Source organism: Cajanus cajan, chromosome 7 (genome assembly GCF_000230855.2).
Source record: "Cajanus cajan strain Asha chromosome 7, NIPB_CcT2T_4, whole genome shotgun sequence".
Taxonomy (NCBI): domain Eukaryota; kingdom Viridiplantae; phylum Streptophyta; class Magnoliopsida; order Fabales; family Fabaceae; genus Cajanus; species Cajanus cajan.
The window spans coordinates 32,553,294-32,625,382 of NC_138523.1; the positions used below are offsets into that span (position 1 = coordinate 32,553,294).

Genomic DNA, 72,089 nt, shown 5'->3' on the forward strand with positions numbered 1-72,089 from the left:
TCTTATACAATGCACTTTTCTTGACAGGGACCACAGACTAAGGATTTGAGCGCGACTGTTCGTGGGTTACGTTTCATGAGCATATGTTTGTTACATATTTTTATTCAAACTATTCATTTATTTTTATAATTCCCCTAAGGTAAAGAAAAACACAAAAATAAAAATGCATTATCATGAGGGAAAACATAGTGTGAAAATAAGATCTATGAGAAGCATACATCCCTTCTTTTAAAAAAGGGGGCATCATGTATTTTCTATAATAAAAAAAAAGTACAGAGAGGGACATGCATACCACGTATATTCTTAGGATCACCAAGAAAATTTCTATCAAGGACAAGAAATTGGTGTGACCTCTGTCACATCATAAAATATTATGAAGAGGAACACCGATAACTCACATCTCGGCAAGGATGAGTCATCGAGTCTTTATTAGGAATCCCCTTCATGCATTATCATTTAAATAACTTAATAGGAAATTATCATTGTCCCTCGAAGGTGTCTTTTCAACACTCCATACTCACGGGAGCTCAAAAGATAAAAGCTATGGAAGCCCTGTAGACACCCAATTTCGTCCGGGGGCATACAAACAAGGACATGGACCTCTGTTATGAAGGGAAGGAGCTCCCGAAGCATGCCAACAAGAAGACAAGACCTTAAAGGGCCCAAAAGCACAAGTTGAGTTTTTTTATTGGCCCGGAACGGACCGTTACAAAATCAGAACGGGCCATTCCAAGGTCCAGAACGGGCTGTTCTAGATTTGGAACGGGCCGTTCCAAGTCTTTTAAAGGGGCCAAAAAACCCAAATTGGAACGGGCCGTTCCAAAATCGGAACGGACCGTTCCAAACTCATCCGAAAAGGGTTAAAAGGTAAACTGGAAAGGGGGCTGGAACGGGCCATTCCTAAATCTGGAACGGGCCGTTCCAAGGCCGTTCCAGACCAAATCATGTGGGCTTAATTTGGCCCCAGAACGGGCCGTTCTGAAATCAGAATGGGCCGTTTTGGTTCCCCGGAACGGGCCATTCCGATTTCAGAACGGGCCGCTCCAGGGTCCAAATTAACCCACAACGGCCATATCCAGAACGGCCGTTCCGATTTTGGAACGGGCCGTTCTGGACCCCCTTCCTGAAGTCTATAAATAGACAGCTGGGGCTCATTTTTCCGGACTCCAAAATTTCGTCCAAACTTCCTATAGCTCGAAATTTCTCTCTTTTTCTCTCTTCCCCTCTCTTTTTGTATTTCTTGAGATTTTTGTGAGGCATTGAAGTGTGACGGCTTGCCAAAAAGCACCCAAATCTCCATTTTTGAAGATCAATAGAGCTCGTTCAAGAGGTATTTCAGCTAATTTTCCTCTCTCTTTTTATTTCTTATTTTGATAAATATTATTTATAATAAAAATAATCATGTAGACATTTTAGGGTCAATCGTATAATTCTAATTTCAAGCATGTAAATAATTATTAATAAAAGGGGATCTAATATTTAATTTATTATTTCTTATTACGTTAACTTCATCATAGGGTACCGATTTAGGGCGTTGTAGGGGTGCTTAATACCTTCCTTACACGTAACCGACCCCCGAACCCAATTCTGGTTATCAAGGCCATTATTGAATTCTTTTAAAAAAAACCTTTTCTTTTTCCAATGTTTTGAGTAAAACATTGGTGGCGACTCCATGAACCATTTTTCAAAACCATTGATTAAGGATTAGTCTGGTGTCCGGGCATTCCTTAATTGATGAGATCTTTAAAAGGATGTCTAAACCATAGGTCGCAAGATCGGAAATTTTCGGGTTGCGACAGATGGCGACTCCACTGGGGACGTTTAAAGAGGGTCAAGCCCATTCAATTGATGAAGTTAATAAAATAAAAATAATAATTCAAATATTTTCCCTTTTTACTTTGTTTGCTTTATTTATTTGGCTTTAATATTTGTTTTGTTGTTTAAATTCAGCATTTGTTGAAATAAAAAATTGTACACAATCCTTTGCACACAACAGTTCCCCCTACACCCGGGGGCATGAGGGTAATAAACATAGGGAGTTGTTGACGTACGACCGGCCCAAGTTTGGCCTTGGAGCCTGCGAGCCTTGTCGGAAATCACACTCAAGGTGATAACTGGTTACTCTAGCCCGAAATACTGCGACAGACCTTAGAGTTTGCCAGGTGACGGCGACAGAGATACTGGGTCCCTATAATGGGGGCACCTTGGGGGCCTTAAGACCAGTGAGATTAGAACTATCCTATACAATGCACTTTTCTTGCAGGGACCACAGACCAAGGATTTAAACATGATTGTTCGCGGGTGTACATTTGTTTGAGCATATGTGTGTTGCATTTGTTTGTGTTTATTTATTTCAAATGGATAAGAATTATAAAAAAATAAATATTAATAAAAAATATGATAAAATTTTAACTCCCTTCTATATACTCCAACTTCAAAGCATCATATAGGATAGTTTATTTTAGAAAAAAAGATAAATATATAGCAAAAATCATGCATCATTTCCTTTTAGTAAAAAAAAATGAATGATAAAGTTTAGGCAGAAAACAAATATCATGCATCTTTTAGTTTAGCATATACATTCATTAGAAAATGGAAGACACATAGTATGTAAAGATTTTTGAGAAAGGAGAACATTCTAAAGTACAAGAATCGTGTGCACACACTAAAGAGGCCTACTAGGCTTTGGACTCTCGTCATCCTTTCAATAGAAGGCAAAGTCTACATCTGCTCAGACTTCTTCCGATTTAAAAAGATGTCATTCCTCAACTCAAATAGGAGATTATTTGAAATTTCGAAAAGGAGGCACGCAAAAAAAAAAAAAAAAAGAAATTGAAGCGAAAATTTTTTTTTTTGATGATAAGCTCCCTTAATCCTCCAATTCGTTATCAAATCACTCCAAATTGCATCTTTCTTTTCTGACTCATCAACCTCGTCAATAAAGATGAAAATTTTGGCAATCACCAAAATAGTGGTGAACTTGAAGATCCTATTGATGGTTACTTCTGATGGGAATAGCAAGAAGAGAATCTGAGAAGAAACAAGAACTAATCGCAAATCAACGAACGAGCAAGCATGTCCATAGGGACATCATTCAAGCATGAGCTTCTGTAGCCTCAACAACATCATCAAAGTGCACCAAAAGATTTGTACAAAGAATGTTCTCTAAACAAATAAATCAATGAGAATGATATTTGTTGAATTTCTCAATCATCTTTGCATCCTATTTTGCACTTCATATAGATAATATGTCTTCCTTGTAAATAATAAATAAGAATAAAAAGGGAAACCTAACCTGTGCGGTTAATCAAATAATGAGATCACTAGTAGTCAAGTGCAAACTCGATACATCAAATTGAAAGCACTTAAAAACCAGTAATTGTGCAAGAAGACTGGGGGGCATAACACGCCCAAATCGACGATTCAAACACCAAGAGTTCCCCATGCGAAAATGACAACTGTTGGGATAGGAGGAACAATCAAGAATGAATGAATCCTTGCTTCTAGGGAATTACAACAAAACTCAATTGAAGAATGAAGGCATTGCATGACAAAAACCCGCTAGGATGAAAACCTGTAAAGGGTGTCCTAGGCAAAAATTAGGGTAAAGAAAAAATCAAAATCCCGATAGGATACGTCCTATGCAAAAGTTAGGGATACATAAAAAAAAAAAAAAAAAAAAAGTAATGCCTACTTGAGTTAAAAAACGAAAGGCAGCTTGAGTATTCCCTTTAGAAAGAAAGAATTCATGAAGGTTTCACTCCGAAGTCGAAACACCCACATTCAAGCAAGTGGGAATGCATTCATAATGCAGTTCAACCAATCGTCAACCATGCCTCTCTAGGGGGCAACCTCGGTTAATCTCTCTGTGTATGAATCACGAACTCAGGGCATGTCCGGGCCTCCGAGCTTTGCTAAAGGGGCACGTGTAAATTGGAAGTACTGTTTTAAATGCCATAACATTCTTTCATTTCTCTTCTCCCTTTAAAATATTCACTCTAGGCCTCATCCATCAACCCTTAATAAACAAAATATATTTGCGACAAAGATGTTACTCGAAAATAGCATGGAAAGGATAACAAAAGAACAATCAGAAAACCGGACATGACTAGGGTTCAATAAAAATAAAGTCGTCCCACACAAATGCTACGAAAAAGAAGGCCCGGCAGGAAACCCACTAAGGGGGCTGCGCAAAAGTTAGGGCAAGATCTGCTAGGCAATCCATAAGTAAAAATGGGTAACCTAGGCAAAAGAAAAAGATCAAAAGAAAAATGTCCGCTAGGAAACACATCTCAAGTGACCTAGGCAAAAGTTAGGACGTTAAAACAGCAACCTGAGTTGAAAACTCAAAGGCGGCTCAGAAGAATCATCCAATTAAAGTACGACCCCGAGTCATCACTCCACTTTCCAAAAAGGCTAAACACAATGATAGCTTCTTTGTAGCAAATACGTTTTGTTTAATAACCCTAAACACCAAAGCCTACCTTGGCCAGCCATTCTTCTAAAAACCCCTTTTGAAAAAAAAATCCCTTCTAACAACCTTTTGAAAAAAAAAACAAACATCCCTTTTCTTCTTTTCTCTTGACCCTTATGGCATTAAAATAGCACTGAAAAGATACACGAAAAATGCACAGTGAATACTCACAGAGGGAAGGCCGAGATGTCCTCAAACAGAGGTTAGAGACGCTTGACCACACATCGACTGGATAGTCAAGGAGCCACTGAAGCTCGTGTTCAAAAGAACATATCCCAACAATGATCATAAACGACATGAATGAAAAGGAATCGTCATCATTAACCTTAACACGTACAGGTTAATTTCCTGATATAAAAAAAATGAATTGCATCTTTAGGAACAAACACAAGCATAAACTGTATTGCATGCATATGAGTTAGGGGCATATGGAAGGGCGTTACACAAAAAAATAAAAGAATCATTCTTGTCTTGCATTTTCTTTGCATCCATGCATCCATGCATTCTACTTGCTATGGGTCAAGAAGACTCATCAGGACAAAGCACTCGTAAAAGCTCAATAGCCAAGCATGAGTCGAAGCGGTGTCAAATGGCAACCCCAAATGATTCTATGTGCCCACTAAGCAAAGACATATCAACAGTGGAATAGAATAGAATCGATCAAACAAGCAAGTCTGTAAGCATGAAGAGGCCATCGCGCCATACTCCTCAACTAAATGAAGGATGATCCAAGAGAATGCCAAGACTAGGAATGGTTTCCTTACCAAAGCTAGGAGAGTGGCTTCCAAAATAATACTCATCAATAAAGATTCAGCAGATAACATCATCATGGGGATAGATCTCTCCACCAATGATAACAATAAAAAAGCAAAAACAACATCATAAAAAGGCAAGCTTCACAAATGTTGAAAAAGAAGCTAAACAAAGAAATGAAAAGAAAAAACCTACAACAAGAAGATGCCTGGAGAGGCATTACAATACTCACCTTGACAAGAACAAAACCAAACTCCTACCAACCATCCCACAATGAAGACGCCTGGAGAGGCATCATAATACTCACATGGCAGGGGCAACACTAGAATCCCTGTCAACCAACATCTCCTACCCATTCACTTAGGGGCAATCTTTCATCCCACAACACCAACAAGAAGACATCAAGTAGAAGATCAGTAAGGGTTGCTAGATCCCTAAAACTAGTACAAGATCGGTAAGGGTTGCTAGATCCCCAAAACTAGTACAAGATCAGTAAGGGTTGCTAGATCCCTAAAACTAGTACAAGATCGGTAAGGGTTGCTAGATCCTCAAAACTAGTACAAGATCGGTAAGGGTTGCTAGATCCCCAAAACTAGTACAAGATCTGAAAAGGTTGCTAGATCCTCAAAACTAGTACAAGATCAGTAAGGGTTGCTAGATCCCTAAAACTAGTACAAGATCAGTAAGGGTTGTTAGATCCCTAAAACTAGTACAAGATCGGTAAGGGTTGCTAGATCCCCAAAACTAGTACAAGATCGGTAAGGGTTGCTAGACCCCAAAATCAGTAGTGGGCCGGCTGAAGCCCTAAATATCAGTCCAGCCTGGAGAGGCTGAGCTCATAATATACTCCCTCTTTAACAAGCCACAAATAAAGAAACACACTACCATGAGACAAGCAGAAGCAGTAGGAAGCATCTACATCAAGACCAGAAGCCTAGATGTTTCGGTTTACAATCCTTATCACCCGACGGAGCATATAAACCAACACTCAGTTGCTCTTAGGGACAAGGATATGGGGCAAACACCATCTACCCGAAGGAAATGGTGTGGGGGCATCTACACTGCTGAAGTAAAGGAGAAGATTCAGGACACAAGAAGCGACATGGGGCATTCACATGGATCTTGAAGCCTAGATGTTTCGGTTCACCATCCTTGACACCTAATAGAGCATACAATCCAACACTCAGTTGCTCCATGGGACAAGGATATAGGGAACACCGTCTACCCGAAGGAAACAACGTGAAGGTATCTATTGTCAAAACAAGAGTGAAGATCCGAATTTTCACCTCATTATCACAAGGGAAACAATGCAGAAGCATCAGAGAGACGAAGAGAAGACCCGGACGAAATGTCTACGTCTTTCCTTGCCTTTGGAAAAGCAACACATTACTATTCCAAAGGACAAGTAAAGAGGGGCAGCTGTAGACACCCAATTTCGTCCGGGGGCATACAAACAAGGACATGGACCTCTGTTATGAAGGGAAGGAGCTCCCGAAGCATGCCAACAAGAAGACAGGACCTTAAAGGGCCCAAAAGCACAAGTTGAGTTTTTTTATTGGCCCGGAACGGACCGTTCCAAAATCAGAACGGGTCGTTCCAAGGTCCAGAACGGGCTGTTCTAGATTTGGAACGGGCCGTTCCAAGTCTTTTAAAGGGGCCAAAAAACCCAAATTGGAATGGGTCTTTCCAAAATCGGAACGGACCGTTCCAAACTCATCCGAAAAGGGTTAAAAGGTTAACTGGAAAGGGGGCTGGAACGGGCCGTTCCTAAATCTGGAACGGGCCGTTCCAAGGCCGTTCCAGACCAAATCATGTGGGCTTAATTTGGCCCCAGAACGGGCCGTTCTGAAATCAGAATGGGTCGTTTTGGTTCCCCGGAACGGGCCGTTCCGGTTTCAGAACGGGCCGTTCCAGGGTCCAAATTAACCCACAACGGCCATATCCAGAACGGCCGTTCCGATTTTGGAACAGGCCGTTCTGGACCCCCTTCCTGAAGTCTATAAATAGACAGCTAGGGCTCATTTTTCCGGACTCCAAAATTTCGTCCAGACTTCCTATAGCTCGAAATTTCTCTCTTTTTCTCTCTTCCCCTCTCTTTTTGTATTTCTTGAGATTTTTGTGAGGCATTGTAGTGTGAAGGGTTGCCAAAAAGCACCCAAATCTCCATTTTTGGAGATCAATAGAGCTCGTTCAAGAGGTATTTCAGCTAATTTTCCTCTCTCTTTTTATTTCTTATTTTAATAAATATTATTTATAATAAAAATAATCATGTAGACATTTTAGGGTCAATCGTATAATTCTAATTTCAAGCATGTAAATAATTATTAATAAAAGGGGATCTAATATTTAATTTATTATTTCTTATTACGTTAACTTCATCATAGGGTACCGATTTAGGGCGTTGTAGGGGTGCTTAATACCTTCCTTACACGTAACCGACCCCCGAACCCAATTCTGGTTATCAAGGCCATTATTGAATTCTTTTAAAAAAACCTTTTCTTTTTCCAATGTTTTGAGTAAAACATTGGTGGCGACTCCATGAACCATTTTTCAAAACCATTGATTAAGGATTAGTCTGGTGTCCGGGCATTCCTTAATTGATGAGATCTTTAAAAGGATGTCTAAACCATAGGTCGCAAGATCGGAAATTTTTGGGTTGCGACAAGCCCTAAAAGAAAGAAACCATGTCCTAAACGAGGAGCTTAAACAGCTCAAGGAACAAATGGCTAAAATGCTCGAGGCCATGAACAAATTGCAATATGATGACCATAGTGCTAGTAATGTTGGAGACAATTCCAAGGACCAACTTAATGCCTTGGAGGAGAGATTGAAATCTATAGAAGGCCATAGCTTTAACATCAAGGAAGCTGTAGAGATGTGCTTAGTACAGGGCATTGAATTCACTTCGAAATTCAAAATCCCCGACTTCTCCAAATATAATGGAACCAGTTGCCCAAGGGGCCATCTAACAATGTATTGTTGAAAGATGGTCGCTTATGTTAGTAAAGAGAAACTCCTTATACACTGCTTTTAGGAGAGCTTATGGAATGTGGCGCTAAACTGGTACATACAGCTGGAGGGGGAAAGAATTCAAACCTGGAAACAGCTCGCTGATGCATTCCTCAAGCATTACAAATACAACATCGACCTGATGCCCAATAGGTTAGACCTTCAAAACCTGAGCAAGAAGGGTGATGAACTTTTCAAAGCGTATGCACAAAGGTGGAAAGAACTAGCTGCTCAGGTAGAGCCCCCGTTGTCGAACAAAAAGATTGTAACCCTCTTCATCAATTCCCTAACTGGACCTTATTATGACAAGATGATAGGGAACACATCAACTCTCTTTGTCGACATAGTCATTATCGGGGAAAGAGTCGAACAAGATCTAAAAAGCGGGAAGATAGGAAAATCCCCCGAAGGCCAAGGGTATAAGAAGATTTTTGGGGGAAATGAAGTCAATGTTCTAACCACTTTCGCTGCTCCTAGAATGACCAAAGAAGCACCAAAGGCGGAAAGCGAACTTGACAAAATTCCTATAAGCTACACATAATTATTCCCTCAATTGATGGGGGCATCCATGCTGGTAAGAACCCCACCGCTAAGAAAGAAGCAACCGCCTTACCCACTATGGTACAGGCCCGAGAAAACTTTCAATTATCACGCTGGGGCAACAGGGCATTCCATTGAAAACTACGAGGCCTTGAAGCTTCGTGTATAAGAGCTTATTGACACCGGGCGGCTCAAGTTTGAGGCCAACACACTAAACATCAATGAACGACCAGGATAAGTACCAATCTTGGAATGGTCTGTTGAAAATCTATTGAGGGTTTCTTTTTTTCTTTAATAAAAAATTTTGCTCAACTCATGGCCTTTGCCCATGGTCACGAGTTTATACAAAATAAGGGCTTGTATAAGTTTTTACATCCAATCAATAACATACGTCAAATCTCTATTTCATTCATTTCTCCCTTTTATCATTCTAAAACCAATCACAAAAAAACATACATAACTAAAGATAATAAAATTAATCAAAGCTTTGAACATCTACGATGCATTATCTTAGTCTAAGGTAGATAAGGAGATCACTTCCTCGAAACACACAAATATAAGAAAGTGATCAGATGCAGAACCATAAGATTCTTATTGCACAAGAGGAGTCTTACAAAAACTTAAACTTCAACTCAATTTGGCTGATAAAAGAAGCACAAATCTTTGTCCATGAAAGAACTCTCAACACCTATAGGCCAAGGCAGCATCTTTCTCCTTGGTGTATGTGACGGGGGCAGTGTTAATCATCGAAGGCATTGGTGCCCCCTAACATGGATGGCAGGAAGTTTTGTCAAAGTGAAGAAGTATTATGCAAAAAAAAAACATCACTTGCAAAATACTGTTAGGATGAAAGCCCGTAAAAGGTGTCCTAGGCAAAAAAAGAAATCAAAAGTTCCCGCTAGGATATGTCCTAGGCAAAAATTAGGATAAACATAGCAAGTGACGACTCTCTAAGTTGAAAGCCAAAAGGCGGCTTGAATACTTCTACAAGAGGCCAAAAATTCTACAAAGACTCTGCCCGAGACTCAGACATGTAGTCCAAGATAATTAGGAGAATGATTATAATTATTATCCAAGGAAATGTTTGTTTAAAAACTTAAACACTGACCTACCTCAACCACCCATTTATTCTAAACACCTTTTGTATTCCTTTCTGTATAAAACTTTTGAAATTAATAAATCATCCTTCTCTTTCTTTTCTTTCTTCTCTAATCACAATGACGTATATTGTTGATGGATGTCAAAAACAAGTACAAAAAAAGGAAAAAAATGAAAATAACTTGCTGGGATGAAAACCCGCAAAGGGCATCCTAGGCAAAAATTAGGGAAAAAGAAGAGAGAAAAATACCCGCTATGATACATCCTAGGCAAAAGTTAGTGTTTCTAAAAACAAAAAGAAAAAGGGAGAACCCCCAAGATAGCTTAATGCATTAATCGACCGATAAAACTAATGTTACGCATCAATTAATCGAGGCAACCTATTCGTGGGAAGGAGAAAAGGAAAACCACCTTCTAAAAACTAAAATCAAAACATGCATGGCATGCATCTAAAAGCATTTCACACACTTAACAAATTTTCTTTATCCAAGGGGGATTATTCAAAATATACAAAAAAAACTAGCATCCTGCATAAAGTAGCATCCAACATTCTTTGCATCTCAATGAGAAAAGCAAAAAAGGGAAACACAAGTTCTAATTGACATCACCCGAACAAAAGACAAAAATAGCCCAAACTAGGGGCATCAACAATGTCAAGCACAGACATCACTCGAGAGGGGATAGGATCCCAAGCCACAATCCCTCTCAAAAAAATTATCCTTATTGCCCAACATCTCAAGGGTGCAATTCATCAAACACAAAACACTCCACCAACAAAGGAAATAGGATCACAAACCACAATCCTTCAGAAAACTCTTCCGTCCATCGACAAAAGGGCATTTCTGACAAACCATATGCAAGCAATCAGGTTCAAGCATCAACCACTGGCCTGGAGAGGCTACAAAGAATATTCACCACATCACCTCACAAAAAAGGATGATTCACTGCCCACTAGCACAAGGGCACTACCTACCAGCAATCCTTGTCTTCATCAGACATCCTCGCCAAAGAAAAGAGGCAATCAGATCATAAGAATCAACAATATCAGTAACCAGCCTGAAGAGGCTGACATAATAATACTCACCGTCAACAGCCAACCTGGAGAGGCCGACATAATAATACTCACTGTCAGTAGCCAGCCTGGAAAGGCTAACATAATAATACTCACCATCAGCAGCCAACTTGGAGAGACCAACATAATAAAACTCACCATCAAGAGCTAGCCTGGAGAGGTTGGCATAATAATACTCACCATCAGTAGCTAGCCTGGAGATACCAACATAATAATACTCACCATCAGTAGCCAGCCTAGAGAGGCCGACACAATAATACTCACCATCAGCAACCAGCCTCAAGAGGCCGGTATAATAATACTCACCATCAACAGCCAGCCTGGAGAGGTGATGGAATCATGCCAAGGACGCCAAGAGGTGACATCTTGAAGGAACCAAGAGGAATGGGCTAGACATGAAGATTTGGGCCAGTCAAAGCTCAATGGGCCCGATGGGCTTGGAAGGCCCAAGTTGATCCCTATATGGGCCACACCTTGAGATACACATTTTCTTTTATTTTGTATATATTTTATTAGTATAGATTTCATATATTTTGGTCTTGTATTTTGGACCACATAGGGTAGCATTTTTGGGCCATAGGCTTATTGGGCCTAGTTTTGGGCTTCATGGGCCTTTGGGCTTTTGGTACCCAACATTGGGCTCATTTTCATTCTTGTAATTTTTCCTTTCTATTGTATTTGATTGGCCATTGTATTTAGGCCATTAGAATAGGAATGTAAGAGGAACAAGTATTAGGCATGAATCATAAAGTTGTAATTACATTTAAGGATAATTTGAGTTTCATTTGAGTCACATGATTTGTGCCAAAGGTGGCTGCACATGTGAACACTTAAATGAACACTAAATTACCTCTAAATGAAATTAGGATTCTAGAAAGGAAGGTTTCACATGGGATAGGCAAAGTGGACGTTCAAATTTGAATTTAAATTTAATTCGAATTCAAATTTGGCGCCACTTGTAGCACATGGAGTTGGTGCCAATTTTCCTTGGATTCGTGGCCTTAAATACTTATTCCTTTCACTCTTGTAATTACTTTGAATCATATATGAGAAATCTAAAAATTTGCTTCAGCACATTTGATGGAGACCTCCCTTCCATGGTTGACAATGGCGGCTTGAATAGGGTCACCTTGCCCATGATCTAGGCTCACCAAAGGTTAGGGAGTGGGATGTTTAAGGTGGAGAAGGGATGATAGGCGTGAGATAGTGAAGGTGGGCGGAAGTGTATGGAAGCTCTATGTAAGTTGGCTCACTCCAAGTGAAGGTGGAGGCCACTCTAGGGTTTCACTCTCCAAGGGTGGAGAATTAAGGTGGTTAGTCGAAGTTAACCTAGGGACTAAGGATAGGATTTGCAGCAAAGAAATGCTCTCTCAAATTCATATGATCCAAAGTATTTACAAGGTGTAGTGCCTTGGGTATTTATAGGAGTGGGAGTCATCTAGGGTTGCATTTGGGGAGTGCATGGCCAAAATTCACAATGCCAAATGCACTCCAAATGAAATCCAAATTAACCCTAGATGTAACTTGGTGGCCAAGGATGGAATCTTTGGGATTAGTTAGGCTACATCTAGGTGCATGATAAGACCATGCAACCTTTGCCCTCTACTTGGGCCTAAGCCTTTCTAACACCAAAAGTAGGTCCAATAGCCACAAAAATACGTCTAGGTTTTTGTTCCCACCCTAATCAAATACCTTAGCCCAAAATTAAAAATTTATGATCTAAAGCACCCCATAATACAAGGGTAAAATGGGAAATACAAAAGAAAATAAATCCTGACTAAGATACTCCAAAATACAAGGATAAAATTAGAAATACAAATAAAATAAATTCTATGGCTAAAATACCCCAAAGTACAAGGGTAAAAAATGAAAAATCAAAGATAAGGGCAAAATAGGCATAAAAATAAATTCTAGGCTACCAAAGCTTAGGAGAGTGATTAGTGTATTTTAATCTTGAGAAGCAAGTCTTCTAGGGTTTTGACTTCCCTATCCTCTTCCAATCTCCTAGCCATTGGCCTAGTGATGGAGATGCCCTCAAATGCATCTTAAATTCACTCCAAATGAAACTTAATTAGCCATGATTCACATTCAGCACATGGCAGCCTGAAGAATTTGAATTCAAAATTCAAATTCTTGGCACCAAAGTTCAAATTTGAACTTAACACCACTTTGGCTTGGTTAGTTGCCTATTTAAGTATCTTCCTTCACATTTGTATTCACTTTGAACCTTTAGAGAAATCTGATCATATTGATTCAGCTTCAATTCTCTCCTCAAAGTCACTTTAGACACTTAGAAAAGTTCCTTGAGAGCTTCTAGGATCTAGCCAATTTGTGAGCAATCCATTGCTCACTTTTGCTTTGGTGCTTCCTTTCAATTTCTTCCATCTATCTTCTTCTTCTCTTTGCTGGATTTGACGTCCAGAACTTGGATCAAGGAAGAGCTCCAAAGCTGGAGCAAGCTTAAGGTGAAGAACATCATTCTTCTCCACCTAGTTTGCCATTAGTGCCTTACAAATACAAAGACAAAATATACATATACAAGTATCTACTATATACAAGGTACAAGAACTCAAACTATACAAGGGATATATAATAGAGACTACGAGACTAAAAAAAGGAATCATACTCAATGCTCATATTCATCATAGGTCTAAGAAACACTTCCTTTGTTGAAGCCTCCTAACCATGGACCTAATTAAAGGCCCAATGGTCTTCAAGTGTGAGTTCTCCTATGGATCAACCTTCACCCTTCTTGGTCTTACCTCTTCCAAGGGGATCCTTGGAGATTAGATTTCCATCACTCATGAGTTACCTTGATGACATCCCACATTTCTTTGGTAGTTGAGAAGCTATAGAACTCGTTGTACTTTGTTTGAATAAAAGCAATCAAGAACGTATCTTGCTTTAGTGTTAAACTATAAAGTGTTGTAGTTATCCTGAGTATATTCATTCTCAGACTTGGTAATAGCAACATCACCTTAAGTGATGATTCTCCAAAGATGGTATTGGGTGGATATGAAGAACATTTCCATTCGATCTTTCCAATATGGGTAGTCTTTTCCATAAAAGATTGGGGGCCTTATGAGAGAGGGTCCTTTTGGTAGGTACTGTCCTTCACTGCTTTCCATAATGGATCTTTGTCCTTTAGCATAGTTAGATACTCAATCCCATCAAAGGTTGAGCCTTGATACCAAATTGTGGAGAAAAGATAAACACTAAAAGGGGAGTTGAATAGTGTATATCAAAAACTCGCATGTTTTCTATAGCGAAGTAGTAATGCTTGTTAGATGAAGTAAGAAGAGCAGTTAGATGAAACATTGATTATTTTTATACTGGTTCATGTCAACCATCGAGACTACATTTATTTCTCAATCCTACTAGATTAAGTTTCATTATCTTTAAATAAAGATACATGTATTCTTTTAACAAGCCACTTCTAGCTCAATTCTAAGTATTCTTTGATTTGCCTCTTCAAGCAACTATCTAACTATTCTTTTAACAACAAGTCTCTCCAAGCTTAACAACCAAGTATTCTTTAACAGTCAAGCTTCTCCATGTTTATGAATAAGTATTCTTTTTCAGACAAGTCTCTTTAGGTTTTCAACCTTATAACAATGGTTATGAGGGATACAGAGCAGTTGTGTTTGTCTCACTTAGACGTTATACAACCGATTACAGAGCAATGAATGTTTACACGAAATAATAGATTTGTAGAGAATATGTTTTTGTACAAATTAATATATTTATGTTCATTCTTTCTTCTTTCCTGTGCACTGAGTCTTCTTATATAGTATCTTGAAGAAGATGACCATTGCAATACTTTTGAATCTAGCTCACAAGTTTGCTTCATTTGCCTTCATCGTTTTCCCTTGTGGGACAGGTAACCATTTGATACATTTAATGTGAACATTAAATGCATTTCACCAAATAGTATCTCTTATTTTATCAAGGAGACTACTTATCATCTTTTCATATCAAATGAAGCTTGTAAAAGCAATGTCAGCGTAAAACAACTATAATAGTGACTTTATATGCTTTTTTTCATGATTTTAGGGAATCGTCTTTTGACTTAACGATATGTAAACTTTCTAATATTGTAGTTTATCTTTCTTCTATTAAAATTAACCAACAAACAATAAAAAAAAATATAATAAAAAAATTAAATTAAATAAAAAGTTATAAGAATCTTTATAACTAGATATTCTTTTGTCAAAAAAAAGATTCTTTAAAACACTATCATACAAGATAATAATTTTGTGTTTAATGTGTAAGAGTTGATTTAATTCATAAATAATTATAGTAAATAAAACTTAAACTAAATAAATTTTTTTAGTCCTTTTTTTTCAAAAATACTTTTATCGTATAAAATAACAAATCCATATATTTAGTTTCTATGCTGTAAAAAAATAGTTTTTAATTAATTTGAAAATTTAAATAATGATTTGACACCTCGCAGCCTAGAACTGAAATGCACGAAGTTTTCAAAATAAAATAATAAAGAACAATCCGAAACAATCAGTCGAATTATTTTCTAAAAAAAATACTTTTTACAAATTCTAAATTAAATTAATATTCAAATTAAAAAAATTAACAGCTGTCAAATTTTTTAAAATTTGGAGGATAAAGCATTTTTCAATAATAAATGGTGACAAAGTGTGGCAGCGTGTCGAGCAATCTTTCCCAAAGGTGTCTTCCGGCTTCCTCTTTGAATCCCCCGCGCTTCCAAACCACCGAAACGCGATTGTTCAGGTCAAAATCGCGTTTTCACCTCAGCATTTTCCGAGTTTCAGTTCCTCTCAATCATTATCGCTACCGTTTCCGCTTCTCGCTCGCAACTCCTATGACGCAATCGCGTTGCGCGCGGCGCAAGAACGCTCCTCGCATTCCTCAAACCCTCGAACAGCGTCGGTAACCGCAATTGGCAGCAATTTAGGGTTTCGGTGCAGTTGAAAACACCAATCCCATGGATGGTGACGACGATCCTTCAGCACTTGCATGGCTTTGGGTCGTTGAAGCCCTATCAGCCTGCAAAAAAATCTCTCCTCCCACTTTACAGCGTAAGCAACCCATGCTTCAAAACAACCTCGTTTCCTTTCCTTTATTTCCCCCCCTTTTTCCTTTTGATTTCATTTTTGATGAATAATTTTATGATTAATGTTGTTGTTATTGATATTGTTGTTTTTGTTGTTGTAGGTATGATTAATTCAGGCCCTGTGAAGGATGAGAAATTAAGTGAAACCACAAGGGAATTGGTTGCTCTGAGGTGTTTGGAGGAAGTGTCTGCTTGTGTGGTTGACACTGACGCTTCTTCTACCGTGGATTCCAGAGTTGGATTCGATTTTTCGCGTGGTTGTGAAGATGTCCTCCAAGAAACATTGGGTGAGGTAAAACAGTTTCAAATTTTAAGTGTTTGATATCATGGTGGGAAAGCATTAGAACTGATTTTGCCTCTTGTCGAAGTTGATTTCAATATAGATGCGGATTTTTGGTTATTGTTAGGTAAAATTGATTTTTTCACTAAATCTTGGTTTGACTTAAATGGTAATTTTTGAGTTAGGTTGAAAAATTTACCCTAAGTTTTGCATCAAACTGGCTTCAGGATGAAAGTGTTGAAATGTAAATCACTTCACTTCAAAATCAATTTTGGCCCAAATCAATTTTGCAAACGTTCACCTAAACACACTCTAAATCTAAGTCACTTTTGATATGTAAGTGACTTAGTTTACTTTGTAATAATGTTAGAAGCTATTTGAACCAATTCGGTTACACATTATTGAGCTGTTGTTTGCTTTGAGAAACGTTTCTTTTTTTACTTTGTGTTTTTGAACAATTACAAATGTGTCACTTGATTTATACTCTGTTTCCAGCTTTTATAGATTTGTACCGGGAATAATGAAAACATGGTTTTTGTTGTTTTAAGGCCCTAAGTAATTTATTTGTTATATTTGATGAAGGGAGCTTCATTGTTATGCTAATTGAGATGAATCTCTCTCTCTTCTCTCTCTCTCTCTCTATGTAATGTATGTAGTTAATCCCATTATCAAAACTGAAAATGGCTGGAGCAGAGCTTTTGAAATGGGATGTTCAGCCATTTGTTAAGCACAAAAGAGCTGACACTTTTAAATGTCACTTAGAGCAGGTAATTGAAGTGTCATTTTCTTTTGAGAACTTTCCCTTATGTGAGATTTATACATTTTCATTCACCATTTTTTAATGGTCTGTTTCTTTTCTGAATGCTGAAAAGCTGAGAGAATCGATCTTGGAAGGTACTCATCCACATACTGATTACATGAAAGAAAGAAGTGGGTTATTTCCTCAGAATGGAAGTTATACAGTGGCTGTAAGTGACGAAAAATATGATCATTCAGATAAGGATGCGGGGAACTCCACTGTTGCAAAAAATATGGGAGAAAAAGAGAACTCAGTGTCCTTAATTTTAGGTGACGGGAATAAATCTTCAAAAGAACACATGCTTGATAATAATTTTTTGCCATCTAAGAGTAGGGTTCACTCAGCTGATGATCATCTTACAAGACACCGTGGAAAGCAAGTTTGTATAAATGAATGTGATGATTTCTTTAGAAATTCAAAGAGGATTAAATGTTATGCATATACAAGTTTTGATTCTAAGAAAGAAAAACCAGTTTCTCAACTCAGACAGGAAGCTTCAGAACAATTAACTGAAAGAATTCTTCCAAGTTCTGAGCAAGGAAAGCATCATGCTGACAACAATAACATGGAAATTCTGGGTGATGTGTCCTCAGAGGATAGTCACAATAAATGTACTGCTTCAAAATTGTGCCAATCCAGCAGCCATATTGAAGTCTTTCATGATGAATCAAATATTCCTTTTAATGATACTTTGATGCTTCAACATTCATTTGGAGGCGAAAATTTTCAGCAACGGCAGGTTGAGTCAATTTCATATATTGCACTTCCAGATAGAATCCAGCATAAGATTTCTGGAACTAAACCCTGGTCTAAACAGGAAACAGATTTACAACTCGAAGATCCTAATGGCTCACTGCGGCAAAGTGCTAGTGTTAAAGCTCCAGATCATACCGAGAATAGTTGTGGGGTAGAGATATCGGGTGCTATTGTTTATCAAGGTGAAAAGATTAACCTTGTGATAGAAAAGAAGGCAGAGCAAAATCTTTGTTTGAAGTGTAATGAAGGTGATCAATTACTGATTTGTGATGCAAATGTTGTCCAACCAGTGGTTCCTGAAAATTGTCTTGGTATGACAACCACCATTATGCCTCAGCACACCTATGTAGCTGAACCTTGCAATAATACATCAATGGATGAAACTGATGGCACTGCACATCATGCCATTCCAACAAATGATTCTAATGCAGAAAAAAATCAGCATATGATTAATTTACACCAACCTAAACAAAAGGAACCAGATATTCGACCTTTAAATCTCTCTCAGAAGCCAGTTGCTAGTGATAAAACTAAAGTTGATATGGTTAATGAATGTGGAGCAGAGTTATCAAGTGATGGTGATGGATATCACAATGAAAAAAATTATTTTGAAGCAAGGACTGAATCAAATGAACAAAATCTTTGCATGAAGTGTAATGAAGGTGGCCAATTACTGGCTTGTAAGAAAACTACTTGCCCATTGATGGTGCATAAAAACTGTCTAGGTGCATCTGCTCAGTTGGATGCAAAGGGCAACTTTTTTTGCCCATTTTGTGCATATTCTCAAGCTATTTCAGAATATCTTGAAGCCAAGAAAAATGCTTCCTTTGCAAGGGAAGAATTAGCCATATTCATTAGTAAAGGTATACAAAATCAAGCTGCAGAACTTGTTTATGATTTTCAAAGACAAGAACATTGTTTTTCAAGAAAGAGTAGCAAGTGTGAACATAGTCATGTCAAAGACAACGAAAATGACCAGTTAACAGGGTATGAAGGCAATAGAGAAGATCAGGATGGTGGGCATCCAAATGAAGCAAATAATCTTCAGTTTGAAAAATGTCATCAACAAGCTCCTATACCATGCATTCATTCATCATGCAGAGAAAAGGAAAATGTAAATAATGGATATGATAAAGTTTTAAGAGAAGAGGAAATAGGTGAAATGCCAAATGCAAAGAGCTTAACTGGTGGAAGAGTTGAAGAAACTGAAGTGTCAACTGATCATGTAGATAGACATGTTGGTGATAAATTTACTTGTGAAAAAACAAATATTGCTCCTGTTAATAAAAGCAATGCTGGAGAAGTTCCGCAAGAAATGATTAAACAGCACAATATTGATGGAACAATAGAGCCTGTCCGAGCACATGATACTGGAAAAGAGGAAATTTCTGAACATGAATGTGAAACGCATAGTATTCCTAGATACACCATGAGATTCCGTGAACATGTAACACAATGGTAAGTTCCTACACTTTCCGTACCATGTTTGATTAACTTCCGATTAGTTGAGCTGCTAAGAAATTCTGCCTTTTGTCATGTGCAGTGCTTTAAATGTTTTTGGTTACAAAATTTTCATAAGGATGTATTTGTTTTGTTTCACATGCTATGAATACTTTTTTTGATGTTGAAAGTTTGTATTATTGATTCAATTTTTTAATAAATTCCTGAAGTCAAGTTAGGTTTGAGCTTTTGGCTTGTGTAAGCTACTTTCAGCAGGCATTTGGCTTAAGACTTGATTTTTCATACCTGAGAATAGTACTCTGGGAATGTTATGCATAGGAATCTATTAAACTAATATTTAGTTTACTTTGACCTTTCTAGGGAATATTGTAATTTAGTCCCAGGAATCTTCCTATTTTTGGTTTGAGACAACATTCCATGTTTGTTTATTTTTCAAAAATATCCCTAATAACTAGTCTAGCAGATTCAACGAGGAAAACACTGTTGCACATTTACCACAACAACCAGAGCCTTTTCCAAATATGTAGGATCAGTTACATGGACCAAATGATGCCAATTTATTTTGTCAAAAACCAAATCTTTAGAGGCCATATTTTTCAGAACTATTCCTGTGGAATAAGAATAAACTCATCCGTTCCTCTAGTGGAAATGATTTTGTGGGAATCCTAATTAGATATAATATCTGAGTTAGTATTGTGCGGGAATGTATCATTCTACCTCAAGATTTCTGGGAATGAAAAAATAATTCATGAACCAAAAGCAGCCTTATGGTAATAATTACTTTTAAAGGAATGACATTATTAGGGTTATTCTAATTTGATTGGTTATTTTGACTTGCAGCAAACCCCAAGCAAGCCCGGTATTTCATTGTAGTCAGTTTAGACGAAGGAAAATTCCATGGACAGCTGAGGAGGAAGAGCTGATAAGGGTATCATTTTTCTTTTCTTCATCATTTCTTCCGTGTAGTTTGTCTTCATACTCTTTATAAACCCTAAACTGTAAATCCTAAACCCTAAACCCTAAATTGCTTTATGTTTCTATATAAACATCATTCCTCTGAAATGTATTTCTTTTGCTTCGACAAATATTCATTGATTTAGAACAATCTAATACTGTGTTAGTGCATGTTTGAATTCTCATTGGTGATCTGCGTATTATTTTTTCACATTAAAATGGATCAAAAGAAATTAATAGTTTCTTCTCTGATCCATGCTTGAGGTGTGTGGATGAGAAACCAAACACCCACTGAGAAAGTTAAATGACGTGGATTCATGGATGTGTTTCTTCCACTTAGAGTTCTGCAGCTTAATGTATCTCAAGGATATATATGTTTTCAACTGTTGTCATAATTGTTTTCTTTCTCTGTGAAGGAGGGAGTGAAGAAGTTTGGGTTGAATGACCCAAAGAAATGGAACAAAATTTTAGCATTCGGTTCTTGTGTGTTTGAGATGACTGGTAAGCGTCGGACATCACAAGACCTAAAGGATAAATGGAAGAACATGTGCAAAGCTCACTCAAAATCAAAATGAAAGGCATCATCTCAAATGATACTTGAAAGATTGGTCAGTCTGTCTGCTGCTGTTCCTCATTCTCATCTGACGACTGCCAGTAGTTGAAAGTTAGATACAATTAGTATTGTCTATACAAGGACTCAGCTCTACCATGAACTACTCAATTTGTTTATGGGTAACCCTATTATATCTTATAAAATATAGCTTATTAGATCTGGATTGAATCTGTGTTATGCACTTCCTGTCTGATTTGATGAATTTTCTGTACCATGTTCTTTCACTTCAGGAGATATTTTAGTCCAAAAGAAGATTATTTTGCATCTAGTTCCTCTTGTCTACATATTATTGGTTGATAGAAAGAATATGATCCATATCTAAAAATTATCTGTACTGGTATATATAGTTCCAGCAAGGTTTTTGTCTCAATATCTTAACCTCAAAAAGAAAGAATTATGGTTCATGGATCTTTATTTATGGCTTCAAAAATTCAGTTTTCCTCTTCCTGTTCTCTAAATGAAAACAAACAGTTAAAGTTGATAGTAGTTGGTAGAAATTGTGGTTTTGTTCTCCGCTCGTCTTGATATTCTATGAATGTAAACAAAAATAATGAAGCAGATTGCATTTATATCAAGATGTTGGTATGCGATAGACATTATCTTTTTCGGCTCATCAATGTGCTCAAAGTTCGTTACTTAGTATCCTAGGATCTTTTTTGTTCATCAAATTAATCTGGTTGAGTCAATTGTATGACATTTGTTGACACTGTTGTTTGCTTATGTTTAATGCATTTCATTTTTTTCTTCCATCCAGAGTCCAGAAACATTTGGCCAATGATTTTTTATATTGTTACAGCTAGTCTCCCATTACATTTACAGCAATCACTTTACCCGTACAAGAAAGGTGCAAGATCTTTTGCCAAGAGAATCATGGGAGTGGTGCTTTACATGCCATTTCAATAAGGTTGATTAGTTCTGACCACTTGATTGCCAATAATAAGGTTGATTTATCTTTGACCATTTAAAACAAACAATTGATGTAAATTTTCACTGCAAGCGATCGCTTGTATAAAAAGGTTTTAGTGAAATCTTGATGATATAATATATCTCTATATATTTTCCATAGGTGTTTCATGTTAATTATCTTTTCACAATTGCCTGTGTATATTTCCTCCCCTTTATTTCTTTCTTTTCCTCCCGAATGTATTTCCAGTTTGTCTTGTAACCGTAAGTATATCTGTGTCATACGGTTGCCTTATATGCAACAATTTTACCGTACCATCACTCACATTGTCATGTCTAAATTTGCCTTATTTGGTTTTAAGTAGGCTTTTTCCAGGCTTCAGTGATAAGAATGTAATTCACAGATGACACAGGTAGGCATGGGATAAAGGTGAACTGGGTCTCGAGAATCAGGTTGTGGATTGCAGGAAAACATGTGAAATGTAGCTCGTGAAATTGTAAAATGTTGAGGTGGATCTTTCTCTTAATTCTTCCGTTGGAGGACAAATTCAGCCATAGTATAGAATCCAAAGATGAGTGTCAGAGTTCATTCAAAGCACTCACAGTTACTTGGAAAAACTCTTGTCATATACTGTAATCACTGCCTCAACATTTAATAACCTTTTTTCTTTCACATCGGGGATCAAATGTCATCTCTTCATTTGTAAGTATGTTAGCAAATTAAAAACCATTTAACACTGCTATTAACATTTTTGGACGTGAAAAACGGATAAACGTGTAATTTTTTAATTCAAGATGGTTTTCCTATCAATTTGAAAATCCTAGGTTGACTAAGTTTTAAACAATAGTTAATCGATCATAATAAGAATGAACGAAGTTTTTCTTTGTCTTAACCAAAGCAGTAATCATGTAGGCTTGAATAATCATGGGTATGCAACATAATCCATTAACCACCCGTGACATTCAAAAGCAGAATAGATATCTAAAATAATTCGGTCAATCAATTAAAAAACGATTGACCTTAATTCCAAGTTAATATTTTTTCATCTTTTCATTTTAACTATCCCTTTGTGAAACAAGTTATCTTTTGTATGGACAGCAAAGATATAATCATCTACAACATGTTAAGACCATGCAATTTCTTAGTTGCAATAATCAACACGTGTAATTTGCGTAGTTTACAGCAATATCAACAGAATTCATTCAACCCAGAAAATTCTTGGTAAAAAGAAGAAAGAAAAAAAATATTCAGTATATGAATGAAACTATCTGTGCCTTCACTAAGTAACGGTCACATGGCCACTTCTCGAACCGTGACAACATTAACACCAAACTTCACACTTGCTCCTACATATCCCGCTCCTTTCCTCCCACATCATGCATCAGTTCCAAGTATATATCATCAACACCTTGCCTTGCTCAATTCCCATCATTACCAACCATGGAAGGTTGCAAAAAGTCTCCACTAAAGCCTTGGAAGAAAGGACCAACCAGGGGCAAAGGTGGCCCCCAAAATGCCGCATGTGAGTATAGAGGTGTTAGACAAAGAACATGGGGCAAATGGGTGGCTGAGATAAGAGAGCCAAAGAAGAGAACCAGACTCTGGCTTGGCTCCTTTGCCACAGCAGAAGAAGCTGCCTTGGCCTATGATGAGGCTGCAAGGAGACTCTATGGCCCTGAGGCTTACCTTAACCTCCCCCACATGCAACCTAACTTCACCACTTCAAAATCTCAAAAGTTCAAGTGGTTCCCTTCCAGGAACTTCATTTCCATGTTCCCCTCACGTGGACTACTCAATCTCAATGCTCAACCGAGTCTCCACGTCATCCACCAGAGGCTGCAACAGCTTAGGCAAAATGGGGTGGTTGCAATTCATCAATCACCAGATCATTCAAGTTCATCCACTGATCCAAAGGTGGTACAACTTGATAACCTAGGCTGCCAAAACCATGCAGAAACTCTCCCTCCAGTGCAACATGATCATGCTCAAACTTCACCTCAGAAAACACTTGGTGATTCTGAGGAGAAGCCTCAGATAGACCTACTTGAGTTTCTTCAACAGATGGGAATACTAAAAGAAGAAAGAGGGTCAGAGAAAACTGAGAGCACAGGAAGTTCAACACTGTCTGAAGCTGCATCAAGAGATGACAGTGAACAACCAGGAGTGTTTTCTGACATGAGTGTTAACTGGGAGGAGTTGATTGAGATGCATGACCATGGAGTTGCGGATAATTTTCTTGCATCAGAAGGTATCCAGTTTGAAGCATGTGACATAAACGAGGACCTTACTTTCTCTTCTTCCATTTGGAACTACTAAGAAAACTAGTCAAGAAAATATAATATAAATATTTTATATGGCTTTGATATGGTTGAAACTAGTTAAGAATAGGTGATAAGTAGATCAAGTGATCAACAAGTACTATAAATATTATATAATCAGAAGGTGTTGGACCTTTGATTTACTACAAGTACTCTATTATTGTTGTGTTTTCAGCAGAAAAAAAAATGTCTTGATGTTGGCAGCTAGCAATGTATTAGAGGGAAAGTAGCTTAGTCCTGATTGAGAATGGAGATATATCAGTCTGCTAGTAAAAACAATCGACATATTTTCAGTATTGTGGGGACTTCAAAGTGAAACATTAGTATTTTATGTTTCCTACCCCTTTTGCTTTGTTTCCTCAACGGATGTGAGTCAGATAGGAGAAATTAATTATTATCATAATCCTCGATTATTATGGTCTCAGTCAATTTTCATGCAATAAATAATGAAGTACTTTAAGGAAAAACTTATTACTTATACTTTTCCTGCTTATTAAACACACCTCTCATCCATTTTTTTTATATATAAAATTACTTAATACTCTTTTTTTTTTTAATTTTTTTCTCAAATAATTACCTACCCTTCTATTTCTTCACACATTTTCTTTTGGAAATTACTTTACGAATAAATATGTACTATTCTAGAAAGTAATATTCAAAACTATTTTTTGACAAAAACAACAGTTCTAGAAGTACGTGTTTGTTCTGAAAATTATTTTTAAAATGATGTATTTGTTTCGAAAAGTATTTTCTAAAATAATGTTATTTATTTCCTGATATATATGTTTGTTTTTGGCAACATTAACCAAAAAAATAAGCACAAATTTAATCATAATCACACGAATATCTGCATCTTGAAAAAGCAATGAGGACATCTCGAAGAAAATATACAAACTTTTTTCTTATCATGCTGCTTATCACTGCAAATGTCAACCCTTATCATTAAAACCTGCATTGTATGGTACAGTAAAATTGTACAAATCATATAAACTTGTATCCATAAATTGTTTAAAGTAAAATCATTCATAATTTCCCAAATAATAGAAGTAAAACGGTAAACGTTAATGATCATCCTAAAATAGATTTTGCTATCACTTGAGAGAAACATTGTAAATTAGTAATCGTGAATTCCTTTGGGCATTCTAATATCTAATTAATTTTTTCTTCCCAGTCCTCGAACTCAGTAAGGATGTTTCATAAATTTCTTTGAAGAAATTTGCTTCGTCGGTTAACTTGGTTGAAAAAGAAATACAGAAATAAGATCAACATTGACATATTAAGTATAGTTTGTGTTAATCTCACTTTTGGGGTGCCGTTCTTGGTACCCCATACCATCATTTCTCCAACTTTCTCTAGCTTATCAACTTTCCACTTACCCAAAAAATACTTGTGTCTTCTCCATTATTGTTTTATCTTCTTAAATTGTATTTTTTTTTTTGGTTCGTCCCTGGAGTATCTACCGCCGACAGCAGTGACTAATCTCCTCGCTACGTTGGAGGCACCTCAAAGGGTGGGATAGCTGGCCCCAAGATTTAACGTGGCTGCATATACAAGGCAGGATTCGAACCCCTGACCTTGCTTAAGCGTGGATCAACCCCTACCGCTGAACCACACGCTTGGGGTTCTTAAATTGTATTTTGAAGTTCAACATATTACTCATTTATCAATAATTATATTTAATTAAGAGGTGTATATCATATAAATATGTAATCAGTATTAATATCACTTTTTCTTATCAACAACTACTGAGTGCAGTATAACACCACGTTGTCAACCCAAATCAAAGATCTGTAATGTACTTATTGATATCTATGGAACAAAAAAGAAACAAGAAAAATATATATGTAATCATTTTTTTCTCTTGTTTTTTCACCATAATAATCTCTTGTAAATGACATAATTTTACAATTCCACATCCTGGCAGCCTGAGAGAATAAAGCTCTGAAAAAAATACAAAAAACTGATGCATTTTACATGCACATTTATGCGAGAAGGGAAAAAGAATAATTTATGTCCACCCTGATTGAATGATTTACTGCACTGGAGATGGTAACCACATATGACAAACTTAATCTTCACTTTCTTTTACAAATGACAAGAAATTCTTTTAATCTTGACCCCGAAAATGAAGCAGAAAGGTTATCCTTTCCCCTACTCCTCTGGAAATATCTTGGTCTTGTAGTCTACACACTAACCAAGCTCTTTAGATGGTGCTTACCAAGCACTGGTTAGGTAATCCAAACTTCTTGTTGTGGCGAACTTGTTTCCTCCAAGGATCATTATGTAACTTGTAATGCAAAACCTTGATTAACACAAAATCTATATAGTCAAAAGGTTAAATTATATAGACAAATACACTCATTAATTGCATATGTAGATTACTCATTTTCCACTTTGCATATAATGTTGATTCTGTTAATTGATCGTGTGTACAAGTTAGTGTATCCAATTTGAAATTAATTGCCCCAAAATCGATTATTGTTAACTAGGACCATCTGTCTCATTCCACATTCTCAACTGAATTAAAAATTGGAAATTAATTATTTTTATGAGATCTAAAAGGATCTAGTCCTCTTAACTCTTTTCGAACCAAGACATTGTATGCTCAATGATCATGGTGAGAACCAGCAAAAACTAATCCTGAGGTATTGAAAAGCATAACTAAATTAGAAAAATGCTAACGGCACTCTAATACTTTCTTGATAATATACCCTCTACTGATAATTGAAAATCACAACTTTTTGTGACTCTTATCACTAAATCAGGAGAGAGATTGAGGACCAACAAAATTTGTAATTTTGAATAAATTTCAACCAATAATAAAAAGAGTATTAGAAAGAGTACGTTAAATTAAAATGATTCTGTTAGCTGACTTCAGAATAGTTTCAATATCATAATAACAAATAATTTAAGGGGTTCTTTATGTTGTGCCTGTAAGGAGGGGGCATTCAATCAGCATTCTGTGCAATCATTTAGAAATTTCTTGTTTTCTTCCAACTCTGTCGTCAAGGCTTAATGATCATAACACCTAGTTGCTAGCCAACAACTCGATAGTTTACAATCCATTCTATAATAGTTTTGACAAATGAAGAAAGTACCTGTATTAAAGTGGCAGAGGCATCATCCTGTGTCAGTTTTAAGAATTCAACTGCCCAATCATCAACATGTCCAATAGCAGCCTTTTGCCTTTCAGCTTCAAGCATAACAGAATCACGATACATGAATCTTTGCCATATTTTCTGAACATTTGCCAGCTTCAATTTGATTTCTGTCTCATTGAATCCCTGCAAGAAGAAGTGGATTATCAACCACTCAATCAGTCTTCCCTAGGATGACAACTTCATGCAAAGCACCTTGATTTAAATTGTATGATAAATTACGCAATAACTCAAAACAAATTAGAGGAAAAAAATAGCGAAAATAAATACCCGAAGAATCTTTATCAAGTTTGGAATTTCCTCCTCTTGTAATCGAACAGCAAAGCTGTCATAGTTGAGCATATTCTCGTATGGTAGGAAAATCCCATCCTACAGAACAAGGAAACAAAGGCAAAAGGAATACAGTTACCATCATACATAATTTCAGTCATTTCAGTAATTACTTTCAAACATATAATACTGTAAACATGAAAATGGAAGCTTAAATAAACTATTTTCGTCACTAACAAATAGCTGTGAATCATTTCTAAACTACTCATAGGATTTAACGTGATACAGACATTCTGAAGATGATCAACAAATAATTTTCAATGTAGGCTTAAATATGTTTTTAGTCCTTTAAATTTAAAACTGATCTTTATAGTCCATGTAATTTTAAAAAATCTTGTTTTAGTCTTTATACTCAAATTTTGTTAGGGAATCTGTCAAATGAAGTCACCTAAAATCTACCTTCTGTTAATAAAAACATGATATTAAACCTCATTGATACTATATAATTGTTTCAAACTGTCATTTTCAGGTATGTTATTGGTGATCTGAGGAACTAAAATAAGATTTTTGAAAATTATAAGGACTAAAAATAAAAATTTTAAATTTAAGGGATCAAAAAATAAATTTTTCCTAACTTTGAGGAACTAAAAACATATTTAAGTTTTCAATGTATTATGTAGAAAATCTTATTTACTTTGCATTTATTGTTAGAGATTTTATAGGCAAGTCATATCTAATTTATAGGAACTAAGGGTCTATTTGGATACAGGCTTAAAAACACTTTTAAGAACTCCTTTTACTGAAAAATGTTCTTTATTTTCAGTAGAGAAACTCTCAAAAATGCTTTTAGCTTGTATTTGAACAGGCTCTAAATCTCTTAAGATTATTTGTATTTATTGTGATAAGCCTACATAAACGTGGTGTCATTTAGACACAGTTTCAGCATCTCTAGCATCTGTTTTCCTCTCTTTCAACACATTACAAATCATCTTTCTGTAACATCCAAGTGTTTGTCGAATTCAATTCCTATTCCTTAGCAGTGACAAAGCCAGGTCACTTGAAATTAATTACAAGCTTTGTACAAAACCATTTTTAAATTGATTCAGTTGGGGAAAAAAAGTAAATGAAAAAGAAGAGCTTAAATTACCACCTGAATGATCACAGGAATGCATCCTTGCAAAATACTGTCTTCCATGCGACCACTCCAACCATCTCCAGGAAACACTCCGCAGAAAACAGAGCTTGCTAGATCCATGTGATAGTTTTCAGAACGCTCCGGGGTCACAATGACGTCTTTGGCATGCTGTTTCCCAAGTTTTCCATCCTTGTTAGGGCTTGATCCAAACTCTTCTGCCAGCTTCTGTCTGATACCCATGCTATACCTGCACCACTTCCAACAATCTTCAAACCAGATCTTCTATAACATTTAATAAAATATCTAAACCTTAAGAAACTTAAGGTGACCAACAATATATCCAACAAAGCTTTTTAACAAGAAAGTGGGAGAAATTATTCAATTTCATAAATAACATTTGGCAAGAGGATATGAAGGTTAACAATTTGGGAAAATGTGAACATGCTTTTAACACAATATATCACATACTGCATGCTTCAACAAATTCCTAAATAGTTTTCAAGTAAACTTACGAATCTTCTGGTCTTCCATGGGGATACGCTGGTCCTAAATTCCCATTGAAGTAGAACAGTGTCTTCCGCTGCTCATGAGACCTGAAAACAAATTATAACATGGTTGCATCGTTTGCTTTGAAGAAACTGAATGAAGAGAATAAAAGATTCAAGCATAACCATAAAAATGATGCAATTGACTGAGGTAAAAAATAATTTTTGGACAAATATTTACCTAGCCCAAAGTTTTAAAGTCAACACATTAGCATCGGGAACTTTCCAAGCAGGAAGCACAAGATCTTTGTCGGGGTCAAAACATGGATGAATGCCTCTTTTGTCAGAAGGGATTTTATCCCAGTTGTCAGCCCAATAGGCTGTGGTTGAATGGTTATGCTTTGTGTTTGTGTTTCCCCAGTGAACTAACATCATGCTGTTCCATATCTCCTTGGGAGCATAGCAAGCACCTTCATCCCATGAAAAAAACTGCCTTCAAAAGCAAATTATTAGCACCTACTTTCAATAGAAAATACAGTAAAAGTTACTTCATTAAGAACATTCAACATGGGATCAACAATTCTCCTTACCCAGATGTGGTCCCTTCCTGAAGAGCGATTCCAATAAGGATATTGCTCAACAATGTGATTATATGCGTTTCTATAATATTCCAAAGTGAGAGAGCTTCTCAATCCCATATGCTCCTGAATGTTATAAAAGGAAATGTAGGAAGAAGTGAAAAATAAGAGTGAAATATGGAATCAATAGCAAATGCTAGACTAGATAGATTTATATCTTTATATTACAAAACAGGTCTACAACCCAAGAATTAACTAAACATAATCTGAGCATTGCTGATGGTAAGAACAAACAAGTAATATATATATAACTGAAGATCTATCACTCCATTCTAAAAGAGAGAAAAGAACATCACATGCAAGTTGCAACTGTCTTTCCCATTTTGAAATTACTATTCAGGAACATCAGTGGAAGAAAAATTCATGAACATGGTAACATAGATATCAGTGTTGACTGTCATGTCATCCAATTGATGACAGATATTGAAACTCAGAAAGATCTGAAAGCACTAGGCATGAAACACTACTGCAATCAGTCTTTATAAACATGCCACATGCAGCAATAGATATTCTACAGATATATTCTGGTAAAAATAACAGTTAATAAAATATACCTGCATACTCAAGTGAGGAGCATCATCAGCACGAGTTATGATACATGAATCAAGAACAGGAACAAAGAAAAAATCTGCCTCTTCACCATTTAGTGTTCGATGAGGACTAGCTAACAAACTCTCGTAAAGTGCAATCTGTAGACAAGCAGCAGCACATGATAAATGATATGTTAAATTTGACCAAATGAAATGGTCTTATGTAGAAGTCATGAAATACCTGGGCACCATACAATTGTTCTGTCCATACAGTTACATTATTGCCATCATAAATTCTATTTACACACTCTAACTTAAAATGGCGTCCCTACAATAACCCAAAAAGAAAGATAAGAATAGAAAATAGAAAAATAAAATCAATTTTTCTCTCTTGGGATGTAACCAAGTGTGACACTCAGATTATACTGACCTCAAGTAGCAAGCTGTTGAACTCTGGGGGCAAATCATAAACATATATAAGAGGCCTTTTCTTTGCAACCACAGCATTAAGATTAATCAGTTTTCCATTGGCATAATTATCATCAGGAATATCAATCTGTGCAGGACGAAGCCAACTAGGCCACTCTCTTATAGAAGAAATCACAGATGGTGTGCTGCAATCTACTCCATACCAGCCATTGTCACACTGAAAATACACTATATTCATCTTATTTACTGAGATGGGATGGAAGTGACCATTTCACAGTATAAATACACAAAATTCAGTTTATCTACATAAAATGAACAGAAACAGATATAATTTATACAGCATTGAATGTGATAGTATTTTCATTTTATCTTAATGTTGTTACCCTTGAGAAACTTATCAATGTCATTTAAAGGAATAAAACTAGACATTATGTTGGACAGGTACAAGCTTGCATTTAGTATTTCAAAGTGATGTCATTCTTGTAAATGTTCATTCATCTTTCATTCATTAATATTTAATCCTTCATTGATATTTCATACTTCTGTCGTCTTTAATTTCTTCTCTATAGGTTTATTCTCCTCCAGCTTCAACTTATTTGGTTTTAAAATAAATATAGTAAGAGCATCTTTTCTTGGAATGAGACTTTTCATTATGGACCTAAATGTTTTAAAATAATTGTCTTTATCTTATATGTCTTAGTAGTAATTTAGTTGCTACTAGTCAGTCCCTACAAGAAAATGAAAACTATAGATGATTGACAAAGTTTTTCTTCTAGTAAACAAGTAAGACAACAAATCCATGCGTCAAAATAGTAAACAAAAGAATCACCTGACAAAATCCACCACGACAGTGTCCATGTCTCGAGCATTGATTAATACAAACAGACTCCACAGGAACTTCACAAAGTCGTCCAGCAAGACCATCATATTTGCAGTCACATTCTTCTTTAATTTTCACCTTGCCAGCATATGCTTCAGCTGGGTCCACATTACACCAACCAGCTATGCTACCATTAGTTGTAAACACATCTTGGTCAATTTTTGTCCAATTCACTATTTTGGGACCGTCAGGTTCAGAAGGCACACTGAAACAGATGAAAGGAGTGAGATTTGAATAATACACATTGAGAAAGTTAGCCAATGAAACTCAATACTAGGAATCTAATTTTACATACTTAAATTGAAACCCACATGTCTCTGCCAATGGTCGATTTGGATATTTTGTGCCTTCTCCACAGAAGCACATTGCTCTTGTCGTGTCACAGTTGGCTGGGCAAATTGAGACGACCCATCGCCCAAATGGTTGATCTGGTGATCCTTGGTAATTGCATTCCAATTGCAATTTTTCAGTGCATCCATCCCCTGTCACCTCAGAAATTAGCATGATTGATCAGACTAACTAGTAAGCAAAATATGCCTTTGTACAATAACCAAACATATTCAGGAAATGGTAGCAGCAAGTTATGTAACTTTCTTCTTTGTTCTGTTTTAAGCATATCAGAGAATGTTACTATGTCTATAGCAATAAAAAGAAATAGTTAGAACTTTGAAGTAACTAGTAAGAGATTTGAAATACTAGAAAAGGTTAGTGTTATTTTTCTGAGTAATAATAGTATACAGGGGAATTACATATATTATATATATACTTGTCCTAACCTAATATTTATAGGGAAAAAACCTTGCTATCCAAATTACAGAAAATAAAATAGAATCAAACAAATAAAACATGTCACATTTATTACATGTCAAATGTATTTCAAGTCAACACAACCCCTCAAGGTGGTGAATGGATATCTATCATTCCTAGGTTGCAGGAAAGATCAAAGAATCACTCTGTGAAAAGTCCCTTATTTAATATATCTGTTAGTTGACTCCTAGAAGTGACATACATTGCTGCTATAAGACCACTGCGCAATTTTCCATTAAACATTATGTATCAGGTCAAAAAAATAAAGGATGTAGGGGAAAGAACTAACCAGAATAACCATGAAAACATCGACACTGTCCCAATTCTCGATTACAAACCCCCAGGCCACTGCATTCATTTTTGCAGTTATTTTCACCTATTATCTGTTAATCAACAATAATATTAAGGTGCAAAAATAACTTTTGGCGAGAAGATATCAAGTCAAGGCTAGTAACAACTATACTACTTCTGAAAAACTAACTTGCAGAAATATGAAACCTCTGAATTAACGACTCAGAAAGAAGACAAGAATTAGAATCTCAACAAAAAGCCGGAAATAAAAGATACGAGTGTCACCAGACCTCAGTAATATTGACTTCCTTAACAACAGAATCACAACCAGCAAGCCACTGGCCAATTTCAGCCTTCCATGGCGCACCCTGATAAACAACTGCTCCATGCAAGTCAGCCGGAAACTGACCTTTAATATCAACTGCAGGCCATTCCTGGTCCCGGTTGCTTGGGAATTCTGCTGATGCATTAGTCTGGATGCACGAGTCCTGAGCTATCTTAAAATAATTGAAAGAAGGTGTCAAAGGGAACAAGAATAAATGTACTACAGAAACCAATGCCAGAACAGAAGCAATTGTCGCTGCAAGAGACCAAGAGCACCTCCACTTGTTCATGGAGAACAAATCTAACAAGTCCCTTGCCATACTAAACCACAAAACACTACAAAACAAACTCTCAGTCTTCTGATTCACCAAGCTGCCTTGACATCATAACCTGAAATACCAACAATAAAATCACCATCACCATTCGAGACAATGATCAAAGCCTTATCCCATTTGTACATTGTTGGGATTCAAAAGTTGCACATCAATAGAACAAGAAGATGAACATAGGTTTATAAGCACAATAGAGTCTCCCTGGTGAACATAAGAATATAATACTCCACCTGAAAAATATATTTCTACCAAAAACTAACACATCACACATATCAAAAAACACACACGTACCTATACCATTACAAAGCTCAACTAGGCTTAAAACTAAGAAAGCTTTTCTTTTGTTTATGACATGAAGAGAAGAAAACAGTGCCAGCAATTAACAGCTACTAATGCAGAGTAAAAAGTGCTAACCGATTTTGGAATTTCAACACAAATACCGAAGAATCACAACTGAGTTCAATAAACAAAGGCAACTATCAGATGACCCCACATTGGTATTCTGACATCTGCAGAGCGTTGACTCACCTTTCTCGGATCTGAATCTCCAAACACAACCTCAAGCGGAGATTCAACATGGGCAAGAACCAGGTTTGCCCAATTCAACAAATTAATTGACAAGGTGGCTCCTTTAAAGCGCCAGCTACTACAAATCGCAAAAGGGTCAACGGGAATGCCAAAAATTGAGGCTTTTTTATTAATTTTTTTTCCGGCAACTATCTCAGGTTCTCAACCACGTTGTGAACACTTCAATTATATATGAACGTGGGACCACTCACTTGTAATTCTCTCATCCGAATGTAGCATTCTCAGTTTTGGTTTCGCATTTAAAGGATATTGATTTTTGAAAGGGATGATTAACATTGAAGGGGTGGAATGGAATCTTTGTGGGCTTTCACCTTCAAAAGCCGCCAAAGTTCTCTTTCTCGGAAGATGAATCAGGTCCCAACTGATTTTCACGTTAATATTTTGAAAAGACTATATTGCCCTTATTGCTGTTAGGGTTCATTTTATGACATATAGATGGGTACAGTCTTCGCCTTTTGGGTTCTTAGTTGTGTAGCATAAAAGAATAATCTACAAGATCAGAGTCACTCTTAGAGCACCTCCAGTGGGTGCTTAGGGTGTATCTTAAAAATAAGCAACGTTGCTTATAAGAAATTCTTACTGGAGTTATCTTAGGTGGCAAAACAAGTCCAAAATTTTTTAGCACCGTTGCTTGGAGAAGCAACAGTGCTTACACTCTGAAAATTAAAATGAAAAGGTTTGATTGGCTGTTGTTCGTCCTAGGTGGAACATGACAGTGACTGTTTTTGCAAACAAAAAATAGATAAAACTTCCACACCTAGTTCTCCCTCTCAATGGACTCCCTCCGATGGCCATGTTCTGAGCAGCGGCAGCACGTCCGGGGCGGTGTGGTTATGGAAGCCGGCCGCGCGCACGACGGTGGTGGTGTGGTAGTCGAAGCCGGCCATGCGGATGGCGGTGGTGGCAAAAATCGTTCGCAGCACGCGCGTCTCCGGGGTCCTTCGTCATGCGAAAATTGTCCGACCAGATCTCCTCTGGTGCCGGCCGCTCCGTCCAATCAAACCTCCTCTGGTGCACGCCTCTTCGCCCGACCAGACAGCCTTAGCTCCGTCCACAGCTCCGCCCAACCAGACCTCCGCCCGGGACTCCTCAACTGCCCACACGTCTCACCAGGGTGGGTCTTTCATGGTGAAACTTTGAGAGAGAGAGAGTGAAAGGTGAGAATAAGAGAGAAGAAAAAGAGACGTTAAAGGGAAGGTGAGAAACGGAGAATGAGAAAGAGAAAGTGAAAAGTGAGACTTGAACAAAAAAAAAAAAAAAAAAAAAGAGACGTTGGGATGCTTATAAGCAATTTGCATTGGAGTAAAAATTGAAAAAATGTAGTATGGATTGCTTATGAGTGATGTAGCACAGTGGGACCTATTTAAAATGGTTGGGATTTGCTTATAAGCAAATCCCATTGTAGATGCTCTTAAGTGTTTTTTTTCCTCGAGTGCTGTGAAAAATTATGATACTCTTATAACTCATATTTTAAATTTAAAGATGTAAAATATATAAATAATGAACACACAAATGTTAAAAATATCGATTAAACATATAATACATTTGAAGGATATTGTGAATTATGTTTTGAGGTCACTATACATTAAAAAATAATCAATAATGATAATTATTATAAAAAAATTCACAATAAAAAAGTGAAGATTTATGATTTAATTTTAATATTTTTGAAAAATAAATAGGTCATAATTTAAAAGTAGAAAAAAAAATCAAATAAATTAAAAATAAAGAAAAAAACTGAAGTTAAAGATAATCTTTATTTATGATTTTAACTAACACTTGAAAAGTTCTAAAAAAAAAAAGTTAATATTATATAATATTTTTCTCTTTACATTCAATATTACTTAATTATTTTTCTAAAATTATGAGTAGTTTTTTTTATTAGTGTAAAAAAGTAATTATTAATTAATTTTTCACAATTAATTTTTTTTGAAGTAAATTGTTCATAATTAATTTTATTTTTTAATACATTTTTTATGTAATTTTTAATTTTTATACTATATTTCCAAATATTTTTTTTAGTATCCCTCTACTAATGGATCCTTAGATGGTTGTCCCATCACTCTGTGCTCAAAGCCACCATTATATATGATTGTATTATAATATCTATGTACGTTTATATATTCTTAAAGAGTTTTAAGAGAAGATAATTATGAAAAAAATAATATTAAGATTTTAGAGTTATGTTGAGTGTTCTTTTTTATTGTGGAAAGTGAGTAGTATAAATTTAAACATAAATGCGTCTAATTAAAAATGGAAATTAAATAGGAGGTTACTAACCTATATCTCTTTTATAATGAGTTTATTTTTTTAATTGTGGAGCGTGAGTAGTATAAATTTAAAGGTAAAAATATTTAATTAAAAATGAAAATCAAAATGAATGGTTACTAAACCGTATTTCCTTTATAATATGTATAGATGTATAGATAGTATGTATAAATATGTATAGATTAGCATAAAAAAAACACTTTGTGTTCATGTATATTTTGTTTAAAAATTAAAAATAAAATAAATGACACAAATAATTGAAGTTAAATATGTTAGAAAAGAATGGCACAATCCAAGAGGGGGTGAATTGGATTCTATGACCCTTTAAAAATTATCAGAGTATTTAAGATCTTTATTTCACTTAAACTTTTCTAAGACTGAATTTTTCAAATGAAGCTCTCTCAAAGACTTGTTATGAAAGTATGAATGCAATATGCTTTCTTGATTACAAAATTGTGAGGTTCAAATATAATGTTCTAATTCAGATTTAAACCAACAATTTTTACATACACATGTTAATCAAGAATTATCTTCTTTAATGTTCAATCAAGCAATTACTCAAAGTAAAAGATAAGGTAAAAGAAGATTGCACAAGTCTTTTATACTGGTTCAGCCACTCCACATGTGACCTACATCCAGTCCTTAATCAACACCTGATTAAGATTTGTTCCACTATCTTAAGCAAGAAGGTTTACAAGCACACACACATGCATATACTTCAACACAAAAGATAACCACTTTCTTGACCCCAAGAAAGCACCTCTTGTAGAACCCACTACAAGAAACCTTACTACTTGAGAAACCCTTCTCAAGATTTTTTACAAAGATTCACAAAGAATAAAGGAACGAATTCACCTGGAATTCTTGAAGCAAATCTTAATCTTCCCCTTTCAAGATATGATGATGATGATGATCTCACAAAGTTTTTCACAAACGTTTTTGCTCTTGGATTTCACAAAGAAAACTCTCCAAGATGTCACAAAGACTCCCCAAAACGCTTTTCACAAATTGATTATCAGTTCTAACTCAATGTCTGAAGTTTCTCAAAGTTCAAACTATTTATAAAAGTTTCAGACGCAGATAATCGATTATTTTAAAGAATAATCGATTATTTTGTTTTTCAGGTTTTCTGGAAACCAACCAAGAATAATATAATCAATTATTTTGCTGGATAATCAATTATTCCAGAGAGTTGTTTCTGGGATAATCGATTATTTTGGCAAATAATCGATTATTGCAGCAAGGCATCCCATTTTGCCTGTTGCTGGAATAATCGATTATATTTAACGATAATCGATTATTTTGAGTTAGTTTTCAAAACTTTGTTTTAAGTCTCAAAATAACTTTCCAACCTTTTCACTCATCATCACATACCTCTACTTAGCTTTAGATATAGATTTGCTTATGCACAAAGCATACTAAGCACACACAATATAAAATCTCATTCAAAACAACTTAATTTCTAAACTCTATTACATTGCTCCATTACATAGCATTTTCTTGACTTTTCTTTGACTTTGTTTTTGTGCTTCCAAGTTGTAAGTTGTTGTTGTACACTTGTGTTGTGATCATCAAAACTTCTTTAGGCTTCAAGCTCACCTAAGCTCAACAAAATACTTGTGATTGGTTAACAATTAGAGATGTGAAAATTTTTTAGTAATTATTTAGAGGGTGTGAGGGTTTTGAAAAATAAATTGATGGAATCATGTTCAAGAAGGCAAGAGGGGACATCCTAAAAGATCCAAGAGGAGTGGGCTAGGCATGAAGGTTTGGGCTAGTCAAAAGCCCAATAGGCCCGATGGGCTTGGAAGGTCCAAGATGAGCTTTACATGGGCCTATCTTGTATATCCATTTTGTTATTATGCTTTGTAGTATAGGTTTGGGCCTTTGGGCTTGTATTGCATTTCGGGCCTTGTATTTTGGCCACCTAGATTAGGATTTACATTTCATGGCAATATGAATTTAGGGTTAATTTAGGTTAGCATGTGCATGTTCATTTGCATGTAATTAGTATGGCATTTAGTATGCATTTCGGCCATGTGCACACATGCACATGGTGTGTCCGAAATGCTACTCAAATTGATACCAAATTACATCCAAATGAGAGTGCACATGGGAAGGTGACCGGTTGGCACCAAAATTTGAATATTTGAATTCAAATTTTGGCGCCTAAGGTTAGTTAAACCATACCATGGTTTAACTTAACCTTAAGTTAAACCAAACGTGCACCTTACCCTAGTTTCCCTATAAATTCATCTTGGCCGAGAGTTGTAGCACTTTGGATCATTGAATGAGAATTTACTCTTTGATAATTCTCTCCTCCGAAGTCTCCTTTAAACCCTTTCGTCTGCCCTACTTGGGATCTTTTCCTTGTAGAGTTAGGGTTCCTCACCTTCTTGCCGAGATAATTGGGTGAATCTTGGTCACACTTGCCTCCTTTCATTGTTTCAAATCCTTGCCATCCTTCCAAGGATCCGAGAAGAGGTTTAGGGAAGCATTCATGAGGTTTTCTTCAAGAAGTACCTCATCAAGTGGTATCTAGAGCTCGGTCTTCAAGAGATAAGTTCCTTATCTTTTGGTTGATTGTTTGATCCGTATGAAATATTTGTGTCTATGTCATTTTTGAGTTGATTCCTTCCTAGATCTAATTTCTTGCCTAAAAATTGATGGATCTAGTTTTCGGATTGCTTGAATGATTCATATATGCTTTTTGATTTTTATTGCTTTCCATGAATCATGTCTTGCATGTTCATAATTCCTAGCTATGCTTGTGTTACTCTTTTGTGTTAATTTCTTTTGAAATTTTCTGGACTTGGCCGAATCCTTTTGTTTTAGTGGTGCTCCATAATTTTGATTTGATTTGAGTTCATAAACTACTATTAGATCATTAGTAGTTTTCTTAGTTCTTAGGTTTCTTTTGATTCAAATTGTCTCCTAATTCTTGTGTCAAATCCGTGAGTGAATTGATCATATTTTGGTTGATGAAAATTTGTTTGGCTGGAAAATTTTGAAATTCAAATTTGGAGATAAAACCGTGGCATGTGATTAAAGAAAACAAGTGACAAAAGCATGTGCAAATTTCATTACATTTTGACCTAATTTGAGTGTCATTTGCATTCAAATTTTGAAACCGGTTTTAAGTGCATTGTTTTGAATTGGTGACCGAGAGCTTTGTTTACAAAATTCAAAAGAAGATAAAAGGCATCTCTTATATATATAAAAAAAAAAGCATATCCAAGATCAAAAGAAAATTGAAAAAGAAAATTGATTAAATATATATATATATATAGTAAACCTAATTTTCAAGTTAAAAGCAAAAATGAGATTGTATTGTTTTGGTTTATGCTTCTTGGGTTGCTATTGTGTAGCTTGGAGTAACATACATTTTCAGCTTGCAAATTTTGTGTGTTTTTTATTTGTCATCCTAATTCTAGAATCTATCTAAGATCATTCCTTCTTGTGCTAGCCTTGTCATTTTCTTTGTTCATCTAAATTGTCTACTCTTCTACTCTACTCTTGTCTTGGTTATCTCTAAATTGTCTTGATTGTTTATGTTAACATTGAACTCAAAGTGTGGCCTAGTGTTGACCTAATCTATCTCAATAAAAACTAGTTCTACAAGAGTCATCAAAAGAGGACTAAGATAAAGAGGAGGAAAGGTGACAAAGGAGATCATTTCGGGTGGCTACTAAAACAATCATTAAACACTTCAAGTTGCTGGAAACTTTTTGTGGATGCTGCACCTTACAAAGCCGTGAAGATCCATTGGAGAAATATTTCAAATTGTACTGAATTTATAACAAAAAAAAACCAGAATATTAGAGACGGATTTAGAGACTAATTTTTCATCACTAATTTGATTTTTCTTACAAAAGTGGTCTCTAAATCCATCACTAAACTTGGTGGCTGTTTTTGTTTCATTGAAAGCCATTTGTTTGCTTCTCTGTCCAGCATTTATTTCAATTGTAATTGGCCATTTTTGGAGTGTCTTGGAAGTTTCTTTGGTACACAACCATCTCTCCTTAAGAACCCTAATCTTTCGCTAGACTTGGTGGAAGTGGTCCTTGATTGGTCTTTGGTACCTCTCAAGCTTTCACCTTAGGAATTCGTGTAGGTAGCTTTTAAATTTTGCAATTTACTTTGATTTTAATCTTACTTCGTCTAGCTTATTCATCACATCAAAAATCACAAAAAAAATATTTTCATTGAAAAAGGTTTTAGGTGAGGATTAACTACAAGGGGGATTAGTAATTTTTACTTGAAGAGGCTTGGTTATTAAGTGGCTCTTAGTAGCTCACCTCCCTCCAAAATTCAATTTGTATACTTCGTCCTCCAAGTACTTAGTCTTAACCTTTAAAAATTGCTTTCAAAAAGTCTTTCATAAAACAATATCTTTCACCTATAATGGAAGAATTTTCTACTCCTCATAGTGATAGTAATTCAAGTGATTACAGTGACATTTCCAAAGTATCACGTGAATTAAGATCACTAAAGATTTGGAAAGAGCAAGAGGCCAAACAAAGATTTAAAGAGAAATTTGAAAGAGAGGCCCAAATTACACTTTTGGAAGAGGAATTTCGTCTATTAAAGGAAAAAGAAGAAAAATTACACAATAAACACCAAAGTAGGCATAGTTCTCAAATGCATAGTTCAACCCTAGGAGAGTCCATGCAAGATGATAGCCTAGCCTTAGGAGATCATTTTCAACAGCCTCCTAGAAGAAACCATAGGACCCCCAAAGTTAGGGAATCTAGAGTAGATCTCCCTTACTTTCATGGAAAGGATGATGTGGAGGGGTACCTTGATTGGGAAATGAAGGTTGAACAAATCTTCACTTGCCATCAAGTGAGTGAAGAAAGAAAAGTGTCTCTTGCCACCTTGAGTTTCCAAGGCCACGCTATGTATTGGTGGACATCCCTTGTTAGGGATAGGCGCCTCCATAATGACCCTCCAATTCAATATTGGAATGAGTTAAGGAGTGCTTTGAGAAGGAGACACATTCCCTCATACTACACTAGGGAGCTTATCAATAAGCTCCAAAGACTCCATCAAATGAACATAACTGTTGAGGAATATAGACAAACCATGGAGTTATATTTGATGAGGGCTGGCATTAGAGAAGAAGAGGATATTACCATTGCTAGATTTTTGAGTGGTCTAACTTTTGAAATAAGAGATAAGGTTGAGCTTTTACCTTATAGAGATTTGAATGACTTGGTTCAACTTTGCATCAAGGTTGAACAACAAAATTTGAGGAAAAATTTCAAAACAAGCTCATACTCATCTGCTTATTCCAAGAATGACTACAAAAGGGAGGGTAAATCTTTTGAAAAGAAAAATACTTTTGACTCCTCCAAAAATCTAGACAAGGGTAAAGCAAAGGAAGAAAAAGAAAAGAAAAACACCTAACACACTAGCACCAAAACTAGTGACAAAGTTCTTTAAATGTCTTGGGAGAGGCCACATTGCTTCTCAATGCCCTAACAAGAAGGTTATAATATTGAGGGGCCAAGACATTTATAGTAGCCAAGATGAAGCTACTACTTCTCCATCTTCAAGTGAAGATGAAGAGGAAGCAAGTGAGGGAGAGTCATGTGAGGTCACTTATCCTTACAATGGGGAACTTCTTATGATGAGAAGGGTCCTCAATAATCAACCTAGTGATACACAATCCCAAAGAGAGAACATTTTTCACACAAGGTGTAACATTTCCAATAAAGCTTGTTCTCTAATTGTGGATAATGGATCTTGGTGCAATTGTTGTAGCACTAGGATGGTTGCAAAATTGGGATTAACTACCACACCCCATCCAAAACCTTACAAACTTCATTGGCTCAATGATGATGGGGATATGGTGGTTAACCAACAAGTGGAAGTAGAGTTTTTCATTGGAAACTATCAAGATAAAGTCAAATGTGATGTAGTTCCCATGGAAGCTTGTCATATTTTGTTAGGAAGGCCATGACAATTTGATAAGCAAACACACTATGATGGCTTAACTAACAAAATAACTTTCACTCATAAGGGTAAGAAATTTGTGCTTCATCCTTTAACACCTTCACAAGTAAGAGAGGATCAAATACAAATGAAGACCAAACGTGACCAAGAAAATGGAGAGGAAAATAAATTAGGGAAGAGTGACGACAAAGGGGTCTCCTCTAAAGAATTTGTGACCAAGGAGAATTATTTAACCATCAAACAAGCATTGAAAAGTACTCTCCTTATTCATAAAAGTCTTGACTCTTATCCTAATGCTACCACTACCCTTGAAGTTAAGAATAAAGAACAACACAATTTTCAAACCAAGCATCTTCAACTTCAAGATATTGTGAAGAAGGAAAGGACTAATTCTAGTCTTATTCCTTATGCTACTTCTTTGAAGGTGCACAAAGAAGAAAGTATGTCTATGGTCTTAATAAAGCATCCAATCTTTGGATTACATTGTTTGGTGAACACAATTTTTAATGATCTATATTCTATGTTTGCTTTTAGGGGAAGTTCTTACTCTTTTGAACTTAGCTTGATTCCTCCTCTACAAGACAAATGTAGTTTATATGATTATGAATATCTAATAAGCAATCAAATCCAAAATTGTTTAGGGCGTTTTTTAGTTTTTTCTTTATATTTTAGAGAAATCTTAGGTTACCATTTAGGGTATTATAGGCAAGATGTTGTCATTTTTAAGAAGCATTCTTTTCATTGTCTGAGTCATAGTGTCATTACATTTTTAGGTTTTCATTCTAGGTTATGCTTAGAAGAGGATCCTATTTCTACTGTTAGGGAGTTTAATTTTAATAGGCTAGATAGACAGACTCCTCTTAGGATCTATAATTCATTTTCTTACCATTTAACCTTCTATACATGGCATGTTGTGCATGTAGGTGATCATTCTTGTTCCATGCATCCTCGAGATTTGAGGACAAATCCTTTTCAAGAGGGAGGGGATGATGGAATCATGCTCAAGAAGGCAAGAGGGGACATCCTAAAAGATCCGAGAGGAATGGGCTAGGCATGAAGGTTTGGGCCAGTCAAAAACCCAATAGGCCCGATGGGCTTGGAAGGTCCAAGATGAGCTTTACATGGGCCTATCTTGTATATCCATTTTGTTATTATGCTTTGTAGTATAGGTTTGGGCCTTTGGGCTTGTATTGCATTTTGGGCCTTGTAATTCGGCCACCTAGATTAGGATTTACATTTCATGGCAATATGAATTTAGGATTAATTTAGGTTAGCATGTGCATGTTCATTTGCATGTAATTAGTATGGCATTTAGTATGCATTTCGGCCATGTGCACACATGCACATGGTGTGTCCGAAATGCTACTCAAATGGATACCAAATTACATCCAGATGAGAGTGCACATGGGAAGGTGATCGGTTGGCACCAAAATTTAAATATTTGAATTCAAATTTTGGCGCCTAAGGTTAGTTAAACCATACCATGGTTTAACTTAACCTTAGGTTAAACCATACCATGGTTTAACTTAACCTTAGGTTAAACCATACCATGGTTTAACTTAACCTTAGGTTAAACCAAACGTGCACCTTACCCTAGTTTCCCTATAAATTCATCTTGGCCGAGAGTTGTAGCACTTTGGATCATTGAATGAGAATTTACTCTTTGATAATTCTCTCTTTCGAAGTCTCCTTTGAACCCTTTCTTCTACCCTACTTGAGATCTTCTCCTTGTAGAGTTAGGGTTCCTCACCTTCTTGCCGAGATAATTGGGTGAATCTTGGTCACACTTGCCTCCTCTCATTGTTTCAAATCCTTGCCATCCTTCCAAGGATCCGAGAAGAGGTTTAGGGAAGCATTCATGAGGTTTTCTTCAATAAGTACCTCATCATAAATTTATAGAGAAGTAGAGAAAAAAAGATAATAAAATAAAGTATGGAAGATATAGTATTTTTAAAGTTAAAGAGTAAGACAATCAACAAAATGTATACACTAAAAAGACATATTGCATTTATAAAGATGGATCTTGCTTCTCTAAAGTGAGGAAATTTCAATTTTGGAACATAAAGTGCAATATAATCGTTGATTAAAAAATCAATTTTTAAGATTATAATTAATTTTAGATTTTATTTTATAGAAATTTGATTTTATTACAAATCTTAATCATTGATTTTATAATTAACAATTATGAATGCATTTTATCTTCTAAAGTGCATTCTCACTTTAGAAGAGTCAAACCTTATTAATATATACTAACATAAAATAAAAAAGAAACTTTGAGCCTCTCTATGTTGTTAAGAAATAAAAATAAAATAATAAAAAGATATAAATAATGAAATAGGAGGGATGCTATAAGAAGATAAGCCGCTGGGGGCTAGTACTTACTATTACACAGGCTAGTAGCAGACAACCCTCAATTACATCGACCCTTGCAACAACCAAAAAGCAGTAAGCATTCCAAACCCTACCCTTGTAGGAAGGAAGGCTTTGCCGGGATAACTCTTAAGCCTTAGGCTAGCAAGGTAAATGGATAGTTATAGATAGTTATAGTACAGGAGTTAAATAGACTAAGGATGATGGAAACCTAATCCCCAAGAATTCCTTTGGAAGTGGCAAGACCAAAAAGAGTGAAGGTTGATCCATAAGAGAGCTCATACATGAAGACCATTGGGCCTTTAATAAGGTCTATGGTTTAGAGGCTAGAAGAGACTTCTACAGAGGAGGTGCATTTTAGACGTATGTTTTACTTAAGCATTGAGTATGATTCCTCTTAGTAGTTTCTTAGTCTTCATTGTAAATACATTGTACATATTGTATAGGATATTTTTTTGACAGTCAAGTAATGTAGAATTTTTGTTCCTTGTATTTTGATGTAATTAGTAGTTTAGGGAAGGTGTAACTAGAAAGACCATGGGATTGTTTGGGCTTGGATGGCTCAAATGGATTTCTAAAACACACCAAGGTTGGACGTCCACTTGCCTAGGCAAGTGGTTTGGACGTCCAACCTTGGTGAAGAAGCCATCCAACGTCCAAACTTGTTGAAGAAGCTTTCACATGGCCTTGAAAGTGACATCTCAACTAACTGCTAGAAGTAATCATTATGATAGTTAATTGGAGTTAAGTTAAGCTAACCTAAGTCATCTTTAAACTAAGGTTAGCTTAGCTTGCCCCACAAGCTTCTAGGAAGGTAACTAGGGATAGTTAGTTTAAGTGTAAGAAGGCTAACTATGGTTCTATTTGAACCGCGGTTAGACTAGCTTAATTTCTTAGTTATTACTTCAGATTTCTCTCTCTCAAAAGTCTTCAAACTTTTGATTTAGATCCAATTCTCTTATCCTCTTCCTAAAGAGTGTGAGGATTCAAGTAGCTCATCTTCTTCCAAAGAGTGGTGCCTCTTGAAGAATGTTTTTCACCTTCCAAGGTGAACCCAGGGGCTTCTAACTCCATTAGAAGTCTCAAAGAAGCTTGAGAAGTGTCAAGAAACTAAAAGTCTAGGGAGGAACTTGAAGGAGAATTCAAAGCCAAACAGTTTTCTCTAGAAGGTTTCCATCAAAGGAATTTGTATACAAGAGGAAATATCTCTTTTATTATTACTAGTGTAAAATAAACACTTCATACTTTCGTGTATTTTGTTTTAAAAAAATAAAATCTTTATCTTTATCAATATATATATATATATATATATATATATATATATATATATACTAGGGATGGCAACGGGGCGGGGCGGGTACGGGTTTCATGATACCCGTCCTCGTCCCCGCGAGCCAAACTCATCCCCGTCCCCGTACCCGTACCCGTCGGGTATGTGATTTTCATCCTCATCCCCGTCCCCGTTGGGTATCGGATATACCCGTACCCGTACCCGTCAAAAAAATTTTTTTATTTTTTTTTGAAATATAATATTTTTAAATTATTTTTTTAATTATATTATAATTATAATTAGGTTATTTCATTATCTCATATTATAATAAAAAATCACACATAAAAAATATTAAAATTCTCTAATATAATTAAATTAAAAGTGAGTATTAAATTAAAAATAAAAACGGGGACGGGTACGGGGCGGGTAAGTACATACTCGTACCCGTACCCGTACCCGATTTAATATATCGGGTTTTACCCATACCCGTACCCGTACCCGGTCAAACCGGGTATTTCCCGTCAAAGTCGGGACGGGTTCGGGTATTATCTGCAGGTACAGGTATATTCGCCATCCCTAATATATACACATTAATTTTACAATGAAAAAACAGTTACACATTTCAATAATTGAATGCAATATATATAGACATTGTTGAGTCATTCTCCTTTAATTGTCGAAAGAATTTTAAAAGATGTATTTGGTTTACATAATTTATAATTTATTATTGTGAAAACTCAATTTTTTTAATGAATTAAAAGTGATTACAGTTTTTGAAACACTTTGTATTTTAATAATTTAATATATATATATATATATATATATATATATATATATATATATATATATAAAGCGGAAAACTTCTTCAATAAATACATGTAGCAAAAGTAAATTGTATTAATTAACATTCTTTAATAAGTATCATTTATAGTATTAAATATCTTGAAATAAGCACATTCCATTCTCCAAAAGTGAACAACTTTTTCAATAAATATTTGTAGGAAAAAAAACTCTACTAATGAACATCCTTCAAACATTTAAAACATTAAATACTAAGAAACAATTGTATCATGGCTAAAGCTCTAAAACAACCTCAATTTCACTTAGAAAGACCATATTTATCTTATGTTCCTATCCTCCAATTTCCTACCATTCCTACTCCTTTCCATGCAACAATACTCACAACTCACCACCATATGAAATGCAACATGTATTAACATTAATACATGCAGCAAAAGTAAATTGTATTAATTAACATTCTTTAATAAGTATCATTTATAGTATTAAATATATTGAAACAAGCACATTCCATTCTCCAAAAGTGAACAACTTTTTCAATAAATATTTGTAGGTAAAAAAACTCTACTAATGAACATCCTTCAAACATTTAAAACATTAAATACTAAGAAACAAATGTATCATGGCTAAAGCTCTAAAACAACCTCAATTTCACTCAGAAAGACCAGATTTATCTTATGTTCCTATCCTCCAATTTCCTACCATTCCTACTCCTTTCCATGCAATACTCACAACTAACCACCATATGAAATGCAACATGTATTAACATATAAACAAACATCACATTCATATACATACTCTTGGAATAATGAGTTGCATGCCACAATACGTCACTTAACTAAGATGAGAAGGAAGGTGATCAATCTTCTTCCCTCTTAGTACCAATTCAGTATAATGGTGTACAATGCATCATTCACCACACTCATGCATACACATTCCTATATAAACATCACAAAACAACAATATCTCTACTCATTCTATGAAATCACTCATGAATCGAAACCACCTAAATATACAATATGCATAAAGGTAAGTACATTTCAAATCCACACCTCCATGATCCAATCCAAATCCATATAAACAACATATACATACATACATACATACATATATATACATACATACATATATATACATACATACATATATATACATACATACATATATATATACATAAAGTATATATACCAAATAGCTCGATATTTCCATGGCGTTACAACTCTCCCCAACAACAAAAATTTTTTACCCCAAAAATTCACTTATTCAAAAAGAGATATGGGTATTGATCCTTCATCCTATCTTCCAACTCCCAAGAAGCTTCATACTGTATCCCAAATAACCTTCACCAAGTTGATAGATTTACCCCACAATTGCTTAACTTTCTTATCCACTACTGAAACTGGTTGTTTCTCAAAATTTAAATTCTCCTTAACTTGCACTGTCTTTAATTCCAAAACATGACTCAGATCATGATGAGGACATGGGCAAGGATTTAGGAGCACTCAAAGGACTTGGAGGACCAATGACTAGGGCGAGGACTAAAAAGGCCAAAGATGCTTTGCAACAAGTTACGACCCTTATTCTTGAAGAAATGCCTAAAGATGAAAACAAGGCCAAGATGGTGAATTGTATCAAGGATTATGAAGCCTAATTACTCTATGGTGTTCTTAGTAATTGTAATTAGTAAATAAAGGCCTAAAACTCTTGTTAAAGTGGCTGCCAACTCTTTTTGGGCTGCACCACTTATTGGGCTAGTTTTTTAAGCAAGTTATTTTTATCAAATAAGGCCCAAAACCTTTGGGATGAGTCAGCCATGAGGCATACCAGAGGGGTGCACGAATTTAGCATGTGTTTTATTTAATGTTTTAGTGGTCATAATTGTTAGGCTTAGTGGAAGTTCAATAATTGCCCACTAAAGTGTTTTTTTATAATATTTTGTCATTAGTGGTCATAATTCAGGCTTAGTGGAGTCCATTATTTGTCCACTAATGTAAGTGAAGGTTGTTGATTGTAAGCTATATAAGCTGCCCATGGGGATGAACAAAATCAGATCAGAATTTGAGTTTTAATTACTGAGAGTAATTCTCTAATTGTTCTTGAGTGATTCAAGAGTTTGGGCATATCAAAGGATAAACCACAATTCTTTGTGTGAAGCCTTTTCCTTGGAAGAGTGATTCTTCCTTCATTCATTTTTTTACTGTATCCTTTTACCTTCATTTCTAGCATTCTAATTCCAGAAAATTAAGTTCCAGATTTTTGAACCCAAAAGATCCTTCTTCATTCCTTGTGCAAATTAGGAATCCTATCATTTGGTATCAAGAGCTCCGGTTTTTTTTGGGTCATCCACATCATTTGCTGGAATTTCTTTGGGTAACATCTTTCCTTATTATTTCTCATTACCATTGATATTACCTTAGTGTTCTTTCTTTATTTCTGAACCATTGCAAAAATTAGGCCTGAATAGTATTAAAAAAAAAAAAAAATTCGTGAATATATAAAAAAAAAAAAAAAAAGTTGTGGCTGAATGGTTCATGCGTTTAGAACACTTAAGACTCAAAATTTAAGGTAATATTTCGGTTGGGTTGAAGGGTGTTACTAACTTATCTAAAATTCCAGTTTTTGATTCCTAAGTTTCCTTGTTTTCTTTTTGAATTTTAGGTGACTGTTTTGTATTCCTTTCTTTTTTTTTTTTAAGCCTACCCTGAACCTTGCTTTTAACACAAAATATCAAATTTGTGGTTTGTTCTTTGTGTTGTCTATTTTTGAATTGCTTTTTTTAAAAAAAAAAAAGAGTGATCTTTTTACGAGTGTAAACACGTGAGAAGAGTGGTGAGGTCCTATTTTCTTTGTGTTTGTTAGTACTCTTGTTTTTTTTGAAGATGGCAGATGGAGATCATTTGGATGGAACACAAAGACTCTTGTTCGACGCTATTAATGCTCAAATGCAAAGATTATTGAGAGAAAACAATGAGGAGTTGTATGGAAGAATTGAACGATTAGAGAATTATGAACATCATGAAGAAGAAAGGAGAGGAAGAATTGGTGGTGCTCCTAGGCAAAACAGAATTGAAGGTATTAAACTTAATGTTCCTCCATTTAAGGGGAAGAGTGATCCGGAAGCCTATGTGGAATGGGAACTCAAAATAGAACATATTTTCACTTGTAACAATTATGATGAAGAGCAAAAGGTGAAACTTGCAGCAGCTGAGTTCTCAGACTATGCACTTGTGTGGTGGAATAAGTTGAAAAGAGAAAGGTTGAGAAATGAAGAGCCTTTGGTGGAGACTTGGGCTGAAATGAAAAAGCTCATGAGGAAACGTTATGTGCCAGCTAGCTATGCTAGAGATGTGAAATTTAAACTTCAAAAATTGTCACAAGGCACCAAGGGAGTTGAAGAGTATTACAAAGAATTGGACTTGCTCATGATGCAAGCCAATGTTGAAGAAGATCCGGAACTAACCATGGCTCGTTTTATTAATGGTTTGAATAATGATATTCGTGATGTTGTTGAATTGCAGGAATTTGTTGATATAGAAGATTTGCTGCACAAATCCATTCAAGTGGAACAACAACTCAAAAGAAAAAGTGTGACCAAGAAGAGTTCTTCTAATTATAATTCCTTTAGTTGGAAGGACAAAAATAAGAAGGAGGTGACTGCCACTTCAAGCAATCCAGCATCTACTTCTCATGTAAAATCATCCTCTAAGACCTTAGAACAGCCTCAAAAGAAGAGTAAAGACATAAAATGTTTTAAGTGTCAAGGCATGGGTCATTATGCCTATGAGTGTCCTACCAAAAGGACCATGGTTCTCAAGGAGAATGGGGATTACACTAGCCAATCTGATGTTAGTGAAGAAGAGGAAGGTGACATTGAGGAGGAGGAGGAGGCCCTTGAGGGAGATTTATTGATGATAAGGAGAATGATGGGTAGTCAAATGAGTCCTTTAGAAATAAGCCAAAGGGAGAATATTTTCTACACAAGGTGTTCCATCAATGGAAAGGTTTGCATGGTGATTATTGATGGAGGGAGTTGCGCTAATGTGGCTAGTGCTAGATTAGTGTCAAAGCTAAATTTAGACACTAAACCACATCCTAGACCATATAAACTTCAGTGGCTTAGTGAGGATGGAGAGGTGCAAGTGAGGCAGCAAGTAGAAGTGGAGATTTCCATTGGAAAATACAAAGATAAGGTGCTATGTGATGTAGTTCCAATGGAGGCCAGCCACATACTTTTAGGAAGGCCTTGGCAATTTGACACTAAAGCCATCCATGATGGCTATTCCAATAAGATTTCTTTTGTGCACCAAAATAAAAAGATTGTCCTCAAGCCTTTGAGTCCTAAAGAGGTGTGTGAGGATCAATTGAGGATGAGAGAAAAGATTTCTTTGGAGAGAAAAGAAAGTGATCTTGAGAAAAAGAGTGAACAAAAATTTAAAAAAAAGAAAAGGAGTGAAACACTTGAGAGAAGAGAGAGTCTTTTGGCAACAAAGAGTGAGGTGAAGAGGTTGTTCCTTGCTAAACAGCCCCTTTATCTAATGTATTGCAAAAATCAGATTTTAAACACTAACACTTTTGATGAATTGGAAATACCTTCTAGTGTTAAATCTCTTTTGCAGGAATTTCGTGATGTTTTTCCATCAAGCATACCAAGTGGACTACCACCTTTGAGGGGAATTGAACACCAAATTGATCTCATTCCAGGAGCTTCTTTACCCAATAAGCCAGCTTATAGAAGCAATCCACAAGAAACGCAAGAAATACAAAAGCAAGTGGATGAACTCATGGCCAAAGGATGGGTAAGAAATAGCATGAGTCCTTGTGCTGTTCCAGTAATTTTGGTCCCTAAAAAAGATGGTACATGGAGAATGTGTTCTGACTGTAGGGCTCTAAATAACATCACCATAAAATATAGGCACCCAATTCCTAGACTTGATGATTTGCTTGATGAATTGCATGGTGCAAGTTTTTTCTCTAAAATTGATTTGAAAAGTGGGTATAATCAAATTAGAATTAGAGAGGGTGATGAATGGAAAACTGCTTTTAAAACAAAATATGGTTTGTATGAGTGGTTGGTTATGCCTTTTGGCTTAACTAATGCACCCAGTACTTTCATGAGATTGATGAACCATGTTTTGAGGGAATTTATTGGCAAATTTGTTGTAGTATATTTTGATGATATTCTTGTCTATAGCACTTCTCTTGAATTGCATGTGGAACATTTGAAATCTGTTTTGAATGTGCTGAAGGAAGAACATTTGTTTGCCAATCTTGAAAAATGTGTGTTTTGTACTGATCATGTTGTATTCCTTGGTTTTGTTGTAAGTTCTAAAGGAGTACAAGTAGATGAGGAAAAGGTTAAGGCCATCCAAGAATGGCCCACACCTAAATCCGTGAGTGAAGTGAGAAGTTTCCATGGTTTGGCAAGTTTTTATAGGAGGTTTGTTAAGGACTTTAGCACCTTGGCAGCACCTCTTAATGAAGTAGTAAAGAAACATGTGGGTTTTAAGTGGGGAGAGAAACAAGAGGAAGCCTTTGTTGCTCTTAAGCAAAGGTTAACCAATGCGCCTATTCTTGCTTTACCAAAATTTGCTAAATCTTTTGAAATTGAATGTGATGCTTCCAATGTTGGTATTGGGGCTGTGTTGTTACAAGAAGGCCATCCAATTGCTTATTTTAGTGAAAAATTACGTGGGGCTGCCCTTAACTTTTCCACTTATGATAAGGAATTGTATGCCTTGGTAAGAGCTTTGAAAACATGGCAACACTATCTTTTTCCCAAAGAATTTGTAATACATAGTGATCATGAGTCCCTAAGGTATTTGAAGGGACAAGGCAAGCTTAACAAGAGGCATGCCAAGTGGGTGGAGTTTTTGGAACAATTTCCCTATGTCATAAAACATAAAAGGGGCAAAGGGAACATTGTGGCTGATGCTTTATCAAGGAGACATACATTACTTTCCACTCTTGAAACTAAATTGCTTGGATTTGAATCTTTGAAAGAAATGTATGCTTCTGATGAAACTTTTGGTGAAATATATGCTGCATGTGAGAAATTATCTCAAAATGGGTATTTTAAGCACAATGGGTTTTTATTTAAAGAAAACAAATTGTGTGTGCCTGCATGTTCCATTAGAGAATTGCTTGTTAATGAATCACATGGTGGTGGTTTGATGGGGCACTTTGGGATTAAAAAGACTTTGGAAATTTTACAAGAACATTTCTTTTGGCCTCATATGAAACGTGATGTGCAAAAATTTTGTGAACATTGTGTTGTGTGCAAAATGGCTAAATCTAAATCATTACCGCAAGGATTGTATACTCCTTTGCCAACTCCTGAATATCCTTGGATTGACATATCTATGGACTTTGTGTTAGGACTGCCTAGAACAAAGAATGGCAAAGATTCTATTTTTGTGGTTGTTGACAGGTTCTCAAAAATGGCACATTTCATACCTTGCAAAAAGGTAGATGATGCGTGTCATGTGGCTGATTTGTTTTTCAAAGAAGTTGTGAGACTTCATGGTGTGCCAAGGAGTATTGTAAGTGATAGGGATGCTAAATTCCTTAGTCATTTTTGGAGGACTTTGTGGGGAAAGATAGGTACTAAATTATTATTTTCAACAACTTGTCACCCACAAACTGATGGACAAACTGAGGTAGTCAATAGAACTTTGGGAACCTTGCTTAGGACTGTTTTAAAAAAAAATATTAAATATTGGGAAGCAAGTTTGCCTCATGTTGAATTTGCATATAATAGGGCTGTCCATAGCACCACAAATTGTTCACCTTTTGAGGTTGTGTATGGTTTTAACCCATTGACTCCTCTTGATTTATTGCCTATGCCTAACATTTCTGTTTTTAAACATAAAGAAGGGCAGGCCAAAGCAGACTATGTGAAGAAGTTACACGAACGTGTGAAGGCTCAAATTGAGAAGAAAAATGAGAGCTACGCAAAACATGCTAACAAAGGGCGAAAGAAAGTTGTGTTTCAACCTGGTGATTGGGTTTGGGTACACATGAGAAAGGAAAGATTTCCGGAACAAAGGAAATCAAAGCTTTTGCCAAGAGGGGATGGTCCATTTCAAGTACTTGAAAGAATAAATGACAATGCTTACAAGATTGAATTGCCCGGTGAGTACAATGTTAGTTCCACTTTTAATGTTTCTGATTTATCTCTCTTTGATGTAGAAGATGGAGACTTTGATTTGAGGACAAATTCTTCTCAAGAGGGAGGGAATGATGAGGACATGGGCAAGGATTTAGGAGCACTCAAAGGACTTGGAGGACCAATGACTAGGGCGAGGACTAAAAAGGCCAAAGATGCTTTGCAACAAGTTACGGCCCTTATTCTTGAAGAAATGCCTAAAGATGAAAACAAGGCCAAGATGGTGAATTGTATCAAGGATTATGAAGCCTAATTACTCTATGGTGTTCTTAGTAATTGTAATTAGTAAATAAAGGCCTAAAACTCTTGTTAAAGTGGCTGCCAACTCTTTTTGGGCTGCACCACTTATTGGGCTAGTTTTTTAAGCAAGTTATTTTTATCAAATAAGGCCCAAAACCTTTGGGATGAGTCAGCCATGAGGCATACCAGAGGGGTGCACGAATTTAGCATGTGTTTTATTTAATGTTTTAGTGGTCATAATTGTTAGGCTTAGTGGAAGTTCAATAATTGCCCACTAAAGTGTTTTTTTATAATATTTTGTCATTAGTGGTCATAATTCAGGCTTAGTGGAGTCCATTATTTGTCCACTAATGTAAGTGAAGGTTGTTGATTGTAAGCTATATAAGCTGCCCATGGGGATGAACAAAATCAGATCAGAATTTGAGTTTTAATTACTGAGAGTAATTCTCTAATTGTTCTTGAGTGATTCAAGAGTTTGGGCATATCAAAGGATAAACCACAATTCTTTGTGTGAAGCCTTTTCCTTGGAAGAGTGATTCTTCCTTCATTCATTTTTTTTACTGTATCCTTTTTACCTTCATTTCTAGCATTCTAATTCCAGAAAATTAAGTTCCAGATTTTTGAACCCAAAAGATCCTTCTTCATTCCTTGTGCAAATTAGGAATCCTATCAGATCATGAATATACTTCCTCAACTATGAAACATGGAACACATCATGCAAACTAGACAGGAATGGAGGTAATGAAATCTGATATGCCACTAATTCAATCCTCTTGAGAATTTGATACGGCCCAATAAACTTAGGATTTAACTTCTTAGCTTTAATAGCCCTTCCCACACCTGTAGTAGGAGTCACCTTCAAAAATACATGCTCTCCCTCTGAAAACTCCAAAGGTTTCCTCCTTTTGTCTAGATAAGACTTCTGCCTACTCTTAGCAGCTTTCATTCTTTTGAATTTGTTTCACCTTTTCGTTAGTGTAGACCCCTAAAATTGTCCGGGTCGGAAATAAAGCTCAAAGACTCTCAAAGACCGAAGGAAAGTCAGCCGGAAGGACTCCTGGAAGACCCTAGGATGATTCTTTGTAGGTCTAGAAGTCTTAGAGTAGCTTAGAATAAGGGTGTGCGAGGATTGGAGCTCAATACGCCCTCCCAGAGGTTCAGTACGGCCGTACTGAGCCATTTGAACTGCAATACGGCCGTAGTGAACTCAATACGGCCGTACTGTAGTTCAAAATGGCTCAGTACGGCCGTACCAAATTCAATACGGCCGTACTGTAGTTCAAAAACCCAGTACGGGCCGTATTGACCTCCCAGGCCGTATTGCGCCTCAATCCTATAAATAGGACGTCATTGGCACGTCCTTCCACACTTTTTACTGATTCCTCAACCCTCCTGCTGAGTATTCTTGGGTTTTTGAGCTCTTCTCTGCCCTAGATATCTCTCTGGGAGTCGATCCGACGAAGTTCTTGAGTCACGAGCCGTTAGCTTGAGATTCGAACAAGTCGAAGGGAAATCTCTTTGATTTCCATAGTAAAAATTTTGTCTTTAGGGGAAAGGAGCGAGCGGACGTGTAGTGGGAAGGAGCGCCAAAAAGCCTCCTAACGTTGTTCTGATATATATAAAAGCCCGCTTCGGAGGTTTCTTTCTAAATCCTTTCTTTTACCGCTTTTATTGATTTTTGATTGTCGCATTGCATGTTTAGAGCTTTCATCATGTAAATATTTAATCTATAATCGTTTCTAATAAATAGGGGTAATTTAGTAACTTTACACTGTTATTTATGATATAATCCGTCATAGGGAACCCGAAAGGGGCGTTGTGGGGTGCTAACACCTTCCTCGCACGTAACCGACTCCCTTACCCGACTCTGGTTGTAGTGGCCAAAGTTGATTTATGAAAATCAATTGCCTTGTATCTTTTTCCAATGTTTTGAGTAAAATATTGGTGGCGACTCCAAGAACCCTTCTTTTTACGAAAACCGCTAATCTATGGAGGGTCCCGTTTGGGATTAACATAGGTTGGTGAGAATCATTTAATAAGTATTGTTAGTTCGATGAGGTCTCAGTTTGAGAATAAGTCGCTCTAACAATCCATCATCTTTCAAAACTTAAAAAGAGTCCAACCATCGTCGCTAATGCCAAGGTCCGTTTCGGCGGGTGGCGACAGGTAGTATGTAAGATGATCTCTGGCCCCACCATCATTGATTCTCCCTCTTTAAATCAACAAAGAGGTGTTCGACAGTTCTTCCCGTAAAGAGCCTCAAATGGAGCCATCCCTATACTTGCTTGAAAATTGTTATTATAAGTGAACTCGACCAAAGGCAACATTTCTTCCCAACTCCCAAATGATCCAAAATACAAGCCCTAATGATGGAGGAGGCCCATGGGCTAAGGGCCCAACTACTAGAGCCATGGCAAGAAGGATGCATGAAGAGTGGGCCCAAGCCCAAGAAAGGCCCATCACTTTATTTTGTTGGGCTTTAGCCCAAGCCCAGTAGATTAGGGTTAGAATAGGATTGGGCCTTAGTGCCTTGTATTTCTTTTGGGCCTTGTATTTTCGGCCTTGTAGTGTAGGATTTTCATTAGAGGTCATGTGAATTTAGAGTTAATTAGGTTACATGTGAATCTACATTAGCATGTAATTAGAAGCACATTTGGTGTGCATTTCGGCCATGTGCAACACATGCACATGGTGTGATCCGAAATGCAACTCAAATGGCCTCCTAATTACATGCCAAATGAGAGCACATGGAGGGGGTGGCCGGTTGGCACCAAAATTTGAATTTATAATTCAAATTTTGGCGCCTAGAGTTAAGTTAACCATACCATGGTTTTACTTAACTCTAGGTGAACCTAACTTAAACCCTTAACCTAATTTCTATTATAAATTCCTTTATGGCCGGATTGTATAACACTTTTGGATGATATATTGATGAGATTTCTTTCCATAGAAATTGCCTATCCGAAAGTCACTCTCCCTAACTCTACCCTACTTGAGATCCTCTCCTTGTAGAGCTAGGAAATTCTTCCTTCTTCCGGACTTAGCTAGACGCAAGCTAGAGTCACATTGGTGCTTCTTGGAGCTTCCATTCCTTGTCAATCTTCCAAGGAACCGAGGAGCATTGAGGGAATTCTTGAGGATTTCCAAGTGGAACCTCATCAAGTGGTATCAAGAGCTTCGGTCTTCAAGAGATAAGTTCATCTTCTTGAATTTTGATCCGTGGTTCCAAATTGTTCTTGTGTTCATCTTGAGTTCATCTTGTTCAATTTTTGAGTTCATGTCACTATTGAGTTGATTCCTTCCTAGATCTAGTTTTTGTTTCAAAATTTGATGGATCTAGTTTGTATTGCTTGAATGATTCATATGCGCCTATGTTATATGCTTTCATGAATCATGCTAATTTCTTCTTGTGTTTAATTAGGAATTTTCTGCCTATTAGCCTTTGATTTTGTTTGAGTCTTCTTTGCATCTTATTCGGTCAATTAAATGTTTGAGTCTTTTATTTTTAAATCCATGTCTAGTAGGTTTGTGTAGTTCTTATATGTTCATCTATCTTAGCTATGCTTGTTGATCCTTGTTAATTTTTGATTTGCATCTTGAAACAATTTTCTGGATTTGGCCGAGATCCATTTATTTTCTTTGGTATAAGCTCATGAATTTTGTTTCATTTTTGAGTTCATAAACTACTACTAGATCATTAGTAGTTTTCTTAGAATTTTAGGCTTCCAAAATTTTTTTGAAAATGTCTTACACAAAAATTTTAATTCCGTGAGGTTTGATTTTGTTTCATTGGTGTGTGCTGGAAAATTGTGTTTGGATTACAATTTGAATTTGAAAATTGGAGCCAAAACCGTGCATGTGCTACATAAACCAACCAAGCATCAAAAGCATGTCACATGTTCATTACATTTTGACCTAATTTGTGTGGCATTTGAATTTCAATTTGAATCCGGTTTTGGTGCTTCATTTAAGGTGTGACCGAGAATTTGTGAGGTTCTTTTAAAGAAAAAGGCAACTCCTAAGATTTAAAAAAAAAAAAAAGAAAGTTCAAAATCAAAAGTGAATTTAAAAAAAAAAATGCTAAACCTAATTTGAAAAGCAAAAGCCAAATTAAGGAGTTTAATTTCTCAATTTGTTCTTCTCGGTTTCTACTTGTTTTGGATTCATTAAAAGAAATTTTCAGCTCACCTATTTTTGAGTGTTTGGTTTTGTGCATCTACTCTAGAACCTTTCTTAGGTTTGTTCTTCCTTGACCTAGTTTAATCTTGTCTTTTGGTCATCTATATTCACTTCTTCTACTCTAATCTTCTTTCCTATAACTCTTCCATACTTGTGTTGTTTGTATTCATCATGGAACTCAAATGTGACCTATGCTTGACCTAGTTTATCTCCTTAGAAGCTAGTTCTACAAGGGTCATCAAAAGAGGACTAAGAAAAGGAGGAGGAAAGGGAAAAGGAGGCTTTCGGATTTGGCTATCAAACACCAAACACTTGTGGCTGGAAATTTGAAGTGGCTGGACTAGCATTTCCGTGGAGAATTCTTGGAGATTCAAGTGAAGATTGTATTTGAATTTTAAAAAAAAATGTATAAGCATTAGTGAGGGATTTTAGTGACCGATTTTACCTTACTAATTTGAATTTTTTGTTGCAAAATTTGGTCACTAATCCATCACTAATTCTTTGTGGCTGTTTTTAATACTTCATTTCAGCCACTTGTTCTTTGTTGTTTGTACTTTGTATTTGGCCTTTACAAGGAGTGTCTTGGGAGTGTCTTTGGTACACAACCATCTCTCCTTAAGTTTACAATTTTCGTTAGTACTTGGTGGGAGTGGTCCTTGATTGATCTTTGGTATCTCTCAAGCTCTCACCTTAGGACACGTTTAGGTAGTTTAATTTTTGTTGCTTAATCCTTGTTTTACTTGCTTTCATACGTCTAGCTTATCATAGTTCACAAAAACATCAAAAAAATCATTTTCATTGAAAAGAATTTGGTAGAGATTAACTACAAAGGGGATTAGTAATTTTTACTTGAAGAGGCTTGGTTTTTAAGTGGCTCTTAGTAGCTCACCTCCCTCCAAAGTTCAATTTGTATACATAATCCTCTAAGTACTTAGTCTTAACCTTGCATAAAAACAATTGATTTTCAAAAATCATTTCTCAAAAAGCCACTTTCTCCTATAATGGAAGAGTTTTCTACTCCTCAAAGTGATAGTAATTCAAGTGATTACAATGACTTGTCAAAAGTAACACATGAATTAAGATCACTTAAGCTTTGGAAGAAGCAAGAAGCCAAGCAAAAACTTAAAGAAAAACTTGAAAGAGAGGCTCAACTTGCTACTTTAGAGGAAGAGATTCGAATATTAAAGGAGAAAGAAGAAAAATTACACCACAAGCACCGAAGTAGACATAGCTCCCACCATAGTTCAACTCTAGGAGAGTCAATGAATGATGATAGTCTTGCTTTAGGAGATCATTATCAACCACCTCCTAGAAGAGTGCATAGGACCCCCAAGCCAAGGGAATCTAGGGTAGATCTCCCTTATTTTCATGGAAAAGATGATGTTGAGGGGTACCTAGATTGGGAAATGAAGGTGGAACAAATTTTCACTTGTCATCAAGTGCATGAAGAAAGAAAAGTCTCCTTAGCCACCCTAAGTTTTCAAGGTCACGCCATGTATTGGTGGACTTCTTTAGTGAGAGATAGGCGTCTCCATAATGACCCTCCAATTCAATATTGGAATGAATTAAGGAGTGCCTTGAGGAGGAGACATATTCCCTCTTACTATACTAGGGAGCTTATCAATAAGCTCCAAAGACTCCATCAAAAAAATATGACTGTGGAAGAGTATAGACAAACGATGGAGTTATACTTAATGAGGGCTGGCATTAGGGAAGAAGAAAACATTACCATTGCTCGGTTTTTAAGTGGATTAACTTTTGAAATAAGAGATAAAGTGGAGCTTCTCCCTTATAGGGATTTAAATGATTTGGTTCAACTTTGCATCAAGGTTGAATAGCAAAATTTGAGAAAAGGATTTAAAAGCTCATACTCATCATCTTATTCTAAGGTTGACTACAAGAGGGAAGACAAGAAAAATGATTTTGAAAAGAAAAACACTTTTCCCTCCAAAAACCTAGACAAGGGCAAAGAAAAGGCAAAAGAGAAAAACACAAACACTTCACACACTAGCACTAAGACTAGTGACATAAAATGCTTTAAGTGTCTTGGGAGAGGCCATATTGCTTCTCAATGCCCTACTAAGAAGGTTATGATTTTAAGGGGCCAAGACATTTATAGTAGCCAAGATGAAGCTACTACTTCTTCATCTTCAAGTGAGGATGAAGAAGAAGCAAGTGAAGGAGAAACATGTGAGGTCACTTATCCTTATAATGGGGAACTTCTTATGATGAGAAGGGTTCTCAACAACCAACCTAGTGATACACAATCCCAAAGAGAGAACATCTTTCATACAAGATGTAACATTTCAAACAAGGCTTGTTCTCTCATAGTGGATAGTGGGTCTTGGTGCAATTGTTGTAGCACTAGGATGGTTGAAAAGTTGGGTTTGACTACCACACCCCACCCAAAACCTTATCAACTTCATTGGCTTAATGATGATGGGGATATGGTGGTCAACCAACAAGTGGAAGTAGAGTTTTCTATAGGGAACTATCAAGATAAAGTTAAATGTGATGTAGTTCCTATGGAGGCTTGTCATATTTTATTAGGTAGGCCATGGCAATTTGATAAACAAACTCATCATGATGGCCTAACTAATAAAATAACTTTCACACATAAGGGTAAAAAGTTTGTGCTTCATCCTTTATCACCTTCACAAGTGATAGAAGATCAAGTACAAATGAAGGCCAAACGTGAGCAAGAAAAAGGAAAACAAAAAAAAGTTGAAAAAAAAAAAAAACTTCTAAATATTGATGAAAAAAAGGATTCTAGAGAGATTAATGTTCCCTCTCTAGAGATAGTTCAAGAGGAGAGTTTTCCATCAAAACCTTTACACAAAACTTCTCTCTTTCTTGAATCATCATCTCATATCCTCATGTGTAGAGGAACATTAACTTGCACTGCCACATCTTCTTTGGAAACTACTCTACCTCTTGAGGTGAAAAATCTTTTAGATGAATTTGATGATATATTTCCCAAAGAAGGTTGATATGAACCCAGAAGGATGGATTCGTTTTACGGATCTATCTAGGTTGGAAAGCTCATAATTAAGAAATTAAAAGAAAAAAATATGGATTGAGGTAAGAAATGGAAGAACAACGCCACAATCCCTAAAGATTGATAAGTTGAGGAAGATTCGCCACTTTGAATTAGGAAATTCAAGGATAAGAATCAAAAGTAGTTCCTAAGAACCTAGAGAGAGAAAATCCTCTCAATTGGAAAAATATCCAAATTCTGAATAATTCATTTTCTCCCCCCAAACTTTTACAAATGGTTCCTATTTATAAGCTTAGATGGGCAAGATGACATAAATTCCCACTAACACTTAATATTGACTCTTCACTAGCCCACTAACTAAGCAATAAATTCCCACTAGCATTTATTTCCCCTTAGCAACCTAAAAGGCAAGGCAACCTATCATATTTATTTAATAAAATAAAATAAAATGAAAGTTACATTAAAAATAAGATAATGAACTTATTAATTATTCGGTCCCAAACTACTTAAATTCCTAGTCCATTATTGCTTCTTCTTGATTCACATCATACCCTCCTTCTTTGAGAAGATTCGTCCCAAATCTTTAGACTTTATTTATTTCCTAATTTATTTAATTCACTAACTACTGCCGAAACGTAAATGCTTCCTCCTGGGTCGAAGACATCTCGCTTGTATCCATCTCTAGCTTCACCTGTTGGTAAGTTATTAATCATCAATGAAACAAATAAAACCTCTTCAAACTCATAACCACAAACGTACTCAATGAATAGGAATTGAATCCCATTCAAGTGGCAGCTTTGGAAAATAGTAACTTCAAACAACAAATCAACTCCATTTTCCAGGTGCAAGGTCTCTTGAATTTTATTTTGAAAGGTGGACTGAATGTATAAAGGTGCATTAGGAATGATGTTTACATGCTTCTTCAAACAAGAAAACTTGTCCTCTTGTTCCTGTAAATTTGACACATCAAAAGAAGAAAATGTAACGTTAGAGTTGTCATCTTCCTCTCTATGTATCTCATCTTCTACTCTCCTCTTCTCTTCTCTTTCTTTTTCTATCTTTATTTTCAATTTCAGTTGATCCTCATGTACATCGTCGGATGATAGACATATCAACTTAATCCTTCGTCCACCATGCACAAAAGAAATAGAAGGTCGTTCAGGATTTATAATTTTATTATACAACCATGGCCTCCCTAATAACATATGGCATGTCTCCATGGGGGCAATATCACAAAGAACTTCATCTTCATATGTTCCAATAGAGAATTTAATCATTGCTTGTCCATTTGTAGTGGGCAGACATAATTTCTCAACCGCCCTGCTGCTCACGACATTTCTGAAATTAAATTCATCTACTGCAACCAAGAATAGAGAGTCGTCAACCAAACATCTTGTATAGTAAATTTCCATTTCCATTCCAAACCCAGAGCCGAAGCTCTGATACCAAATGATATGAACCCAGAGGGATGGATTCGTTTTACGGATCTATCTAGGTTGGAAAGCTCATAATTAAGAAATTAAAAGAAAAAAATATGGATTGAGGTAAGAAATGGAAGAACAACGCCACAATCCCTAAAGATTGATAAGTTGAGGAAGATTCGCCACTTTGAATTAGGAAATTCAAGGATAAGAATCAAAAGTAGTTCCTAAGAACCTAGAGAGAGAAAATCCTCTCAATTGGAAAAATATCCAAATTCTGAATAATTCATTTTCTCCCCCCAAACTTTTATAAATGGTTCCTATTTATAAGCTTAGATGGTCAAGATGACATAAATTCCCACTAACACTTAATATTGACTCTTCACTAGCCCACTAACTAAGCAATAAATTCCCACTAGCATTTATTTCCCCTTAGCAACCTAAAAGGCAAGGCAACCTATCATATTTATTTAATAAAATAAAATAAAACGAAAGTTACATTAAAAATAAGATAATGAACTTATTAATTATTCAGTCCCAAACTACTTAAATTCCTAGTCCATTATTGCTTCTTCTTGATTCACATCAAAGGTCCAGTTGGACTTCCACCTTTTAGGGGAATAGAGCATCAAATAGATCTTGTGCCTGGGGCTAGTCTTCCAAATAGACCAGCTTATAGGACTAATCCACAAGAAACCAAAGAGATAGAGAAGCAAGTACAAGAGTTGTTGGAGAAGGGCTGGATTCAAAAGAGTCTAAGTCCTTGTGCTGTACCTGTCATTTTGGTGCCAAAAAAAGATGGAAAATGGAGGATGTGTTGTGACTATAGAGCCATCAACAACATCACCATAAAATATAGGCACCCAATTCCTAGGCTTGATGACATGCTTGATGAATTGCATGGGTCATCCATATTTTCCAAGGTAGATCTTAAGAGTGGATATCACCAAATTAGAATCAAAGAAGGTGATGAGTGGAAAACCGCTTTTAAGACTAAGTTTGGATTATATGAATGGTTAGTAATGCCTTTTGGGCTTACTAATGCACCTAGCACATTCATGAGGTTGATGAATCATGCCCTTAGGGATTGCATTGGTAAGTTTGTAGTTGTTTATTTTGATGATATTCTAATCTATAGCCAAAGTCTAAGTGATCATGTGGATCACCTAAGACAAGTATTTCTTGTTCTTAGAGACAATCACTTGTTTGCCAATGTAGACAAGTGCACTTTTTGTGTAGATAATGTTATTTTTTTAGGTTTTGTGGTGAGTAAAAATGGGGTTCATGTGGACCCCGAGAAAATCAAAGCCATCCAAGAATGGCCTATTCCTACTAATGTAAGTGAAGTTAGGAGCTTCCATGGATTGGCAAGTTTTTATAGGAGATTTGTTCCTAACTTCTCTACATTAGCTTCACCTCTCAATGAGTTGGTGAAGAAGGATGTGGTCTTTGAATGGAAGGAAAAACATAACTTAGCTTTCCAAGATCTAAAGCATAAGCTCACTCAAGCACCTGTTCTAGCTCTGCCTGATTTTTCTAAAACTTTTGAGCTAGAATGTGATGCTTCAGGACTTGGCATAGGAGCTGTGTTGTTACAAGGTGGCCACCCAATAGCTTATTTCAGTGAAAAACTTCATGGGGCTACCTTGAACTACCCTACCTATGACAAGGAGTTATATGCTTTAGTTCGTGCCCTTCAAACTTGGGAACATTATCTTGTGACCAAGGAATTTGTCATACATAGTGATCACGAATCACTTAAATATTTGAAGGGACAACATAAATTAAATAAAAGGCATGCAAAATGGGTTGAGTATTTAGAACAGTTCCCTTATGTCATCAAATACAAAAAGGGCTCTACTAATGTAGTAGCTGATGCTTTGTCAAGAAGACATGTTTTATTGAACACCCTAGGTTCTCAAATACTAGGGTTTGATGACATCAAGGAGTTGTATGAGAAAGACCTTGATTTTGCTAACTTTTATTCTTTATGTATTCAAAAACCTTACCAAGGTTACTATATTTCTGAGGGGTTTCTTTTTAAAGAAAACAAACTTTGTATACCCCAAGGATCTATTAGAAAACTTTTGGTTAGGGAGAGCCATGAGGGTGGGCTCATGGGGCATTTTGGAATTGAGAAGACTCTTTATCTTTTGAGAGAGAAATTCTTTTGGCCTCATATGAAAAGAGATGTCCAACGGTTTTGTAGTAGTTGCATTGCTTGTTTACAAGCAAAGTCTACCACTAAACCTCATGGGCTATACACACCCTTGCCTTGGGTCGACATTTCCATGGATTTTATCCTTGGTTTGCCGCGAACCCAAAGAGATAAGGATTCCATATTTGTGGTTGTGGACCGTTTTAGCAAAATGGCACACTTTATTCCATGCCACAAAGTGGATGATGCAAGTAACATTGCTAAGTTATTCTTTCAAGAGATTGTGAGACTCCATGGGTTACCCAAAACTATAGTCTCTGATAGAGATGTTAAGTTCTTAAGCCATTTTTGGAAAACTCTTTGGGCAAGGCTTGGAACTAAACTGCTATTTTCTACCACATGTCATCCCCAAACTGATGGTCAAACTGAGGTAGTAAATAGGTCTCTAGGGACTATGTTGAGGGCAATCCTCAAAGACAATAAGAAGTCATGGGATGACTATCTTCCTCATGTGGAGTTTGCCTACAATAGGGTGGTTCACAAGACCACTAATATGTCTCCATTTGAGATTGTTTATGGCTTTAATCCTCTTACTCCATTGGATTTATTACCTCTTCCGGATGTTGCTTCCTTTATTCATAAAGAAGGCACATCTAGGGCTGAGTTTGTCAAGAAATTACATGAGAGGGTTAGAGATCATATTCAATCCCAAACAGAAAAATACCAAAAATACAATAATAAGGGTAGGAAGGAAGTTATCTTCAAGGAAGGTGACTGGGTTTGGCTACACCTTAGGAAGGATAGGTTTCCTTCCAAAAGAAAGTCAAAGCTTAGTCCTAGAGGAGATGGACCCTTCCAAATCCTTAGGAAAATCAATAACAATGCCTAAGTTCTAGATCTCCCTTCTGAGTATGGTGTTAGTTCTAGTTTCAATGTTTCTGATCTTTCTTTGTTTACAGGACTAGCTACCCAAGAGGCGGACACTCTGGATTTGAGGTCAAATCCTCTTCAAGAGGGAGGGGATGATGTAGGAGGCCCATGGGCTAAGGGCCCAACTACTAGAGCCATGGCAAGAAGGATGCATGAAGAGTGGGCCCAAGCCCAAGAAAGGCCCATCACTTTATTTTGTTGGGCTTTAGCCCAAGCCCAGTAGATTAGGGTTAGAATAGGATTGGGCCTTAGTGCCTTGTATTTCTTTTGGGCCTTGTATTTTCGGCCTTGTAGTGTAGGATTTTCATTAGAGGTCATGTGAATTTAGAGTTAATTAGGTTACATGTGAATCTACATTAGCATGTAATTAGAAGCACATTTGGTGTGCATTTCGGCCATGTGCAACACATGCACATGGTGTGATCCGAAATGCAACTCAAATGGCCTCCTAATTACATGCCAAATGAGAGCACATGGAGGGGGTGGCCGGTTGGCACCAAAATTTGAATTTAGAATTCAAATTTTGGCGCCTAGAGTTAAGTTAACCATACCATGGTTTTACTTAACTCTAGGTGAACCCAACTTAAACCCTTAACCTAATTTCTATTATAAATTCCTTTATGGTCGGATTGTATAACACTTTTGGATGATATATTGATGAGATTTCTTTCCATAGAAATTGCCTATCCGAAAGTCACTCTCCCTAACTCTACCCTACTTGAGATCCTCTCCTTGTAGAGCTAGGAAATTCTTCCTTCTTCCGGACTTAGCTAGACGCAAGCTAGAGTCACATTGGTGCTTCTTGGAGCTTCCATTCCTTGTCAATCTTCCAAGGAACCGAGGAGCATTGAGGGAATTCTTGAGGATTTCCAAGTGGAACCTCATCAAAGAGTCCAACCATCGTCGCGAATGCCAAGGTCCGTTTCGGCGGGTGGCGACAGGTAGTATGTAAGATGATCTCTGGCCCCACCATCATTGATTCTCCCTCTTTAAATCAACAAAGAGGTGTTCGACAGTTCTTCCCGTAAAGAGCCTCAAATGGAGCCATCCCTATACTTGCTTGAAAATTGTTATTATAAGTGAACTCGACCAAAGGCAACATTTCTTCCCAACTCCCAAATGATCCAAAATACAAGCCCTAAACAAGTCCTCCAAAGATTGGATAGTCCTCTCAGACTTCCCATCAGTCTGTGGGTGATAAGCAAAATTGAGTCTCAACTTAGTCCCTAATGCCTGGTGCAAACTCTGCCAAAATCAAGATGTAAAATGAGGATCTCTATCAGAAATGATATTGGAAGGCACACCATGTAATCTAACTATCTCCTTGATATACAACTGAGTTAACTTTTCCAAAGAGCATTTTACATTTACTGGAAGAAAATGAGCACACTTAGTTAATCTATCCACAATCACCCAAATAGAATCACAATTCCTAGCTGACCTTGGCAACCCAGCAACAAAATCCATAGCGATACTATCCCATTTCCATTCTGGCACGTCCATCATCGTAACAAACCTCCTGGTTTTTGGTTTTCTACCTTAGCTTTCTGACACACAATGCAAAATGCAACATACTCAGCTACCTCCCTTTTCATACCATTCCACCAAAAAATTTTCTTTAAATCTTGATACATCTTTGTCATACCCGGATGTACACTCAACTTGCTCTTATGACCTTCTATAAGTACCAACTTCTTCAACTCTTCATCTTGTGGAATACAAATTCAGCCCTTGTATCTCAAAACCCCATCTATATCTTCTTCAAATCCTTCAACTTTCTTAGAACCCAACAACTCTCTAACCTTATTCAAAGCAACATCCTAAACTTGTTTTTGTTTCACCATCTCCAAGAAATCACTAGTAATGGTAGTCATACCAGAACTAATAAAATTTGGAGCAACCAAAACGTTAAGATTCATATCCCATAATTTCTCTACCAACTCCATCTCTTTAACCATCATGTAAGACATATGAAGATATTTTCTGCTCAAAGCATCTGCCAGCACATTCGCTTTACTTGGATGATACATCAGCTAAAAGTCATAATCCTTCAAAAACTCAATCCACCTCCTTTGCCTCATATTTAACTTTTTCTGATCAAACAAATATTTCAGACTCTTATGATCATTGAACAAATCAAATTTTGCTCCATAGAGATAGTGCCTCCAAATCTTCAAAGCAAAAACCATCGCAACCAACTCTAGATCATGCAACCCGCCTATCTTGCATAAGAACACATCCTAAACCTTGATGAGATACATCACAATAAACCTCAAAGATTTATTGGGATTTGACAAAATCAACACAAGAGATGACGTTAACTTCTCCTTTAACTATTGAAAACTCTTCTCACACTCCTCCGTCCATATAAAAGAATGATCTTTCCTGGTCAACTATGTCAAAGGCATAACTATTTTAGAAAATCCTTCTATGAATCTCCTATAATAGCCAACCAATCCAATAAAACCTCTAACTTTAGTAACTGATTTCGGATGCTCCCACCTCAAAACTGGTTCCACCTTAGTAAGATCAACTATAATTCCTTGCGTAGAAATCACATGACCTAAGAACTTAACTTCAGATAGCCAAAACTCACATTTTGACAACTTTGCAAATAATTGTTTCTTCTTTAATACCTGGAAAACTGTCCTCAAATGTTCTCTATGTTCTTCCATAGATCTAGAATAAACCAAAATGTCATCAAAGAAAACCACAACAACTTATCTAGAAAGGGCCCGAAAATCCTGTTCATATAATCCATGAAAATAGCTGGAGCATTCGTCACTCCAAAAGGCATAACGAAATACTCATAATGGCCATACCGAGTCCTGAAAGTAGTCTTCGGTATGTCCTCCTCCTTTACCCGAATCTGGTGATACCTAAACCTCAAATCAATCTTGGAGAAAATAGAAGTTTCGCTCAATTGATCCATTAAATAATCTATTTTGGGTAATGGATACTTATTCTTGATTTTCAACTTATTTAACTGCTTGTAATCCACACGTAACCTCACACCACCATCCTTCTTCTTTACCAATAACACAGGTGCTCTCCTCAAAGACACACAGATCTGATCATCTAGTTCTCTAAAAGCTCTTCAACCTACTTCTTCAAATCAGACAACTACGCCGGTGCCATTTTATAAGAAGAAATGGACACTGGTCCCGCCCCTGGTATTAGGTCAATACTAAACTCCAACTCTCGCTTTGGTGGTAACCCTGGACCATCATCCAGAAAAACCTTTGGAAAATCTCTAACAACATCAATATTATTCAACAAATTTTCATTCTCTAGATTAATAAAAGATAAGATAATAAACCCAAGAGCTCCACCCTGTCGCAACCCGAAAATTTCCGATCTTACGACTAATGGTTTAGACATCCTTTTAAAAGTCTCATCAATTAAGGAATGCCCGGACACCAGACTAATCCTTAATTAATGGTTTTGAAAATAGGTTCATGGAGTCGCCACCAATGTTTTACTCAAAACATTGGAAAAAGAAAAGATTATTAAAAGTCCAATAATGGTCTTGATAACCAGAATTGGGTTCGGGGGTCGGTTACGTGTAGAGATGGTATTAAGCACCCCTACAACGCCCTTAATCGGTACCCTATGATGAAGTTAGAATTATACATAATAATAATAGAAATATTAAATCCCCTTTTATTAATTATTATTTACATGCTTGAAATTTAAATTATACAATTAACCCTAAAATGTCTACATGATTATCTTTATTATAACAATATTAATTATAAATAAGAAATAAATAAATAAAAAAGAGAGAAAGAGATTAACTGAAATACCTCTTGAATGAGCTCTATTGAATCTTCAAAAAAGGAAGATTTTAGGTGCTTTGTGGAAACTTTTCACACTACAATGCCCTCACAAAATCTCAAGAAATACAAAAAAAGAGAGAGAGAGAAAAAGAGAGAAATTTCGAGCTCTAAAGAGTCTTGGACGAAATTTTTTGGGTCCTTTGAACTGTGCCCGAGATTTCTTATTTATAGGCATCAGATGTGGGCCAGAACGCCCCGTTCTGGATTCGGAACGGCCCGTTCCGAATCCGAACGTTAAGTGTTAACTTTGTACCCTAGAACGACCCTTTCTGAAATCAGAACGGCCCGTTCCAGGAACCAGAACGGCTCGTTCTGATTTCAGAACAACCCGTTCTGGGGTACATATTTTAGGCCATTTGATTGGTTTGGAACGACCCGTTCTGATCTAGAACGGCCCTTTCCAACCTACAATTTTTAGGCCTTTTAAAAGCCTCGGAACGGCCCGTTCCGGACTTGGGAACGACCCGTTCCGATCTTGGAACGGCCCGTTTCGAGCCACTAAAAATAGTTGATTTGGGCTTTTGGGCCCTCTGATGTCCTATCTCGTTGTTTGTATGCCCCCCGGACGAAATTGGGTGTCTACAGTTGCCCCTCTTTACTTGTCCTTTGAAATAGCTATGTTGTTTTTACAAAGGCAAGTAAAGACGTAGACATTTCTTCTAGGTCTTCTTCTCATCTCTGTGTTGATGCTTCTACGTTGCTTCCCTTGGACACGTGTATTTTCTCATATCCTCACCCTTTAGAGCAGTTACGTACTTTATTGGGTAACAAGGCTGACAAACTATACACCTGATCTTCAGTCTTCGAGTAGAAGCTCCATTGTTTCTCTTGTGATAATGTGTCCTTTTATTTGTAGCTTGTTTAAGAGGGAGTATTATTATGGCTGGCCTCTCCAGGCTACCTGCTGATATTGTGAGTATTGTTGTGCTGACCTCCCCAGGCTGCCTGCTGATATTGTAAGTATTGTTATGCCGACCTCTCTAGGCCGCCTGTTGATGTTGTGAGTATTATTGTACCGGCCTCTCCAGGCCGCCTGCTGATATTGTGAGTATTATTATGCCGGCCTCTCCAGGCCGCCTGCTGATGTTGTGAGTATTATTGTGCCGGCCTGCTGATATTATGAGTATTATTATGCCGGCCTCTCCAGGCCGCCTGCTGATATTGTGAGTATTATTATGCCGGCCTCTCTAGGCCGCCTGCTGATGGTGAGTATTATTGTGCCGGCCTTTCCAGGTCGCCTGCTGATGGTGAGTATTATTGTGCCGGCCTCTCCAAGTCGCCTGTTGATGGTGAGTATTATTATGCCGACCTCTCTAGGCCGCCTGCTGATGGTGAGTATTATTATGCAGGCCTCTCCAGGCCGCCTGCTGATATTGTGAGTATTATTATGCCGGCCTCTCCAGGCCGCCTGCTGACGGTGAGTATTATTGTATCGGCCTCTCCAAGTCGCCTACTGATATTGTGAGTATTGTTATGCCGACCTCTCCAGGTCGCCTGCTGATGTTGTTGATGTGATTGTCCCTTTTCTATGGGAGGACGTCTAATGAAGGCGGGAATTGCTGGTAGGTTGTGCCCTTGTGATTGTGGGCAAAGGAGTAAATGCTGAGTATTATTATGCCTAGCCTCTCCAGGCTACCTGCTGATGATGATGTGATTCCCCCTTTTCTTTGGGAGGACGTCTGCTGGAGACGAGGATTGCTGGTAGGTGGTGCCTTTGTGATTGTGGGCAAAGGAGTAAATGCTGAGTATTATTATGCCTAGCCTCTCCAGGCTGCCTGCTGATGATGATGATGTGATTCCCCCTTTTCTTTGGGAGGACGTCTGATGAAGACGAGGATTGCTGGTAGGTGGTGCCCTTGTGATGGTGGGCAAAGGAGTTGATGGGTGACAGGGATTCTAGTGTTGCCCCTGTCGTGTGAGTATTGTGATGCCTCTCCAGGCGCAATGTTGAGTCCTTTTGATTCATTGATGACTGATTGTTTGATCGTTGATGGATGGTTTTGGAATGAAAGACTACCCCTAGGTGGATGGGCAAGAGATGTTTGTTGTGCCCCTATGTTGGTGGGCAGAGAAGTGGATGGCTGGTGTAGACACCCAATTTCGTCCGGGGGGCACACAAACAAAGAAATGGACCTCCATTACGAAGGGAGGGGCTTCCGAAGTAGGCAAACAACAAGACAAGACATCAGAAGGCCTAAAGGCCAAATAAGGTGGTTTTAGTAGCCCGGAACGGGCCGTTCCAAAATCGGAACGGGCCGTTCCAAAATCGGAACGGGCCGTTCTGAATCCCGGAACGGGCTGTTCCAATATTAGAACGGGTCGTTCAAATGTAACTGAAATCAACTAAATATTTTGGGTGGAACGGGCTGTTCCAATACCAGAACGGGCCGTTCCAAACAAGGAAAATCTGGAACGGGCCGTTCTGGAAAAGGAAAATTTGTGTTACTTTCTACTCTGGAATGGGTCGTTCCGTTTTCAGAACGGGCCGTTCCAGGGTACGAAATT

At 36.6% G+C, this 72,089-nt stretch overlaps 4 protein-coding genes across 21 annotated transcripts; 3 read left to right on the plus strand and 1 right to left on the minus strand.

The window, feature by feature from the left end:
* The first annotated feature begins 15,595 nt into the window (after window positions 1-15,595).
* LOC109810464 (uncharacterized) lies at window positions 15,596-22,477 on the plus strand. 17 transcript variants are annotated; one of them, XR_002240746.3, is made up of 8 exons: window positions 15,596-16,003; window positions 16,140-16,330; window positions 16,975-17,085; window positions 17,191-19,331; window positions 20,175-20,262; window positions 20,705-21,020; window positions 21,656-21,842; window positions 22,170-22,477. XR_002240746.3 is itself a non-coding variant. In XM_020373927.3 (6 exons), the coding sequence occupies exons 1-6, from the start codon at window positions 15,910-15,912 to the stop codon at window positions 20,861-20,863; spliced, it is 2,784 nt and encodes a 927-aa protein (XP_020229516.2). In that variant the 5' UTR covers window positions 15,596-15,909; the 3' UTR covers window positions 20,864-22,477. The 17 variants fall into 17 exon arrangements, 1 of the variants encoding a protein (XP_020229516.2); XR_002240748.3 differs by having other exon boundaries at window positions 22,209-22,477; XR_002240749.3 differs by having other exon boundaries at window positions 22,218-22,477.
* Window positions 22,478-23,245: 768 nt separating this feature from the next.
* On the plus strand, window positions 23,246-24,121 carry LOC109810451 (dehydration-responsive element-binding protein 2F). The gene has a single exon (XM_020373913.3). It carries the CDS (start codon window positions 23,246-23,248, stop codon window positions 24,119-24,121), a length of 876 nt encoding a protein of 291 aa, XP_020229502.1.
* A 1,841-nt stretch (window positions 24,122-25,962) lies between these two features.
* Window positions 25,963-34,356, minus strand: LOC109810482 (exostosin family protein). Of its 2 annotated transcripts, none has more exons than XM_020373956.3 (15): window positions 33,931-34,356; window positions 33,037-33,460; window positions 32,745-32,838; window positions 31,944-32,130; window positions 31,598-31,853; window positions 30,770-30,985; window positions 30,581-30,667; window positions 30,364-30,498; window positions 29,762-29,875; window positions 29,413-29,660; window positions 29,199-29,279; window positions 28,702-28,933; window positions 27,552-27,650; window positions 27,222-27,407; window positions 25,963-26,425 (listed from the first exon to the last, which is right to left on the minus strand). In XM_020373956.3, the coding sequence occupies exons 2-15, from the start codon at window positions 33,388-33,390 to the stop codon at window positions 26,327-26,329; spliced, it is 2,388 nt and encodes a 795-aa protein (XP_020229545.2). In that variant the 5' UTR covers window positions 33,391-33,460; window positions 33,931-34,356; the 3' UTR covers window positions 25,963-26,326. The 2 variants fall into 2 exon arrangements, with proteins under 2 accessions (XP_020229545.2, XP_029129636.2); XM_029273803.2 differs by lacking the exon at window positions 33,931-34,356 and adding an exon at window positions 33,817-33,837.
* A 13,888-nt stretch (window positions 34,357-48,244) lies between these two features.
* LOC145949524 (uncharacterized) lies at window positions 48,245-53,690 on the plus strand. Its single transcript, XM_083059529.1, has 2 exons — window positions 48,245-51,450; window positions 53,525-53,690. Exons 1-2 carry the CDS (start codon window positions 49,534-49,536, stop codon window positions 53,549-53,551), a joined length of 1,944 nt encoding a protein of 647 aa, XP_082915655.1. The 5' UTR covers window positions 48,245-49,533; the 3' UTR covers window positions 53,552-53,690.
* Window positions 53,691-72,089: the final 18,399 nt, after the last annotated feature.

What these genes read in the sequence shown, in the direction of transcription:
- LOC109810464 (XM_020373927.3), top strand. Translation starts at nt 15,910, where the DNA reads ATGGATGGTGACGACGATCCTTCAGCACTTGCATGGCTTTGGGTCGTT. An exon ending in CTCTCCTCCCACTTTACAGC is followed by an intron (nt 16,004 to 16,139) that starts GTAAGCAACCCA and finishes TTGTTGTTGTAG; the next exon opens with GTATGATTAATTCAGGCCCT. An exon ending in TCCAAGAAACATTGGGTGAG is followed by an intron (nt 16,331 to 16,974) that starts GTAAAACAGTTT and finishes TAATGTATGTAG; the next exon opens with TTAATCCCATTATCAAAACT.
- LOC109810451 (XM_020373913.3), top strand. Translation starts at nt 23,246, where the DNA reads ATGGAAGGTTGCAAAAAGTCTCCACTAAAGCCTTGGAAGAAAGGACCA.
- LOC109810482 (XM_020373956.3), bottom strand. Translation starts at nt 33,390, where the DNA reads ATGGCAAGGGACTTGTTAGATTTGTTCTCCATGAACAAGTGGAGGTGC. An exon ending in TCAACAGCTTGCTACTTGAG is followed by an intron (nt 30,668 to 30,769) that starts GTCAGTATAATC and finishes GGGTTATTGTAG; the next exon opens with GGACGCCATTTTAAGTTAGA. An exon ending in CAGGAAGGGACCACATCTGG is followed by an intron (nt 29,661 to 29,761) that starts GTAAGGAGAATT and finishes TTTTGAAGGCAG; the next exon opens with TTTTTTTCATGGGATGAAGG.
- LOC145949524 (XM_083059529.1), top strand. Translation starts at nt 49,534, where the DNA reads ATGGCAGATGGAGATCATTTGGATGGAACACAAAGACTCTTGTTCGAC. An exon ending in AACTCATGGCCAAAGGATGG is followed by an intron (nt 51,451 to 53,524) that starts GTAAGAAATAGC and finishes TTAAACATAAAG; the next exon opens with AAGGGCAGGCCAAAGCAGAC.